This window comes from Centropristis striata, chromosome 8 (genome assembly GCF_030273125.1).
Source record: "Centropristis striata isolate RG_2023a ecotype Rhode Island chromosome 8, C.striata_1.0, whole genome shotgun sequence".
Lineage (NCBI taxonomy): Eukaryota > Metazoa > Chordata > Actinopteri > Perciformes > Serranidae > Centropristis > Centropristis striata.
The window spans coordinates 19068230-19140318 of NC_081524.1; the positions used below are offsets into that span (position 1 = coordinate 19068230).

Sequence of the window (72089 nt, forward strand, 5' to 3'; positions counted from 1 at the left end):
TAAAATTATTTTAGCATTTGGTAGCCATATTTGACATTTTTTTATTCAACCATTTTCCAATTGTAGGCCGATGCATGAAATTCTTTTTTTTCCCCCATTTATATTATGGAGCTTTGTGACTACCAGGGGATGTGATGTGGTGTGTGTGTGTGTGTGTGTGTGTGTGTGTGTGTGTGTGTGTGTGTGTGTCCAGCAGGTGCTGCACTATGTGACCTGGTGCTCTCTTTGAATTGCAGTGCAGAGACCTGAAAGAGAGGTCTCTCCCACCAGGTCACATGGTGCAGGACCTGCTGCACACACACACACACACACACACCTATTCCACGCCGAAGGTGATCAGTAGCTGCACCTAATTGCAGACTAATGCAAATCAAAGAGATACAGGAGGTCTTTTATACCAACTGCTATAAGGGTCTTTCTATCTATCTCTATAGCAGTTGGTATGAAAGACCTCCTGTATCTCTATGATTTGCGCATTGGTAGTGATGTGCCAGTGAAGCCTCATTTACCATTTTCATTATTTTCTGAGCCCACTAGATGGAGCTATTGGTTTTAAGAAAAAGGCTTAAGCAATGGTAGCTGAGTGTGTTTTCAGCTCTTTATTGAACAGAGAGCGCCATCTAGTGGGCTCAAAAAATAATGACAATGGTTCATGAGGCTTCACTGGCGCATCACTACACATTGGTGCAATTAGTCTCTGACTGGTGCAAGTAATCTTTTAGCTCTTATCCTGCCCTGTTGTCTTTTAGTCTTATAGTTTTTATCCTGCCCTGTTGTCTTTTAGTTTTTATCCTGCCCTGTTGTCTTTTAGTCTTTTAGTTTTTATCCTGCCCTGTTGCCTTTTAGTCTTTTAGTTTTCATCCTGCCCTGTTGTCTTTTAGTTTTTATCCTGCCCTGTCGTCTTTTAGTCTTTTAGTTTTTAGGGTTAGGGTTAGGGTTAGCATGGACGTGGCCCCTGAACAGGAGAGCTTAGAGAGGCTGGGACTCTCTCAGGATTTGGTGCACACCATACAGGGCCACCTCTACCAGATCGTCATGCATGGCTAAATCAGTTTCTGTAGTGTAGTGGTTATCACGTTCGCCTCACACGCGAAAGGTCCCCGGTTCAACCCCGGGCGGAAACTCATTACTTTGGGCAGTGCGTGACCTAGAGGTAAGGAATCTGGTTTGTAACCAGAGGGTTGCCGTTTCGAATCCCAGGATTCAGTCAAGGAATGAAGTGACCTATACTGAGAACTAACCCCCCCAGGCAGCTCCCCGGTGCACCGAAATGCAGCTACCCACTGCTCCTTGTATGGTGTGTTCACTTGTTTGTAAAAAATGATTAAAGGCAGAGTTTGAATTTCCCAATTGATGGATTTTAATAAAGTAATTAATTAACCTAACCTAAATGGATGGCTTTTCAGTGTTGATGCGTGCCACATTGGCTGTGTGAGGCTGTCTCAATGATAACAACAAAAGTAGCTCATTAGAGTTTAATCTAAGAGCTGATATCTAGACATTTTCCATGGTTTTCTAGATAATGATTTCAGTTATTATCAAGAACACCATGGAAAATGGCTAGATATCAGCTTTGATACTTGAGTCAAGGTATGATATTATTTATATATTATTATATTTTAAGCATTTTTCAATATGGTGAGTATTGCGATACAATATATTGCGATTTAACTGTTTAACTGCATTTTGTGTCCACAAATTTAAATTAAATCAAGAATATTTTTGTCAAATAAGATAAAATTCTCAGTCTCTTCATCTCACTTAAGTCTTTTTATTTCTTCACAATGAGAGTCAAACCCACAGACTGACCAACAAACTATTCAGTCAAACTGAACTGAACTGATATCAAACATGTATAGACGACAACAACTGTAGCATTTTATCAAACTTTCAAACGCAACGAGCTTCACTGCTCTCCATGTTATTAAAAAAAAAAATAAAAAAAATCTCAACTTTGCAGCGTTATTTCGACAAGATATCCTGATGCACATGGTGCCTATAGATTCCTTAGATCTTCTAGTTTCATATGATACAAGTATTTCCAGTATATTCCAAAAAGTGAGCCCGCAAGCTCTCACAGCGAAAATACTGCCGGCCATCAGAACGCTAAATATCGCAACTTGGAGGCCATGAATCAATATTTGGCCACACTAAATATTGCGATACTATGTTGTATCAATTTTTTCCCCCACCTCTAGTTATTACAATGGGTACAGAATTATTGTGTCTCTCTCTGACTGCAGGTTTTTCACTCCACAGAGCCACCTTCCAGTGTAGAACAACATGTTTAATTTCCAGCTGGTCCAGCAGAGTGCATTATAGATATGATCAGAATTTAAACGATTTAAGTAAATACCCATCCATTAAAAATGTTTGGGATCTGAGGACTTGCCACGACACCTCTAATTTTTGTTCCTATAATACTGCACACAGGATTCATTAGCATTTATTTTTTGAGTAAATACTGAGGATAAACTTCTTCTCTGTTTTATCATTGTAAACTGAAATTTTTAAACTGTTGGTTGAACAAAAGAAGACATTTGGCTCTGGAAAACTGTGATGGTGAATTTTATTCATTTTCCTGACATTTTATAAACAAATTGTCCATTTTTTTGGAGAATGAAAAGGAATAATTTCTTTCAGTCTCTAAATCACAGCACTTAACAAAGAACTGAAAGCACAATCAATCACCATAGCTTCAGCCTTTTTTAAAAATCTAAACCAATAGCACCATCTAGTTGGCTCAGAAAATAATGAAATTGGTTCATGAGACTCCATTGGCACCTGTTTCACTAACTTTGTGGGAAGAAGTGAAGTAAATTAATTTTAAAAAATCATTACTAGTTTTGTTTGTGAATGTCTAAAGAAGACATCATCCAATAACACATTTATGTAAATTAACATTAAAATGGGCATTTCTATACATTCAAAAGTGATCCTTAAGACCAGTGATGTGCCAATGAAGCCTCATGAACCATTTTCATTATTTTCTGAGACCACTAGATGGTGCTATTGGTTTAAAGAAGAAGGCTCAAGCAATGGTAATTGAGTGTGCTTTCAGCTCTTTGTTGAACAGAGAGCGTCATCTAGTGGGCTCAGAAATCAATGAAAATGCTTAATGAAGCTTCACTGGCACATCACTACTTAAGACCCAGCAGGTAAAGATACCGGAGCAGGAAAAAAAGAGGTCCTCATAATAAACTATAAGCTAAATAAATTGTTTTGATTATGTTCTAACTAGAACATTTCATTGTATTAAATTTGTCGTTGCTTTGCAACAAGTACTCATGCCCCTGGATTTCTTGTTGAGACACAGTTACCTCTCAGGGTTTAATTCTCCTAAACTACCAGGATACAGTGACTTTGTGAGGTATTTTTATTACACTAAACTATTAGATCTACTTGCTTTGTGGGGCTTTTATTTTGAAAAGAAGCCTTGTCCTGGGTTTCCTGTTAGGCTGCAGTGACCTCTCATGACTTTATTCTACTAAACTGTGTCTAATATAAACCCATCTTTGAATAGAGTTGTTAAACACTTTTAAATACACTTTTAACAAAAATCAATTTGAAAATGTTTATTCACTGAAAACAAAATATAAAAGCTGAAAGAAGACAACAACATTGTTGTTACTCCACTCTGTTTTTGCATTACTATTAGATCCTTTTACAGCAAAACCAGAGAGCAGTAACTACATTTTTGGGGTCAGAGGTCAAATAATGTAGAAATAAGTGTCATATCACTGACCTACCTATAACCCATTTGGCTGGCCAGTTAAAAAAACGTTAAAAAATGTATATGAAAGTATTATTGGTGCAAAAGACTTGAGCACCTCTAACAGTGGAATCTGTAGTTGTGTACAGTGATTGTGTATGCGTATCAGTAAATTTGAAGTCACATACTCTATGAATTGTGTACTTGTAGATTTTTTTTCTCCACAAATACAACACAACACTTACACATTCACAAATTCTTGATTACAGGTGCACAAATCCTATTTTACAAGTCACAGATTAAAAAACTGACACGCTTACATTTTTGCTATTGTTGTAGTATGTTTGGTGCAAAACATATTTGTGTACCTGTATCAAACAATGTGAAGTTGTGGAAATCGTGCAAAAAATGTGCAAATCTGAATCTGAACTTGTGCAATAAATGTTCAATGTATGTGAAATATTTCTCACAAAAATAGTTGTGTTCTTTTAAAACACAAACACAAATCGATAAATACAACTGCTCGAATCTTCCCCACGAGTCACGGATTCTGTTTTCTTCAACCACAAATCACAAATTGCGCTCCTCCACTGAGGTCTGTGGTGCAAAACTATCTGTGCATTCAGTCTATGGAGCACAATAGTATAATAACGTTGTAATAAGGCTGTTGCAGTTCCACCTTTTGGTCGTTTGGTGTCGCTGTTGGACTGTAGATGGCTCACACACACACACACACACACACACTAGGTATCACTATTACACTGTATTACCTGGCTGCAAAACACGTTACCGTTGCTTTTTACTAACATTTATGAAAACGAGGCTAGAATGAATACAGTTTTACTTGAATCAAATTGTGTTTCAGCCCTCGTTGGTCTTCGTCCGCCATCGTGGCAGACCTGGAAGGGACTTTCCGTCGTAAGAGAGTATAAATAGTAAGTTTCGGTTTCAGTTTGACAGTCTGAGCTCGGTCGCTCGGTCGACGGTTGGACAAGCAGCCGGCTGTAAATCGTTAAATTGACAATTTTTTAGTTTGTTTTGAGGAAATATCAGTGTCGGTTAACGTTATCAGACTTATATCAAACCACCGCGTCAAACTTGGGTTGACCACAGGAAATGTAAGTTGCTAATATAATGCTGCTAGCTACTGTACTTGCTGCTGTACTGTACATTTTGACCTGATACTAACAGTTATATTGTGTAGTAATAGTTATATTGTGTAGTAATAGTTATATTGTGTAATAATAGTTATATTGTGTTTTTGAGTGTTGTGCTAATTCGTCTATCTGTGGATGGGTTTGTCTCTGAGTTTCTGCCAGGCTGTTTCAAAGAAATCAGCCTTGTAGGTGAAAATGAAAGTAATGCTGCACAGTGAAAGCCAACCCTCATGAACCATGAAGGACATGCAAGTGCAAATTAATATTGCCCTAATATATAAAGTTACAACAGGATAATATGCTTAATATTGAGCTGCGTATTCCTATTGTTTATGTGCAAAGTGTGTGTTTCATGTTTTAGACAGTGGTGCAATGTAACTATGTACATTCACTTAAGTACTTGTACTTTATTTGCGTATTTCCATTTTATATAACTACTGCGTCACAACATTTCAGAGGCAAATACTTCACTACATTTATTTGGTAGCTTTACTTCCTTTGCAGATTTAGATTATTGATAGAAAATATAAATACATTATACAATTTTGTGTAATATCATGGATTAAACTTCTCTGCACTATATTAAGTAATTAAAAGTAACTTCACATTTACCAGCTGCAACACTAATGCAACATTAATGCATCACTAGCATAGACTGTATAAAATAGATCACTAGTAATATACTATATATGAGTCGTTGTTGATGTTAATACTTCTGTGTGATTTTGATTGCATAACCTTTACTTGTTGTGAGTATGTATACACTGCAGTAAAATTAAGTAAAATATGTGAATACTTCTCATCTGCATTTTTCTGACAGTTTTAGTTACCTTTCAAGTTATTATTATTATTAGTATTATTTCTATCCTTCATATCCAGTGAATTCTGATATTGATAATATGATAATCTGATTATTGGTTGACAAAATTGGCAAAAACCCTCGCTAAAAACCCTCCCAGATTGGCTGTAAAATGAATTATCATGAAGCTGAAAAAATAGCAGTACTTTTACTAGGGTTGTCAAAAGTATCGATACTCAAAAAAGTATCGATACTAAAACGTTGTATCCTGATACGATACTCATTTTCAAAAGTAGCCATACCTAGCCAAGGAATGAACACTTAAGTTAGGTTATTGTTATTTTTTATCAATCTTGCCTTATATTTTGCACAGCATACAACCTCAAAATATTGTTCTAATTGTTATTGTTTATTGTATTTATTTATTTATTGCACTACCTCAGACCTGAAGCTTGTTATCGTAGTTGCAGTTTCTTTTTGAACAACTGTTTTTTATTATAAATATTTAACCTGTGGTTCTGTTAATTTTTACATTTATACATACATCACTTTTTGCATTTTTCTTGTTAATAAAAATATTTCTGTTAAATTTAATAATTAATAATGTTTTTATCCTTGTGGTATCGAAAATGGTATTGAGTATTGAATATTTTCCTGAGTATCGGTATCGAGTTGAAAATTTTAGTTTTGTGACAACCCTAACTTTTACTTTTGATAAGTACATTTTGCTGATAATACTGACATACTTTTGGTTAAGTAAGGTTCTGGATGCTGGACTTTTATCCCCCCCCCCCCCCTTTTTTTTGTTTTGTTTTAAACTACTTCTTGTCTCACTGGTTTTTGCGGTTTCTTTTAGACATAAATATGGAGACACTGACCCTACTTGTCACTTCTATTTGCAGAACCTGTGCATTATGCAGAAAATGAGCTACTTCTCCCCGGCGTTCTTTGTATGCCTGGATGTGTGTGTGGTGCACGCCATCCGCCTGGCCCAGCTCTCACCTCTCATCCCCTCCCATCCGTTCATCGCCCTGTGGGGAGGTGGGCTGATCAGGGCTTGCCTCCTCGCCCTTCTCATCTTCACCTATCCTGGAAGCCTACCATGGATGAGCAGCTTCGAGGGGCTACAGAGCTTAGGGGTCCTTTGCTTTCACTTCCCGGTGTACACCACTCTTCTCTGGACACTGGGGTGGTCCGCCACGGAGGAGCTGTGGGGGTGGCACTCCTGGGAAAGGGTGGGTGGCTGTGTTTTGCACATTCTTATGCTGATGTGTTTGAAACAACGTTAAGTTTCAGGATGGATCACATTGATGTACTAGCAGACGCTTCTCCAAACACCTCTTTAGGTATGTGAGTGTGTTACTGGGGGTGACAGATCTAGAGCAGGGCCTGTGATGCATTGTGGCTCCCTGATCATGTTGTGTAAGAAAGAAGAAATGCTAGACTTCCAGTTCAGCATCTGAGAATTTTTGTCAGCACAAAAGCAAACTAAAAACATGCTTAAGAAAGACAGGGTTCATACGGATGCTTGAAATCCTAAATTTTAATGTTGTATTTTGAAGGTTTGAAAAGTGCTTGGATTTTGGATAAAGTCCTTGAGAATGCTTGAAATTCTTACTGTATTTCTCTTGCAATCTGACTATAGATAATCACATGTTCAATGAAAAAAATAATACATTGAAAATGGAGATTAGCAAACTGTACTTTTGGTTGTTAAAAGTGTAAAACCATCGCTGTCGGTATGGTTGAGTGAAATTACCCCTTTTAGTATGTAAGTACCCATCTAAAACATGCAACTTACAACCATTGTAAGGTACTGGAAAAGCTTGAAAATGGACCTTGAAAGTCCTCGAAAAGTGCTATGATGATGTGGAACTGGTGAAAGAGCCCTAATGGGTTTATGTTGTACATAAAATAAGCCTAGCTCCACATCACCAACAACATCATTCAAATCAATAACTATTCAAATGATAAACAACACTGACAGGGGAATTCTGCTGCACAACACATACTTTCACTTTCAATACTTGAAGTACACCTCTACCTCTTTTCTTTTACTTACATATGATTTTTAATGTAGAACTTTTACTTATAATAGAATATTTTTCATTGTGCTATTTCTTCTGTTACCTAAAGAATCATTTCTTCCACTGATCAACCTTTTGAATACCTGTTGACTGCCTTTACCTTTAAGGCCTGGTTTAAAATAGTGGCAAATGACCAAAAAGTGTCTTACTTTGTCTCTGCCAGCAACCAAAAGAAGCATTCATTTAGTAATAGCATGAAATAGAAAATCTCTAATTTTGGATTTGTGAAATTTCAGATACATTTACTTAAAGACCTCGTCAATCTGCTTTCTTTATAAGCATAATTAACACATCTCCAGTGTAATTCACTTTTTTTAATGTGTTCTTGAGGGAAAAAATGGGAAAATGTCCATTATTAAGACAAAGTGACTATTTCAAAGTCATTTCATTTGTTTCAGAAAGAAGTTGAATAAACTCACTTTTTTGAAAAATGTATTACAATTTCTGTAAGTGAAAATTTTATGATCCAAGCTCTCAGCAATACTGATGCAATGAAGCTGTTGGAACTAAAGAGCTAAAGAGAAACAAGACTGAAACCAAAACCAAACAGTCTGAATAGAACAAGAAATGTTTCAATTGTTTGCTTTTAACCTAACATGTGTTATAATCATTATTAAAAGATTTATTTCATGTGATATACTTCTGGATTTGTGTTTTGCAGGTGTTACAGGGTTACGTTGTGACAGTTGTGGCGTGGATCTACTGGAGTCGCTATGTGTTGTCTCTTCTGCTCTCCTGGGGTCGATACGTCTCATCTCTGCTGACGGGGGCGCCCTCTGAGAAGCCTGAAAAGGAGACCTGTACCCCTCTGCAGAGGCTGATCGGATTCATGCTGCCATACCGTGGTCGCTTTGTTGCTGTGCTGTTCCTCGTGGTTCTCTCTTCTTATGGTGAGGCAACGTCTTAATTTAAATGAGGTGCTAATTTCTACTTTCATTTCATTTTAGTAAGGATCCCCATTAGCTGATGCCATAGCAATCAGCTAGTCTTCCTGGGGTCCATAACACATACAACATACAATACAACCACAAGTAAGAACTATACAAAAACGAAAATATCAAATAAAAACAAAACAAGTACGTACAATATAAAATAGACAAACCCACACAATAGTTGACAATATAATAAAATTACTAAACCTACCCAAAAACTAAATTCAGCTGAGTTATTCAAGACAGATCATTCCCACAACACACCCAACAGATGAGTTACTGTCTTAGATAGACTTTAAGTTTCCTTTTAAAAACTGATTTACTGTAGATACAGCAGAGATACTGAGCCAGATAATTCCAGAGAGACATTGATCTGTAGATAAAAGAACGCGGTAAAGCGTTTGATTTTGAACAAGGCAATACAAGCCGACCATTGCTGGACCCTCTAGTGTAATGATCATGAACAGTATAAGTAAAGACAACTTGATTATACAAAAACACAGGAGTTTTACTACTAGTGACCGACTTTAACATTACTAGCGTGTACTGTTCTTACACAATTGTAATGTTTTGGAGTTAAATCCAACAGTTCTTGCAGTCTTGTGCATTAACTTTGGACTAAGCCATTTTACAAGCAGAGCTATGAACAGGGTTCGTACGGGTGCTTGAAATCCTTGAAAATGCTTAAATTTAAATGTTGTATTTTCAAGGTTTAAAAAGTGCTTGGATTTTCGATAAAGTGCTTGAAATTTTTACTGTATTTCTCTTGCAATCTGACTATATCCATCTATAGACTATAGATAATCACATGTTCAATGTAAAAAATATTGAGTAGCCTATCTGAAATGACCGTTCCTCCTAAAAGTGTAATACCATCTCTGTTGGTATGGTTCAGTGAAATCTCCCCCTTTTAGTATGTAAGTACTCATCTTAAACATGCAATTAATAACCGGTGTAAGATACTGGAAAAGCTTGAAAATTTACCTTGAAAGTCCTTGAAAAATGCTTGAATTTGACCAGAAATGAGTAACTTGAAAAATTACCTGGTTCAGAATATAAAAATGAAAACCTTTGGTTCTCAACACAGGGAGTAACTTCTTTGACATCACATGATGGAATAACGTCTCGCCTCGTGTGTGGTTTACCTGTTGCACCTTAAAGTGTCTGAGTGCAACGCAAACTGAACTTTAGTTCCTACTTAACCCATAAGAACCCAGACCCAGTAATCCTTAAAGGAAAATAATGGGAGATATACCACAGACCAAGTGAACCCCATATAACACATTTCTACCCCCGAATGTCAAAGATGTGTGATGTGACATAAATGTTACATTTACAACATTTATCAAAATTGTGACATTAATAGTGCTGTTAAACAATAAATTATTTTTCAGATTTGTTTAGTAATAAAATAAGAATAAATCAATAATAAATAAAAATAAATAACAATTTGCCTTTTTGTTTGCATCTCCATAACATATATAAAAATTGTGACTTTCATCTGTTCAGGAAATATGGTCAGAATAAGTTAAATGCAATACAGGACACCCTATTAACGGATTAGAATTGTTAAATGGGTTTAAACTTAGCCTCCTAACAAAAAATAAGCTTTTTGAAATTAGCTACTTTTTCACATTTCTGTTTCCAGTCACAGCCATATTTTGGAGAAGTCACTTCCTGTCACAGTCACATGACTGTCACATGACCACCACACCAGGGTGTTGAGTATACCTCTCTTAGGGATTTAATGAGTTAATGTGAAGCATAAAGCTGAAAATGGGAGATTCTAGAAGATCTAAAGTGTTTGTTACACAGGTGTCACCATGGGTTCTTATGGGTTAACATTCACAACTCAATATTCATACAAATGGATGAAATAAATATATATAAACAAAACATATCAAATAATGACACAAATAATATTTATGGCATTTAAAATGTAAACTTGTAACCTCAGGTGAGATGGCCATCCCTCAGTACACTGGCCGTGTGGCTGACTGGATCATGAATGAAGAAGCACCTGATGCATTCACAGAAGCCATCACATTCATGACACTCATGACTATTGCCAGGTAATTTTATCTTTGTATTCAAGTATTTAAAACATAACTGGTTCTAAGTTTGTACAACATCAACGAATCTCATCTTTATATCTTTATCATCTCTCTCTCTTTTTTAGTTTTTAGTTTTTTAGTTTTTGTCAGATTGAATATATCATCAAACCCAAACTTAGTGGTACAGTTTGCTTTAATATGCTTTTCTTTGTATTCTTCACAAATAATTACATATTATGCAGATGATAACACATAAAAGTCACCCCACTCTGGTTATACAGGATTAATTTAGATAATGATTCCTTTTGAATATTTCTACACAAATGAAACTATTTAATGTAGTAATAATACTTTGTATTTATAACATTTAATATAGGTAAACTCCTTTTATCGCAATGTAAAAAAAGTGAATTTTGGATGTTTTGCCCTATAATGTGTCCTGTGATGTATGTTTCAGCGCTGTGCTCGAGTTTGCATGTGACCTCATGTACAACGTCACCATGAGCCTCGTGCACACCTCAGTGCAGGGAGCCGTCTTCCAGGCTGCTGTGAAACAGGAGATTGCTTACTTTGAGGGCAATCCGACAGGTAAATCATGTATATATACTGCATGTACAACTGACTCAAACTTAAAGGAGAGAGTACCATATACACTAATGCTACCTCTACATCAGAAGACTTTAAAAAGATTTGGAAAAGACTCCCGGAAAACTATCAGCTCACACCTGGTCACATCTAAAGACAAGTGTTTAGAGTTTTTAGTCTCACACTGAGATTGTGAATCTTGCAGGGAAACTATTTCAAGACTACAACTAGATTCTCTTAGCAGTTTTTTCCTACCATGCAATTTTTTCCCCATCATGCTCTTAGTAAAAACTTACAACATGGAGGAGAAACAGCTGCTCTAGTGTGTGCAGTTGTTTGTGTTAAAAACAACAACAACAACAAAAAAGTAGAGAAGACGCCACAAAATGCCCCCTCACAAACTGAAAAAGGGTTTCTGTTTTTATCACATGAAAAGTTGACTATTTTACAGTAAAAATAGATATAAGGAAGAATAAAGGAAAGGAACATTTAGAAATGAATTCATGATATACATTTATGTCCTATTTAATTAAAATGTGTCTAATTGAATAATTATATTTGTCAGCTCTATCAACTTTCATTAATTACTACTATTATTATTATTTATTACTTATTTATGTATACATTTATTTATACATTTTAACTGTGTCTTACTGTTCTCTTTACTAAGAAACAGTGCCCCCAAAAATCTAAATATATGACATCACTATATTTGTATTTAGGACTGAGCTTACTAGCATTATTGTAATGTTCCTTTTTCCTGTGGAAGTGGTTTTACTGGCCGGTCTGGAACCAGTCTGAACCGGGGACCTTTCCCCTGCTCATCTATTGGTTGGTGATTGTGTTACGTCACTGAGACTTGAGATAATATCAAAGACGTTTGATATGATCCAAACCCAAGACTAGGAAAAGACTGATATGAAACAGAGCAGATTACTACCTTAAACTTAACCATGGAGATGATGGGAGCGTGACACCAGTAAAACTCCTAGATTTACTAAAGACTTTCAGTTTTTAGGGGAAATATTTTGGTGTAAGCCAAGGCATGATAAATAAATCCTAAATATGTTTTTCTTTTTACTTATAGCTAAATCAAGGCTCAGTTTCCTTATTATTATGACTTTCCTTATTGATGTACTTAACAGTATTTGTGTGGACTGGTTCAAATCCACAAGGCTAATGCACACCTCTTTTCTCAGGTGAACTGGTGTCCCGCATTACCACGGATACCAATGATATGAGCGAGGCGCTGAGTGAGAAACTAAGTCTTGTGATGTGGTACACATCGCGTTTTGCCTTCCTCTTGTATTTCATGGTGACCCAGTCGTGGAAAATGACCCTGCTCACATGCATGGGACTCCCGATCATCTGGGTTATACCTAAACTCACTGGACATCTCTACCAGGTAAACAACACTTCTCTAAATGTCTAAATGTCCCATCATATTTAATGCTTCTTAAACTGATATTTTTTAGATGTTTTCATTTCATTTAGTTGGTTTGTTTGGGTGGGCCAAGGCTCAGTCTGAATCATGGGGCTGATACACAATTATTTTTAACTTATGTTATCATTGCGGAGCTCTGTGCTCTCAGAGCGCCCTTGTGGTTATTTTAGCGTGTGTATTTTATCACCAAATTTTGCAGTTTCCCTCAGCTATAAGGAGCATTTAAGCATATTGTTTTGTTTTTTTACAGCCCACAACTTTACTTTTAGATTCATACTCACTGCTTCACCATTAAGCGTCTTTCCACTGAGTACTTTTTGTAAAGCGGCTGAGTGTTTTGGCTACGCCCATGAGTTAGTTCCCCTCAGCCTCTGTTCCATACAGGTACTTTTGTAGCAGCTGACCAACGTGGTCCAAACAGACCAACTTAGCGACTTTGTTGCTACATTTAGCGACTCTTTTTCAAAAAAAGCGACTAGCAACAAATCTAGTGACTTTTTCTGGTGTTATTGGAGACTTGTTCCTACTCTTCTTAACAAGTAGCTCTGTCCCAAAGCACTCACAATCGGCCCAGTCCTCCCGCAGCAGTCTCTCCCAGCTGCAGTCAGCAGAGCAGGAGCTGTTAACCCCTCAGTGTCCAGTTTGCACCAGTCTGCAATGAATCAGGCAATCTTAAAATCTCCGCTCAGTAGCGGCTCAGAAAATTACCTACCCGAGGCAGGTACTTTCTGAGCCGCTACCTGTGAGGTTGGGCGGATCTTGGGCGGATCCTCTCTCCCAAGCCACACCCAAAGCTCATCACTTGAGGGAAAAGTACCTAATGGAAATGCACTTATTGTTTGCAGTTGCAGCATGCATTATGGGATTAAATAATGGATACAACTATGGATTAAAATGGGTCTTGAAAGGATTTTCTGCATGGATTAATCATTTTGTTAAAGGGGGGAAAACCCCTTAATATCATGTTTAAAAAGCTGTGATGAATGGTGGGTAAACTCCCTGCACAGCAGACAGACAATGTTAGCAATTAACGAGTGGACATAGTGGGGTTTATCATGGCCAAAGACAGATATTTCTCCCAGCAGTTACAAAGAGATAAAGGGTGAATGAATATTTGACTTGCCATGGACACGTTGCTGTGATAAGGTAATAATATAAGGTGAATAGGTGATAATAACAATATGTTAGCATTGTGCTCATAGCTTTTTGCTGCCCTCAAGTGGCCAAAAAAAACAGTAAATGCAGGTTAAAGGAAAAATCCAACTGATCCAGCTATTGTCGTCCATCCATCATGTAAAATGTTAAATATTTTTAAATTTTCACCAATGTTTCAGACTATTGCTGTGAAGGTTCAGGAGTCACTGGCTAAGGCCAACCAGGTGGCCACAGAGACCTTCTCCAACATGAAGACAGTGAGAAGTTTCGCCAATGAGGACGGTGAGACGGAGAGGTACAGGCGACAGATGGAGCAAACTTTCGCCCTTAATAAAAAAGAAGCAGCAGCCTATGCAGCCTCAACTTGGGCTAACAGCGTGAGTTGAACACTGATCTGACAGTGATTTCTTAGCATATGTTTGTCTGTGAGTATGAGACTGTGTCAGTTGTTTACTGCCAGAAAGTGAATTAAAAACAGAACACACTGAGCACATTAGGAAAACTGAATAAATATTTGAATATTTAATTTCACACAGTTGTCTTTAATGTTTGGACCATTGTTTATGTTGCCCCAGATGACCACTTTGGCCCTGAAGGTGTGTATTCTGTACTATGGAGGGACTCTGGTCACCAGAGGGGACGTGAGCAGTGGAGACTTGGTGTCATTCGTCCTCTATGAGCTACAGTTTGCCTCTGCTGTTGAGGTGAGCCACCAGTCAAGATAAAAGGATTGAAATATTGTCATGTCTCTGCACTTGCTTCCTCTAATGCGGTGACTTGTTGCTTTCCCTCATTCTACCACCTCTCTTCCAGGCTGTCATGCGTTATTACCCCGAGGTTAGGAAGGCAATTGGTGCCTCGGAGAAGATGTTTGAAATTTTGGATCGCGAACCTAAAATACCCAAAGAGGGCTCTTTGGAGCCCAAACATCTTGAGGGACACATTCAATTCAAAAAAGTTACATTTTCATATTCTGGCAGCACAGAGGAAAGCAATCTCGTGCTCAAGGTATGTATTTGTGTCTATCTCCTGTGTGTTAATTATATTTTATCACACAAAACTATTTACCAATTCAAACCATTTCTGTCTTATATCAGGACGTGTCTCTGGAGATGAAGCCAGGCCAAGTCACTGCCCTTGTAGGCCTTAACAGATCAGGGAAGTCCACCTGTGTCAAGCTGCTGGAGAGATTTTACCAGCCCAAGGCAGGAGCCATCCTTCTGGATGGGAGACCACTGCTCAGCTACAAAGACCAGTACCTACATGATAAGGTGGGTTGTCACCATGGACTATATAAAAAATGGACGTAGTCACCGTGAAATCACCCATTGGTTTGTGGCCCGTTAGAAGCATCGATTTCAGCGTTACACTCGTCTCCATCTTGTTTCCGATACGGGGAGCAGACCATATCTGGACTGTGGAGGAGGAGAGGGATCTGATCACTGACTACAGCCTCTCTACACCTCAACCTGACTCAGAGAAGTCACTGCTAATTCATGTTAGCATTAACTGGAGCATTAACTGGGATGTTAGTTTTGGCTAGCAAAAAACAAAAACAAAATGTATGTTACTGACCTCAGAAAACTGAGCAGCGACTCCTAGTAGTGTCTGTTAGTCCAACCAAACGCTGAACAAGACATTTTTACTGAACAAAACATTCAAATAAACTGTCATTAAGTGAAAATACAGTGAAAGGGTCAAAGTTATGAGACCAAACCGCTAAACGTCCTTTTTTATATCTATATAACGTTAAAGATAACTTTATTGACACGTTGTCGTGGATACAAATTGCTCTGCTTCTCTCCTGATGATGGCTCGCCTTGTTAGTGACCTGTCAATCAAAGGTAGCCACGCCCCAAATCATATGATTCTTTATCTTCTATTTTCTTCTAAATGGGGCCATTATTTGAACTATTAACATCAGATTGTCTTGAAGAAGATTTTTTACTAACGATTGAGACCATAGTGTTGTCCTGAAAAAAAATTCTGAGGTAATAAATCAAGTAACAAGTTTTCTCATTTTGCACTGAAATGAATGGACAGATTTTTTTGCAGCCAAACTTAGCGCCCCCTGCTGGAATTTTCGGAAGAATGCAGCTTAAGGCACTTCCTGGTTTGCCTCCATGCTCAGACACGGAGGTTGCCGCCTGGTTGTCACAAATATGTTTTCCGTTTTTAATTATAATTTTTTGTCATCTAATCTGACCTGCAGTGAGCACATAGGAATAGGAAGCTTAAATGTAACCTGATGAGATCTCATTTTCACCATGTAAATCAGTATTTTAACTTCAAATTCCCATATCTCTTTTTTGTAGCCCTATTTTTAAACAGGGAATCCAAAAACATACTGTACTCTTTATTTTGACTTACAGATGAAAAAAAGGCATAATGAACCAAAGACTGTGTTGAAGTACTGAAACCCTTAAGGATTTAATAAGGCATTGTACCACAGAAATTGACTAAAACTCAAGATGACAAATAACCAACCATAAAACGGAAGAAAATGAAATTGAAATAGCCCCGAGCTGTACAATGATGATGATATAAGGAAGGCGAATCAAAGTTCATTGGAAGTTTCAACTCAGATTCCTCCTAATGGCTTTTTAACTTCCCTTCTTTGTCGCAGGAATATTGTTAGGACACTTACTAACACTTTTTTCCCTGATTGTAAACCATTCTTAGAGTCAGCTGTGACAGTTAACAGTTTCCTCTGCATCTTATTTGCTTATAGATTGCTGTGGTGAGCCAAGACTGTGTGCTGTTTGCTCGCTCTGTGCGGGAGAACATCAAGTTCGGTTGTGAGGATGCCTCTGATGAGGATATGTACAAGGCAGCCAGGCTGGCTAGTGCCCACGACTTCATCGTGGAGCTGTCAAGCGGATACGACACAGGTTTGACCCACAAACTCAGTATTTATTAGAGCGAATCCTAAAGTGGGGTCCTTTACATGGGTTTTATCACTCCCTAAATTTAAATTCCTAGATGTTTGCACATTAATAGAATGGATACTTAGTAGTGGAAAAACTGTATTTGTAATGTAACTCATTGGTTCTTGAAAAATATGAATCTAGACCTGGAACGTTTTAAAAGTCCTTAAACTAAATGGACATCAATATTATTATTACCACTTACACTAGCTAATAAAGCTCAGTGTCCTATCATAGGAAAGTGTAAGCAAAAACTTCAATAAAACTCAAATGCATTAATAATTTCTATTTTCTATTATTATTACACACTGACAAAAAGTATTGAATGAATTTGGTTTAAACCTAAATAACTTTAGGCTATATTGTCCATGCTGGTTTTCCATCACATAGTATGATTTTGAAACGGATATTAAAAATTTGCATTCAATGTGGCATTAAATGCTCTTTAATAATGTTAAATTGACCTTATCAAGCCCTACAGAAACCCTGCTGACAGCTGTGAAAGGGCCGATTAATTTAATGAAGTCCTCTTGTTACCAAGCAGACCATCTTGTCGTCTTTGCTAATGCAAAAACAACTCACTGTTCAACAAAAATGAAAATAAACACAATGACGTTATGCTCTTCTGTTGCACAGATGCAGGGGAGAAGGGAGGCCAGGTGTCTGGAGGCCAGAAGCAGCGCATTGCCATTGCCAGAGCTTTAATCAGACAACCCAAAATCTTGATACTGGACAACGCCACCAGTGACCTGGATGCAGAGAATGAATATCAGGTTCGAAATTCTTCTCAAGTTTCTTAAATTTTGCTCATTATTTACTTTTGTTTATCCACGTGTAACATCAAGTCATAATTGTACTCGACAGGTTCACCAAGCTTTGTTAAAGCAGGCAAACAACTGTTCAGTGCTGTTGATCTCCACCAAGATGAGCGTCGTAGAGAAGGCCGATCATATCATCGTCCTTGACGAAGGGATGGTAAAAGAGGAGGGCACTCATGAGGAGCTGCTGGAGAAAGGCGATCTTTATGCTGAACTAGTGAGAAAGCAGAATATGGGCTTTCACCGTCAAGAACAGGAGGAGGATACGTACTGATCTGTGCAGGCGGGGGTTGACTTCACGCTTGAGAAGCACTTCAGTTACAGGAAAGTTTCTGGTAAAAAAACAGTCCAAACTAAAAGGGTCAAAACTTCTGCAGTACTTGTACTATAAATAACAACTAAATAGTGAGACCACACTACTAATTACAAGTATTTCTAGAGTTTTTGCCTATTAAAAATATTTCGCTTCTTCATGCACCTTAAAAGTAGGTGATTTTTTTACTTGAAATGTCCTAGACTGGTTCCAGTACATTGAGATATTGATGGAAATTATAACATAGAGAATTTTCTGGAAAATAATCAAAATCGACAAATGAAATAATTGGTACAAAAAAAGTCTGGCTCATTGATTTGCAACATTGCCCACAATGTTTTAATAAAACCAGGAATACAGTATTAAAGGGATAGCCTTCCTTGGTATAAATGATACGGCAATGATGTGAAAAAAATGTAATCGTACCATGGTACTTATAATCATGTCATCTATCCTAATGGGATGTTTCCATATGTAAATGGGAATAAATGGAAATCATCTTGAAGAGAGTTTATGATGATGAGACACTTTTGTTTTATACACTTAGCAAACATAAAGTAGATGTAGAAGAAATTGGATATATAAATTGTAGTTATTTCATGTTACTGTTATTTCATATTTAAGATCATATTGCACTATTTAAGATGAGTGGAGTGTTTCTATATCATCTGGTTGTACATCATTTTCTTATTTGTCTTTGTTTTATTTTGTGCACCTTTCCCTGTATTGACTCTTCACTTAGGCATGTTTTTTGTAATCTTGTAAATACTTTTTCACTCCGCCGAGCTTCAGCAATAAATCTTTTGGGGGTTCATCTTTTCTGGTCTAGCATTTTCTTGAACCTTTGGCTTCGAAATAGCCAAGCAGTGCTTTTAGTCAGGGCTACTGAGTATAAATGGCTCGATTTATGTTAAAAAACAAATGATTGTGGGTAGGTCTGATTACGTTTGAACAATTCCCTTTGTTAAAACATTTATATTGAGGTGGTGCAGTAATAAGTAACTTGAATACTTCTTAAAATATTTTGTCCTGCATCAGTTCAGGTGACTAGTTTTACTTTGTCAAAGGTGTTAAAGCTTTCAGAAAATGAATGACTGAAACTCATATGATAGAACCTCACAATTTCAGAGCCGGAAATCAGATCAATTTCAATAGTTTCTGCAATTTGTAAATCCTGCACCTCTGTGGAATCAGCATAGGCATGGCTGGACGTGGAGACAACTCAAAAATGGCTTGTGGGCAGAATTACACAGTTATGTCAAACTCAAGTATATATATATACAGTACATATATATATATATATATATATATATATATATATATATATATATATATATATATATATATTGAAGTACAATTTAATTTATATATACAACACTTTTCCAAGTGCCCACAAGTGTCATGAATATTGGACACTAACAATAAATTGGGTCTCCACGTGCTATACATATTGAACTGTTTGCATTTCCACAACCTCTCCTGTCCTCTCCTCTCTGCTCTGTGTAAACAGCCAGCAGTTATGTCGGATTTTCGGTGAATATTTGTCACATGAGGGTTTGTCTCAGCAACATAGATAATGGCTTCACAGTTGCACAGAGAGGGGTGAAACTTAATGATTTTAACATGATTTAGTTATTCCAAAGTGATTTTTATAGATAGGCTATATCACAATTTTAAGTTTAGCTTAGGTTACTTTTTCAACGGAATCTCGTCGTCATGATCATTTCAAGGACTTTCAACTTCAGACAATAATGCATGATTTTACAGTTTCTTTCTCTAACAACATGCAACAAACAATGTATTTTAGCTATGCCTTAAAGGAAGCATACTTTTCAAGGCAGAAAGGATCTGCATCCGCAATCCAGATACTGCAGATAACAAATAAATCATGACACAACTCCGCAAAAGACACGAGGGTGTTCATCCGTTAAATTACGCCGCAATTGTGGAGCGAAGCTCTAAAAAATGAAAGAGATGTGAACGCAGTGCTGCGCCCGCTGCCATTGTGTTCAAACCAACATGTCAGAGTACAAGATGTACCGAGCAGGGGAGGTGCTGGGCGGCTGCCCTGTTTGACAGACGTCTGGCTACAGCCAATGAGAGCGCAGCGTCACCCTAAACGTCACAGGAAATACGCAGCGCTGCCACGTCGTGGGTTTATATAGGGTCAAGCGGAAGCGATTAGGCGCCATTTCATTGCGGAGTTGTTTAGCGGTGTTTCGGTGGAAGTGCAGCGTCAACAGCGGTGGAAAAAATTGGATTGTAATAACACTCCCCCTTCAGCCCGATGGAAGCGGCCATCAACCCGCATCACGACAGGTAAAGACCGCAGTAATTCAGATCTAACGGCTCAATGAAGTGTGGAGATTTTACCGTGCTTTATATTAGATGGACTAACGGTTAAATGTGATCATTTAACGGTAGCTAGCTGCGTTAGTGAGCGTTAGCTCCTCGATAGCAACGGTTGTTGGGACACACACTGATTTAGCTAACGGTAGATTTTACAGCAGACTATCTCAGCACGACTGGGCTCATGTTTACTAAACTGCTGCTAAAATGTGTAGACTTACTACGCGAATCCCCTTCTTTTAGCTGTGATCTGGCACAAGGGGAGGTTTATGACAGCTGCAGCCCCACCAGCTGGTTCCCCGCCGGCTCCCTTTCTGTCAGTCGGCTCATTCATCGCTCGGCGCCCTGCTAGCGCTAATCTCACAGCTCATACAAGATATCCAGTAATTAATGCCCCGTCCTGTGTGCTGATTAGACTCAGTAGTAGCCCTAGATGAACCGATTTGTCAGGCGTTGCTGCAGCTAGCTGTTAGCTTAGCTCCGCAGCACCTGTGCCGGTGATCTGTATGCTGTGGTGAAATGACTGGGATCGACTGACAGGTGAACAGTCTGACCGTCTCTACAGCAGCACCGCTAAATGAAGAGTCTGTGGTTTTGTTTTTTTGTGACATAAATCTCTGTCCGTCAGACGTTTCCGTCATTGTGAGGCAGTGTTTACAAACAGTGAGGGCGGGGCGTCGAACCACGCGATCACCAGCTGGAGGATTGTAAAGCCAAGTGTCTGACTTTTCTTTTTTAGTTTTGATTAAATGGGTCCTAATGCATTTAAGAGGAAGCAGAAAATGAATCAATGCTGTTTGAAACCATTAAGCACATTAGTCACATGCAACTGTACCAGGGTTTATTACATAATAATAAAACCGTTCATTATATAATATATTTTGTAGGATTCATATATCACAATTATGCTCATCTGACATAATCTAATAAACTTCATTTTAACATTTTTGACTAAATGTATTGACCTGATGTGTAACTGAACATAATCTAGATATGTATAACCCCATAGGGTTAGTTTTTCTGTGAAATTAATGTATTAGTGCAAATGTTTACAAGGAAAATGATGCAATGTGTGTGTTTTGAGCGCTGTCAAATTTTTGCCAGAGGAAGAGCTTTATTTATTTATTTTTCTATCATGAAGATAGCAATTCATAAGCCACATTACTGAGCTCTTTTAGAGGTTGAAGTACGGCTGGGCGATATGGACCAAAAGTCATATTCCGATATATTTAGGCTGAATATCGATACACAGTATCTCTCGATATTTTTATCACAAAGTGAGAGCAAATGTTCAGTCAAAGTCAAATATGACATGTCACAAGTAGTTTTATTGAAACCGTTTATTTATTTTTTTAAATTTTTTTATTAAATAAAAAATATCTTAAATAACAGCCGCAGCTTGCCTGAAGCAAAGTGCAAATTTGAACTACAGTCATGTAAAAAAATGTTTTAGACCATTGTTTTCTCAAATACAATGATAACAACAAAAATAGCTCATAAGAGTTTAATTTAAGAGCTGATATCTAGACATTTTCCATGGTTTTCCTTGATAATAACCAAAATCATAAACAAGAAAACCATGGAAAATGTGGTCTAATAATTTTTACCATGACTGTATTTGGTCTAATTCCATATCACATTTTAAAATATATCAATATATCTTTTATATTGATGTATTGCCCAGCCCTAGGTTGAAGTGTTTTGTTTGTTTGTTTGTTTGTCTTTAAACAGACATTTTGAAGAGTTATTAGTCTTTCTTTGGGATGAATGTGTTCCACTAAAAACGTTGTATTTAACAGGTCCTTTACTTTAGTGTACAAGAATAACCGGTAAGGCTCAAAATAAAAAATAAAATGAAAAATAGACAAAGTATAAAAATAGGGCATGATTACAGTGATCAAGGCATTTCCAGTAAAACACAACACATCAGTACAACATTGGCTCTGGTTTTTCTCAATCCTAATGCAGGTTATCCGTTCTTTGTGTTGCTGGGACTGTGACTTACAAAGCTCACAGGCTTTGCCACAGTTTGTGTGTCAGTGGGGCAAGTGTGTGTCCTGAACTCTGGGTTGAGATTTAACTTCTCCTAAATCTGGTTCATGTGCTCTGCTTAGAGGGAGGTGAGAGGGATGAGGGGGTTTATGGTTGCATCGGGGGCCTCAACTGACTGTGTGTACTAGAGCTGCAACAATTATTCCATTAATCGAACAATAATCAATTATTAAATTAATCGTCAACTATTTTGATAATCGAATAACTGGTTTGAGCAGTTTTTTCAAGAAAATAAGTCCAAATTCTCTGATTTCAGCTTCTTCAGTGTGAATATTTCTGGTTTCTTTGTTCTTTTATGACAATAAACTGAATAACTCTTTCGTTTGTGGACAAAACAAGAGATTTGAGGACGTCATCTTTGGTTTGGGAAACACTGATTGATATTTTTCAACATTTTATTGACCAAACAACTAATGAGATTAATCGATAATGAAAATAATCGTTAGTTGCAGCCCTATTGTGGACTAAGACCTTTCAAGTCTATATAGAAAATTGTCCATGTAGTTGTGTTGGAGATGCCTTTGAGCCTGAGCATCGTGAGATCTGGAAAGTTGTTCCCTTCTTTTACTTTACTCTATTAATTCCCTTTGTGGAATTTGCCCTTTTTTATTTCAACCAGCTCCCAAGTACTGGACAGCTGTACTGCCCAGGGACCTACTCCAGTTTTGAGGCCGTAGTGCCTCAGTCAAGGGCAGTGGCAGGGAAATCCCTGACATTCATTCCTTCATAAACAGGATAAAATGAGAGCTCAAACTTTTCACACAGAGCAGAGTTGTGTCTGTGCTTATTGTGCCCTATTCACAAAAGCAATTCATCACAATTATGCTCATCTGACATAATGTAATAAACTTCATTTTAATATTTTTGACAAAATGTATTGACCTGATGTGTAACTGAACATAATCTAGATATTTATAACCCCATAGGGGTGATTCTCATGAACATGGTACAGCTCATAGTAAAAGTCCAAGAGCATTGAATACATATTTTCTTTGACCCTTTTATAACATGTACAATCTAAAGTCACTGTTTAATATGAATTTATAATCTATTTGAAACATTTTAATGTATTTTCTGACATTTTTAGAGACACTGTTAGCAACGAAATTCATTACCATAACACATTTTTAAATTAAAAAAAATCAACGAAAGTTTTTTTTCTTTTTTTTTTTCTTTGGTAAGCACTTAAATATGCTCAAGGTTAGCTGGTATCACCAAAATGTATTTTATTAAAATATATACCTATTTTAATTCAAACAATTCTATCATTCCCGTAACATTTAACAATTTTTTCTCAATTTTCATTCTGATTTTGTTCTTTATACATTGTTAAAAACCATTATGTTTGATTATATTCTGTTAAATTATACATTTTTAAGCAAATGTATATTTATTTGACTCAAAAGCATCTCCAATCAATGTTTAAGTATTTGTGTATAACTTATTCATTATTTAGGTCTTTAGTAGTGTCATAGTTTTCTTAATTTATGTTTTTAAATGATGGTGGTTTAGTTTTATTTTCCATAAATGTTCAGACATGTATTGGCCCTTTGCTGTGCAATGGACTGAATTTGTTGGTGTAGTGCAGCAGCCTTGTGCATCTTTGCAGTTTTAAAAAAAGTTTAAAAAAAAACAAATTACATCTGTGAATTGTGGTTGTAAGGTGAACCATTTACAGAGTTCAATAATAGTGTTTTTTTTTTCTCTTCTCTAGTCAATTTTTACCTGCCCCCTCTACAGTTTGTTTTATTTATTAGCGGTTTTCAAATTCCAACAATTAAAGACAGTTGTCATAGTCTTTACTTAAATGTGTTGTAAATGAATAAATGGAAGCTCACTAGTAAATGCGATATTTTAAATATAACGGTATATAACAGTGTGAGACTTTCAATTTCAGGCGTGGAATTCATGCTAAATCTTGTCATTTTCTATCTACATCTTGTCATGATGTATTTATGGGCAAAAGTTAAAAAAAACAAAAACATTTTCTGTATTCATGCGGAGTTAAATGTCATAATATATCATATAGATAAGGGGGTCTTATCACCCAGCCTTACTATAAGTGAATGTTTGTCTTTTAGCTGGTGAGGAGCCTTACGATGGCAGTTCCCATGACTGTGCTAAAAGTAGCAGCCTATTGATAGAATCCTAGTTTCCTAGATTTCTCTGACTGGAAGGACAGATCTATAGTTTCACTCATCACGGTTTATGTGAATGAAGTATGTATAGGCTGCACTTTTTCTTCAACATCTCTTTATTGTTTTGTTTTTTTTCTTTCGTTGACATACAAAAATAAAGAAGATGCATGTTAATTTATGCTTGAAATCAACACGAAAGAACAGAATGATAGTAGAGAAATAAAATTAATTAAAAAAACCTCAAAACAAACGAACAAAAACCTAAGTGGAGTCAAATCAAATATCAAAACAACAATAATCAGGTTTCTTAATAAAAGAAAGAGATTTAAATAGTAATAATACAACTTGGAGGATGTCAAGTATTCTAAAATGTATAGTTGTTCATTTTCATGGGATTATATTTAGTATAATAGTCCATAAATGGCTGCCATATTATGTAAAAGGTATTTTATCTTACCTCTCAGGGTGAATTTTATTTTTTCTAACTGCAAATGTTTCATCATATCATTCATTAAAGCTTGATAGACTGGAGGGTTTTTTTGTTTCCAGTTCAGGATAATTATTCTTCTCACTAACAGTGTCACAAAACAAATCCCATTCTTTGGTTGTTTGATAAAGAGAGCTCCATGGTAGCTGATCCAACACCAAACACTGCAAGAACTGGGTCTGGTTTAATATCTTTCTGGAAAATATAGGCTGCACTTTTTGACATGAGTTGATTTTCTGTGGGTGGCAAATTATTAGCGATATAGCCTAATCAATAGGGATGACAAAGGTCGCTTAAAGTGCCATTTAATTTGCTAGTGATATGTTTGTACTTTCATTCTCACAGCTTTTATTGTTCGGAAGCATTTCAGTCGCTGCAGCTCTACTTTATCATCCCATGTGGGGTTGTCACGATACTAAAATATTCAACTCGATACCGATACTCAGGAAATTATTCAATACCATTTTCGATACCACAAGGATAAAAACAAAGACCCCAAAATTTAACAGAAATATTTTTATTAACAAGAAAAATGCAACATGTAAAAATGAACAGAACCACAGGTTAAATATTTCTAATAAAAAACAGTTGTGCAAAAAGAAACTGCAACTATGATAACAAGCTTCAGGTCTGAGGTAGTGCAAAAAATAAATAAATACAATAAACAATATCAATTAGAACAATATTTTGAGGTTGTATGCTGTGCACAATATTAGGAAAGCTTAATGAAAAAGAGGTAGAGTCGGCTGTGTGTGTTGCTGTTTGGTTGCAGGTTGACTTTTCTCTGCTTCATTCTGGGACTTCAAGAGAGAAAATAACACTTTTCAGTCACCAACATTTATGTAAACGTATTAATTCTATGCTTATGTATACTGACACTGTGTCAATTAACGTAATATGGACATACTGCGTGCCTGATTCATTTATTTACGTTGTTTATAATAATTAACGTGACGTCAGCCTTTAATTGCTAGCTGCGGCTAATGGCTAATAATAACACAGCCAAGTATCGATACTTTGGAAAATGAGTATCGCATCCGGATACAACGTTTTAGTATCGATACTTTTTTGGGTATCGATACTTTTTACAACCCTAATCCCATGTCATCTTTTTCCATCCTTTCTGTCTCCTCCCCTCCAGCTCTCTGGTGGGGTTGTCTAGTGGCGGGATGGAGCAACACAGCAGCTCGGGCAAACGCATTCGCAAGCCCTCCTTGTTGTACGAGGACTTTGAGAGCCCGTCTCTGCCGCACACGATGCCCCAGGGTCCTCCTGTCCCGCCACAGCCCCCGGTGAAGGATCCCAGCCGCTCAGGCCGCATGACCAACCAGCTGCAGTTTCTCCAGAGGACCCTGATGAAGTCTCTGTGGAGGCATCAGTTTGCCTGGCCTTTCCATGAGCCTGTGGACGCCTACAGGCTCAACCTCCCGGTGAGTTCCAGACACGCGTGTCAACAGAGAGGCTTTCACTTTCTACTTTCACTTCACTGTTGAGTTTTACTTATGTTTTTGCAACTCATTGTGGTACCTCTCAGATGTTCAAGAGAAATCCATCTGGATCCTTTTTCTGTTTGATTTTTTATTTCAAATGCTCATGCTCCTACAACGGCGTATTACCGCCAAGTATGAAAAATAAATAAATCCGGACCTGGGGGAGAGGGGTAATTTTTCAAGAAAAAAGTCGGACATTTATGAGATCAATTTGGCAAATCTACGAGAAAAAAGTAGCAGATTTATGAGAAAAAAAGTCAGAAAAATAGTGTGTTATTTTTGCCAAGGAACCTCAACACCACAGACGCAGATGCTAAACAGGGAATGCCACATATCTCAGAAATCTGCTACTTTTTTTCTTGTAGATTTGTAGATTCTCAAAATATTACCCCCCTCCTGGGTCCTTATTTATTTATTTATTTATTTATTTATTTTTTCATACTTGGACCTAATACGCTGTCGTATGCCACAAGTTTCCATTTTTCTTTCATAAAACCCCCATGTGTTTTACTTCTGTCTTTTATTCTACCTTTTTCAGGATTACCATAAAATTATCAAACAGCCCATGGACATGGGGACCATAAAAAAGCGTCTGGAGAACAATTTCTACCGCAGCGCAAGTGAGTGCATACAGGACTTCAACACAATGTTCACCAACTGCTACATCTACAACAAGGTATGTTAAAAGGTAAAATAAATCAGATCCTTATCCATCGTGTTTTTGTTCTTTCTAATTTCTCCCTTCCTCTCTTATTAAGATGGCACCACTGTAATGATTATATTTCATATCAGGTGGACCTTTCTCACAGCGGGGTTATATAAAGCTCAGGGTAACTGGGGCCAATGCCTGAACCTCTGACATACCCAATTTTTAAAAAGTTTTTATTGATGCTCCGGCCCAGGTGCAGACCAGGGGATTTTCCTACCATTTTAAGAGGGTCATTTTACACCTTTTCTTGATTTCCCATGAGAAGAAGAGTCATCTAACACTTTGCAAACACAAACTCGTTGGGAATACAATCCGGGATGCTTTTCTGTTTAATAACGGAGCGTGTGCTGACCTGCAGATACTGTACATGTGCTGCAACATGACTTGTGAAGTAAGAGAGAAAATGAAGATGCCAAGTTGAAGAGGAGACATGACTCCTGCATCCAACAGTTGAGAGCTGCCTCTGAAGACTTGCACTGCAAAAAAGTGTTGTCTAAAAACCAGATAAAAACACTAAATCTGAGGGAAATGATCCTGCTGCATGGACAGATAATTTCACTTGACAAGATTTCTTGAAGTAAGGTTGTTAAATCTAGAAATAGGCATGTTGTACGCTTAAAATAAGAAATTAACTCTTAAAACAAGATAAATTATCTAACACTTCAAGTTTTTTTTTATCTTGGTAAGAAACAAATAATTTGCAGTGTAGTGGAGATTAGGGTTGTCACGATACTAAAATTTTCAACTCGATACCGATACGCAGGAAAATATTCGATACTCAATACCATTTTCGATACCACAAGGATAAAAACAAAGACCCCAAATTTTTATTAACAAGAAAAATGCAACATTTAAAAATTAACAGAACCACAGGTTAAATATTTATAATAAAAAAACAGTTGTGCAAAAAGAAACTGCAACTATGATAACAAGCAACAGGTCTGAGGTAGTGCAAAAAATAAATAAATACAATAAACAATAACAATTAGAACAATATTTTGAGGTTGTATGGTTTAGCTGCTTAATAAGTTGTTGGATCGATACTTTGGAAAATGAGTATTGTATCTGGATACAACGTTTTAGTAATGATACTTTTTTGAGTATCGATACTTTTGACAACCCTAGTGGGGATCCATTACTAAATGATTTATTATTTATAAACACCAGAGAGCATGCAACAAATGACAGTGATTGTTTATTCTCACATTAGCGGTTCCACAGTTCTAAACGTACGTCTAAGTGATAGTTGTTGTAAAGAATCACAAAAATGTAGATTCTGCCTAAGCATCAAGGGGTGACACCGAACATCATTTTCATAATTTCATCCATATATCACTGTTTCTTTTAATTTTTGTTCTTCTTTTTTTTTTCATTTCACAAACAATGACAGACCCAGCACACGTTGTTGTTTGGTTTTATGTATTGATGATTTGGACATTTAATCAGCTGATCATTGAAACACTAATATTAAAGTTTCTCCAAACAATAGCGTTTCTTTTACTGTTGTGGCTTCTTTGGTAGAGCGGCTGTGTGTGGCTCAGTTGGTAGAGCGGGTTGCCCACTGATCGGAGGGTTGGTGGTTCAATCCCTGACCATGGCAGCCTACATGTCGAAGTATCCTTGAGCAAGATACTGAACCCCAAATTGCTCCTGATGCTGCGTTCATCGGTGTGAGAATGAATTCCCAATGGTGGCAGGTGGCACCGTTTAGGGTAGCCTCTGCTACCAGTATGAATGTGTGTATGAGTGCAGTCTGTAGTGTAAAGAGCTTTGAATGGTCGCAAAGCGACTAGAAAAGCGCTATATAAGTCCATTTACCAGGTCCATTTGCAGTGTGCTAAAGTGCTCATAAATTCTTTTCTTGTCCAGCCGACAGACGACATTGTGCTGATGGCTCAGTCCTTAGAGAAGATCTTCCTCCAGAAGGTGGCTCAGATGCCGCAGGACGAGCTCGAGCTGCCTCCTCCGGCTCCTCGGAGCAAGAACAGCAGGGGGAGAGGTCGCAAATCTAACTGTGAGTTACCCACTCAGTGTTACACAATTTGAATGAATTTGTTTCTACAGACTTTTTAGACATTTCTCCTGTCACTCCTCCTGTGTTTGGTTAGCTCAGGGATTCCCAAAGTGTGGTGCGTGCACCCCTGGGGGTGTGCGAGCTGCCGCTAGGCAGAGATGAAAAATGTAATGGCGGTCCTTTTTAAATCATGCTCGTTTCTGATTGGTCCTTCTAATTTTGGCTCCTAACTGTTTGCACAGTGCCTAGCATGATGTAAGTAAGACAAAAATGGAGGCCAAAGATTATTGCTCATGTTATAAATAATTGTATTGCCTTTACAGTCAATTTACACTGGGTTTTTATGTGTTATTGTCTAACTTTAACACATTGCTGAAGTTATTTGTCTCTTCTAACGGAGATATATGTTAACACAATTACATTTTTTCCCCCACACAATAAAGATGTGTAAATAAACATTTCCTTTGTTGCATTATATTAAAACTGTGTTACAGTGTTTCAGATTAATTCAAATGTGAGAGCGCATTGTTGTGATCGTGATTGTGATTAATTATATGTGTGTTCTGGTCATTTGAGCATGATCAAACATGCCACCTTTAACCCATTTAGGCCTAAAACGCCTGGAAAAAATGCCTGGAAACCTCTGGGCGATTTTGAAAGAACCCCCTAAAACCTGAAGTTTTTCTGGAAATTCAACAGAAAATTTTTCAGCCTCTGTAGCAGATAGAAATGAAATTCAAAAAGTATTTGAGAGCTTATACCCGTGGCTTTCATGAGTTTATTTGTCCAAACCTTCAATAACGTTTTTTTAGAAAATCAACAAACTCAGCAAATGTTACATTTGACTGAATAACAATCCTATGCATAATACTAATACATGCCCATCAGCAAGATGCAAACATGATATGACCATTGGAAGAAATAGACATAGTTCTCATTAGCCTACTGTAATAAATAATAATAATAATAATAATCATAATAATAAATAATAATACATTTTATCTATATTGCACTTTTCAGGGTACTCAACGACGCACAAAGTAATATAAGACATAAACAGTCATGATTTCTTATATCATCATCACAATCAATTAGTCTTATTATTATTATCTCCAGATGGCCACAAATCTGTCTGTTCATTGGTGAAAATATGTCGTCTAAAACATATTCCTCATCCATAAATCCCGGTCGATTGGTTCCGAGGGTTCAAAGTCCGGATCAGCAATAAAATCGCCAGTGCTGTTTTCATCAAGATCGCTTCCGTCACTTACTGCTGAGCTCCCTCCGCTATAGTCGTCTTCCACCGTGATTTCAAAGTTCTGGAAAAGTCCCATGTTGCATTGCGACACTCCCACATGTATTCTGATGTATTTCATTGGCCAAGAGACCGAAAATAGGTGGAAAAAACTACAAATACTACAAAATGACATATCCGTTTCCCCGGCTTTAATGGTAGAATTACGCAACAGCGCTCCCGGTTTTAATGGTAGAAATGCAGTAATACTTTCCCGCCTTAAATGGGTTAATATGGTTATAAAAAAAGCTTATTGCATTTTTTAATTTTTTTGAAGGTGTGGGGGATTGGGGGTGCGTCAACCCGGTTGGGACATAGATGGGGGTGCGTGGCTAAAAATGGAACCGCTGGGTTAGCTGAATCCTATCACTAAAGTTGAATATGCTTCTGTCACCAGCGAGGGCTCAGCAGGTGCCGGCAGTGTCCCAGTCAGCCTACTCCCCTTCCTCCTCAGACACCGGGGACTCCATGCTCGCCAACTCTCCTCAGACTGTGCTGACCAAAAGCCTGCCTCCCGCCAACATCATGGGCCTGCCGCCTACACAGCCCACAACCAAGGTATATACAAAAAATACTGATTAATAATAATTAGCATCATTTGTAAAGAAATATCTGAACCGGTTGTCCATTTGAATTTAATGAAAAAACAAGACCATGAAATGAGGGTTTATCTCTCTACAAAAGATAAATGTCTGGGGTTCCTGAAACCAAGGTTATAATAGTTTGGGATTTTTCATTAGTTTTAGTTTTAATTTCGTTGTCAATTTTTGTTTTCAAATTCAGTTAGTTTTAATTATTTTTTAGAGTGAGTTTGTTAGTTTTAATTGGTTTTTATTTTTTTGAAAATGCTTAGCTTTAGTTTAGTTTTTATTAGTTTTAGTGTTAGTTTTAGTTTTTTGTAATGGGGTATTTGTTTGGTGCCAGATTCAATAAGGTCACAATAAATGTTTCCTTTATTTCCTTTGTCTGATCCATCTCAGCCCCAATACGTTTATTAAGTCATAAAACCAGATAGATTAAATAGATTTCATATCAACCAAAAGAGGAAAATGAAGGACATTTTCACTATCATTTAAGTTAGTTTTAGTTAGTTTTGTAACCACAAAATACAGTTTATAGTTTTTTTTTTTTTTTAAACTGTTTTTATTTTTTATTTCGGTTAACTAAAATGTTTTTTCAATTCTAGTTTTTGTTATTTTTTTAGCTTTCGTTAACTATAATAACCTTGCCTGAAACATGTAGTTATCTTCAAAGGCAGAGGCGATACAGATTTGAGTGCCTTATGCAAGACAAATATTTTATACATTTATGTTTTTGTTGACGTTAAATAACAAACATTCTAATGTTTGGAATAAAGCCCCACCACTGAGATAATCATGACTTCCAACCTTTGTATTTCTAGAAAAAGGGTGTGAAACGTAAGGCAGACACCACCACCCCCTCCACCATGGGCTTGACTGTGGGCATGTCAGGTGCAACACACATGGTGGGCTTGGGGAAAGGAGGCCACGGGGGCCAGGTCCACGACACCTCCATGCACACCATCTCCATGGGGGGCATGGGCTTGGACAGCCAACCTGGAATGGGCCTGGTCAGGAGCCCTGGAGGTCCCGTCCTGCTGCAGCCCATGATGGCAGGCGGCGGACGCAGAGTGGGCAGCGGACGCCCAATTAAACCCCCCAAGAAGGACTTGCCTGATTCTGTGCAGGCTCAGCCCTCCAGGAAGGGTAAACTGAGTCCTCAGCTGAGGTACTGCAGCGGGCTGCTGAAGGACATGTTGTCTAAGAAACATGCTGCGTACGCCTGGCCTTTCTACACGCCTGTGGATGCAGCTGCACTGGGACTTCACGACTATCATGACATTATCAAGTGTCCCATGGACCTCAGCACCATCAAGGTGACTTCTCATATGCTTTTAACTTCTTTTTTTTTTGATCAAGGTCTTTTTATTTGATATTTTCACTATATCAGGGATCATACGGGTGCTTGAAATCCTTGAAAATGCTTGAATTTAAATGTTGTATTTTCAAGGTATAAAAAGTGCTTGGATTTTGGATAAAGTGCTTGTAAATGCTTGAAATTCTTCCTGTATTTCTCTTGCAACCTGACTATATCTATCTATAGACGATAGATAATCACATGTTGAATGTAAAAAATAATGAGTAGCCTATCTGAAATGAAGACCGTTCGTCCTAAAAATGTAATACCATCGCTGTTGGTATGGTGAGTGAAGTCTCCCCCTTTTAGTATGTAAGTACTCATCTAAAACATGCAATTTACAACAGGTGTAAGATACTGGAAACTCTTGAAAGCCTTGAAAGTCCTTGAACAATGCTTGAATTTGACCACTGCTTAAGTGTACGAACCGTGTATATGCAAAATACAAACATAATACAGACAGTAAATTATCCCTGGTCACCACCAAACCAATTAATCGATTATCGAAATAATAGAGTTGTACCTTCAACCGCAGTAGCAGTAAAAATATATCTCATGAGTGGGTCCTCATCCAGAGAGTCTGCCATGTTTCTACAGTAGCCCAGAAGGGACAAACCCAACACGGGTTCTAGGGAGGGTTCTCCACATACTTGGAAAAAGATGGGTATGGGTGTTTGGGTTGCATTATGGCAACTCACCGCTAGATGCCATTGAATCCTGCACACTGCTCTTTAATATTAGAAAGTCCTTTTTTGAATGTAAAACACATTGACGAACATGGAAGCAAAAATTGCAGCTGAATATCTAACGTCATTTTTGAGAAATGTAAAAAAAAGGGGGGAAATTTCCCAAAAAGTCTTGTTTTCACTCTAAAGCCGTCTTCAATCCATGTTTCCATCAGAGGAAGATGAACTGTCGTGAATACAGGGTGCCGAGTCGAGCATCAATAACGTGAACAATCAATTAATCGATAAATCGCTTTGTTTTTATACATACTCCAGTATGTATAAAAACATGCATACATGGGCAAAATAAAATGTATATATATACAGTACTATGCAAAAGCCTGTTTTGATAACGGACGCTTCTATTTTGAAAAGACGAAAAGGACTTCCTGTCGATCATAAAACTAATGTTAACTCACATGAGGGGATACTGTACAGATAACGTCAAGAAGTTCAATGTTTTTTTCAATGCCCCTAAAGAGGCATGAGGTTAGTTTTCACTCTAAAGCCGTCTTCTCTCCATGTTCCCATCAGAGGAAGATGGACTGTCGTGAATACAGGGATGCTCAACAGTTTGCTAGCGATGTCAGGCTCATGTTCTCCAACTGTTACAAGTACAACCCCCCTGACCATGATGTTGTGGGCATGGCACGGAAGCTGCAGGTGAGCCTTGCTGTCCACTTGTTCTTTTTCAATATTGAAATCAAACTGTGAGGAAACTCTTTTCTGCGACCCTGTGTCTTACTCTTTGTTTTGGGCTTTTTTTATGCCCCAGGACGTGTTTGAGTTCCGTTTTGCCAAGATGCCAGACGAAGCACCCATGGATCACACAGCCATGTCAATGAGTGGCCATCCAACATCCTCGTCCTCTTCTTCTTCCTCCTCCTCGTCCTCCTCTTCCTCCACCTCCGAGAGTGAGCCCAGCAGTGAGAGCGAAGAGAGCGAGAGCAGCCCCAACTCAGACAGCGAGGAGGAGCGAGCACACCGCCTGGCTGAGTTACAGGACCAGGTGTGCACTCAAGTAAGTCTTCTGGTACTCTTTAATTATCCCGGTCTCTCTATTATGACACATTTGATTGTGGAAACGTTTTTTGCAATTTTTATACTTTTTTTTTTAAACAGCTCAGAGCCATGCACGAGCAGCTGGCTGCCCTCTCCCAAGGCCCCATCATTAAGCCCAAGAAGAAGAAAGAGAAGAAGGACAAAAAGGAGAAGAAGAAAAAGAAGAAGCTGGAGAAGCGAAGTCGGGTTGTCAGAAGCAGAGCTGGCTCTGAGGAATGGAAAATGCCCGGCAAGATCCTGAAAACCAAGACTGCCAGAGCAGGTGGCTCCCAGCCCAAGAAGAGTCAGGGGAAGAAGAGTAACAAGAACAGCAAGTTAGTACTCACCTCACTAAATAACCAAGAAACTGTCTGTCAACCTCACATCACTGTGGAGTTTTTAACCCATTATTTTATCCTCACAATGGTTTACTAATCATGAAGGTAGATTTCTTTCAGGAAGTGCCGCCTTCTTGATCTGCTGATTCGTCAGTTTGAATCAATATAGAGACACGTCATGTCACCGGGCAGAGAAGATAGTTACCTCCTCTCCCCAGCACACTGTGTTCTTGACCTGGCCTGTTCCCAAAACATTCCACAAAACCTCCTGCCTTGTTATGTCTTACAGAGATATAATTTGGAGACACAGATGTTGCAATGTGCACACAAACTATAAAACATAAAATATGAAACATACAATATATTTTTGTCTAAGTTTAAGTTTAAGCAGTTGGGATACATGTATTTAAAGTAGGGCTGGGACTCGATTAAAAAAATTAATTAGAGGCTTTGTAATTAATTAATCGAAATTAATCGCATTTTAATTGCATATGAATATTTGACCTAAGAACTGTGAGAAGTAATTTTTTCACATGGATTTTTAGTATAACATTGAATAACTAGAAAATTTCCTCTGGGGAAATTTTGAAAGGGCCACGGGGGCTACTGCCGGTGTGTGTACACTATGATGAGACTCTTCAGAGATTTCAAACTATGCCCTTTAACCTCAATGTGTGTGTGTGTGTGTGTGTGTGTGTGTGTGTGTGTGTGTGTGTGTGTGTGTGTGTGTGTGTGTGTGTGTGTGTGTGTGTGTGTGTGTGTGTGTGTGTGTGTGTGTGTGTGTGTGTGTGTGTGTGTGTGTGTGTGTGTGTGTGTGTGTGTGTGTGTGTGTGTGTGTGTGTGTGTGTGTGTGTGTGTGTGTGTGTGTGTGTGTGTGTGTTATTAAAGTCACATAAAGTTACGTGTGTGTGTGTGTGTGTGTAGTGAAAATCGCATAAAGTTACCTGTGTGTGTGTTTGTCTGTGTAATTAAAATCACATAAAGTTACGTGTGTGTGTGTGTGCGCGCACGCATCTGTAACTGTAATCACATCAAAGATCAAAGGCAATCAGATCAAAGCAATCAACAGAAATAACTGACACCTGTGACTAGGGATGGGTACCGAATTCGGTACTTTTATAGGTACCGACCGAATTCCGTCGGTACTACCGAGTACCGATTCAAGTAAAATCAAACGGTACCATGTTTCGGTACCTAAACGGCGTTACCTTTAAACTGATCATTGATTTCAACCTGTTTTCATTTGACGTCTTGATTAACAAGCGTGCTGACGATCGCACTATTTTGCATCATGTCTGCTCACCGCGGCCACTAGCCACTAGCTGCTGCCCTCTTCCAACCCGGCGCAGAGACGAACAGCCGGCTCTCGGCCTGCTCGCTGCCAGCTGCTATCTCTCCAATGTCTCTACCCGGGCTTGGCCTTAGTCTGCCTCCAGATTGGACCTTCCTTACTCCGTTTGCTTTCTCCATTCTTCTGTAGATCAGTCATTAACAGCTAGCAGCTAGCTGCTGCATCTCTGGTCCTCCGCTAAAACTCCGATCTTCAACTCAGGAATATTACCTGCCACTTTATTCCAAACTGCCTCGCTGAAATTAAATCCCTCAGACTCCTGCGTCATCCTCGATATGTTCACAGAGCAGCCCGACTCAACTTTGTTCATTCCAACCATGCTATGCCCACAATACTGTCTGACCGGCGCTGCGCCGCACAGCTACGACGTCATCACAACAAATCACACGTGCACTTGCAACCTTTTTTTTTTTTTTTTTTTCTCCGTGCACTTGCCACCTGAGAGCGCTCCTCTGCATTCTTTGATAACACTCCAACCTTCATGTTGCAAAATGCACGTTCACTCAACAATAAAGCACTGCTCATCCTGGATTTTATATTGTTTTGATATATTTTTTAAAGTTTATATTTTCAAACGCAAAAGTACCGAAAATTGGTACCGTTGAGTAGTACCGTTCCCAGGCACCGGGTATCGGTACCGTATCGGTTCAAATGTGAACGGTACCCATCCCTACCTGTGACAGCAGCCGGTGGACAGAGGTCCAGAGTTGGACTGGAATTTCTGGCCTTGAACAGAAAGCATTTTTGGCAAAACCATAATACCTATCATTGATCCGACTTCACTTTGAGCGTCCTGAGTTCTTCCTGAACGTCTACATATGTTTTTTGTGAAGAAAAATAAAAAAATAGCTTTGTTAGAGCGATCTAAAAAAACTGTTAAATATCAGACAGCTCAGAAATCTTCCTGCGTTTTTAATATGGGAGCCAATGAGGCTGTTGGTGCGTGTTGGTGGATCATCTCTGCGTCTTACGGCCAAACTATAACTCTGACAGCTTTACCAGAGGATTGTGAGTGAGAAGACAAATTTTCGTACGTTTCTATGTAAAAATTATTTCTGTAGAGTGGAATTTGCGGCCTGGAGCGCAGTTTTAAAATGTATTTTTTGACAGTTTTACCTCTCCCTCTACACTCTGAGCGATGACATCACACACTCTGACACGAACATTCCGTGCAATACACACCCATTATAATCTCAGAATTTCTCCAAAAATGATCATGGTCATTGAACAGGGATTGATAAAAAACTATATGACCTATCGAAACGCAAATTAATACACCAATACACAAGACTTGTGTCTACTGTTTAAAGTTTAAATGGAGTCTCTAGGTGAAATAATGCTGGAGAAGTAGACGTCTGAAAATCTTCAATTAATGTTCTTTTTTGCTCATTTTCTTTCGGCCGTCCCATTCATTTCAATGCAAAATTTTGGGCAGTTTTTCGCGACTTATGTCGCGAAAAATTCATATTCCGTAGAGAAGAGTAATAGCACACCGATCCCGATCAAACCGCACGTTTTGATATGTAATTTGTAGTAGTAGCGGTAGTAGCGGGACGAAAATTGCGTCCGCAAGAGGAATAAGAAGAAATCCACAGTATAACAGTAGTGCTTGGGGCTTTGCCCCCACTGGTCCCTACAGCTATTGTTGTATGGCACCAGTGCTCGGTGTGATTGCCCCGAGGCCCTAATGACTGAATACATAAGCTTAAGCAACAAAAATATTGTTTATTTTTGTTCAAGTCCAACAGACCAGTGCAATTTTTGCCATTAAGTGTACCAATAGCATATTTAGAAATATAGTACATTTCATAAATCCAGGTAGCCTATAGGTAGGTAGACCTTCTGTAAACTTGAATACTTTGGTTTTTTAAGTAAAACACAATCCACGCTAGCTACCACACTAGCCGCTAGCTGCTATATGTTTTGCATTGAGGTGATACTTGAGGCTGGATGTGCTGCGGTGATATGTGAATTCCTTGTTGCATAGCAACACAACCATGCTCTTATCGACGCTTCCATCCGTTGGTTTTTTGTAACAATGTCCCATCATCCACGGGGCCAACCAAAGCGTCTCATCAGCTTCTTCTTCATGTTCACTGTGGTTTGTTGTTGTCTGAACTCACGAACGCTAGTTGGTGCTCCAGTATAATCGGTCCGCCTGAAACTCATCCAGTGAGAAACATTCCACGGTGCAAAAATAAGTGCGATTAAAATGCATACATTTTTTTAACGAGTTCATTTTTGTGTAATTAATTAATCTTAATTAACGCGTTAAAGTCCTGGCCCTAATTTAAAATAATCATAGTTTTAAAACAATATTAGCACATGATCATTGTATCAAAAGCATCTTACATGATTATTATATAAATGCATAGAGAGAGGGCACACACACAGTGAATTACGATAGTGATATTGATAGTGACCTTTGATAGTGACCTGTGTCACGCACAGAGACAGACAACAGAGACAGACAACAGAGACAGACAACAGAGACAGACAACAGAGACAGAATAACAGATTATTTTAACAACAGCAATGCAAACATGAACTTTTAAACGCTTTTCATCACTCATTAAGAATATCATGTAAGTGTCCTGTTGTCCTGAAAGTATTCCTTCCTCTTAATTCTGCAGAACCACCAAGAAGCCATTCTACCCCCCGCCCCCCGTTTCCATGCTGCCACACTACGACTCTGAGGAAGAGGAGGAGATCGTGCCCATGTCCTACGACGAGAAACGCCAGCTGAGCCTCGACATCAACAAGCTGCCGGGGGAGAAGCTGGGTCGCGTCGTCCACATCATTCAGTCCAGGGAGCCTTCGCTGAGGGACACAAACCCAGAGGAGATCGAGATCGACTTTGAAACCCTCAAACCCTCGACGCTGAAAGAGCTGGAGCGCTACGTCATGACCTGTCTGAGGAAGAAGCCCCGTAAGCCTTACGGTGAACAAGGTAAATCAAACATCTGCTATTCAATATTTTGGTTTAATATGTCCTGTGTACAGCTCTGTACTTACTGATTATTGTGTATTATTGAACATGCCCTGTAAAAATATGCTGTTCGGAACTGGACAATTTCTTGGCCTCTGGATTTGCTGCTTGCAACTTTCTCTAGAAGCTCGGGATGAGCGTTTGGAGGAAACCTGCTGAGTCGAGGATCTCTAATGTTAACAATCAATTAATCGATTTGTTTTTATACATATTCCAGTATATATAAAAACATGCATACATGGGCAAAATAAAATAAATATATATACAGTACTATGCAGAAGCCTGTTTTGATAACAGAGGCTTTTATTTTGAAAAGACAAAAAGGACTTCCTGTCGATCGTAAAAATAACCTTCACTCAAGGTGATACTGTAAAGATAAAGTCAAGAAGTTCAATGTTTTTTTTCAATGCCCCTGAAGAGGCATGAGGTTAGTTTTCACAGTAATCTTCATATCTAAATGTGTTTTGTGTTTCAATAAGTTTTGGATAAAATTAAACCTAGTAATTCATGCTAGCAAGGTTTGATACAGTAAGCTAGTTTTGCTCAAATTAATACTCTTATATATTTTTTGTAATTTTCAGGTTGCAAACTGTAGCTTTATCCAGCTTAATTCTCAGCTCATTGGCTTATTAACGTACGGCTGCAGAACTGAACGCTCGGCCATGTTTCAATTCAGTGATACTGATACACAGTCAGAGATAAAAATTAAAAAATACACAGATCGAGTTAAAATTCCACATGATCGACCAAATTCTAAATGACCATTAATCGATCATGGATTAATTGTTCCCATCCCTACTAGAAGCTTTCATTCAAACAACTCGCCCATAGTCGACTCACTCGACACTGTGCTTCCTTGGGTTCTAGACGATACACCAGCTACGACAAATTTGCATCCTTTAACAATGCTAGAGCATACATGTCATTTCCTAACAGCTAGCTGTTTGGTACCAGGCTATTTCCAGGAACAAAAGCATTCATTGATAGAGTTACATGGCTCTTTCTTTTTTCTTCATCTGTTTTTGAATTTAAAATAGTCTGCGACTAGAAAGTGAGGTGTACCCAGCATGCTGTTTGAAGTTATAAAAGTTATTGGGCTCCACTCTGAATATACTGCTTATAATGTTTACACACACACTACTGAGAAATGCATAAGTCCCGTAGATCTCACGCTCACGCTACACGCTGCACTTGTCCTTAGCAACACACCGCCAAGTGTGAAGTGGATCGGACGAGCATGAATCAAAGGACAGACAGAGACTCCTTCCATTTGAGTTAGATTACTGATATTTTACTGGGACAGTTAATCTATATCCTGCATGTGCTGCAGCTGTCTTTTAGGCCCGTTTTGTTGGAAAGAATGAGTTTAGGTGCAGACTTTAAATCTATACAAATCTATTTTACTGTGATTGCTTGGCTGTGAAATTCAGTTTCCCACAATGCAACTCAAAGCTGCTTTGTCAGGAATAGCAATAAGACTGTCTATAATGATTGACACATGACTTTAACACAGAACCCAGATCAGCAAATCTTTTGGCAATATTTATTTTTCAAACATTTATATATATACTGTTTTACATTTCAACATTACTGTTCATATGTCAGTGTTGGCTGAAAGTCTCCCTTTTATTCATTTCATTTTCAGATGTTTAATTAGCCATTGAAACTAACCAATAAAATCAAATCAAATGTGTGAACTTGAAATGGGAGAAGAACAAGAAGCAGCAGAACCGAGGATGAAAAGCTAAAAGCAGTAAAGCAAGCAACATGCTTAGGAAATGACCAATATGAGCAATATTACAAAAATAAAACATTGCTAGACCATAGTAATATGATGAGGACAATGGGACACAATCTGTTTAGCTTCCTGACAAACAGACAGGAAGCCAACAAGGCAAACATCCAGTGATTTGACTTATTGGCAGCTCTGGTTGTTTTTAACAAGATATTTTCAGCAGAACAGTTCTCTACTTTGTTATCTGCAGATTTCCCCTCACTGGGTTTACTAAAGTAACAAAAATGTGACCGCAGTAGTACACTCAATTGACAGGCATGCAGCGTTGTTTTCTCAGACACTTGGTGCACTTTGGTACTATACTCACATCTTTTATTCATCTCTGCCCTCTGTCTGTCTCTGTGACTGAGAGGCTCGTTTTCCCCCTGAGTAAACGCTGCTGGATAAGCTCCTTAATGCCAACACAGTGATGGGGAAAGTTGATTATAAAGTTAGTATGTACAGTGTGGCAGCATAGTGTTGATGCATGAAGCATTAAATGAATGACGTCTTGGTCATGCAAGATTTATTAAATCCAAATGGCTGTGATTTAGATGGTAAATTTGATAATCCACATTTTTGCAACAGCTTCAGGAAGAGCTCAGTTTTCTACACAGGAAGCCAAGCTGCAACATAAAGGTATAGCTCTCCTTTGGTCCCAGCTGAATAGACCTGTCGTTAAGGGTTAGTAGAGTGTCATTGAGGTAACACACAGTTATATCCCATTACTTATGTTTGATTGAATTTGACCCACACCACCTCCAAAATTCCCAGGAGAACTCCCAGGTCTTCCAAGAACACTCCACTCACCAAAACACACAAGGTACCACATTTAAAAAGTGTGATTTCCTTGTCTGTTGTTGATTATAAAGCAGGTATAGGTGTTGAAATCCACACATTTATATAACACCTATACCTGCTTTATTATCAACAAATGACATATAAATCATACTTTTTACAATAAGGGACCTTGAGTGTTTATTAGGTCCAGTATTCAGAAACTGTCCCTTTTTAAACGAGCCATTGGGACATCTGTAAGTTTATCATGTCCCACTTATACTATATAAAGGTACAAATGCAGCTACAATGCCATTACAGTTATTCCCTGGCTGCAAAGATCTGTGAGACACCGAGAGGTGTCTCACCGATCAGGCTCTAAAACGGTGCGTTTCAGACAGGGGTGAATACAGGTTTATTCAGACAGACGTTATAAGAAAAACATATATATACAGTACTATGCAAAAGCCTGTTTTGATAACGGATGCTTCAATTTGGAAAAGACAAAAATGACTTCCTGACGATCGTAAAACTAACGTTAACTCATGTGAGGTGATACTGTAAAGATAACGTCAAGAAGTTCAATGTTTTTTGTCAATGCCTCTGAAGAGGCATGAGGTTAGTTTGTCACAGTCCTCTTGCATATTTAAGTGTGTTTTGTGTTTAAATAAGTTTTGGATAAAATTAAACCTAGCAATTCATGCTAGCAAGCTTTGATACAGTAAGCTAGTGTTACTCAAATTAATACTCTTTTCTGTGTGTTTTATAATTGTTATTGCCTGCTTTAAAAGACAAATCAGTGCAGACTGGGCTTTTTCGGGAGGGCGGGGCTTAAAGAGACAGGCTCTAAAACGGTGCGTTTCAGACGGGTGAATACAGGTTTATTTAGACAGACATGAGAAAAACATGTTTTTCAAAGTGCTAGTATAAACCCAAAATACATATATGTACATATATATATATATATATTACATTACATGTCATTTAGCAGACGCTTTTGTCCAAAGCGACTTACAATAAGTATGTATAAAGCTGAAAATGAGTGTACTATGTCCCCTTTAACACAGCTTATTTACACCAATTTACTGCATTTGTGTGTGCACCCCAGGTCCGTAACAACATTGTGATATTTTCAGCAGGTCCAGCAGGAAAGAAAGGCGGTGTTGCCAAGTCCAAAGAGGAGATCACTCTGGAGAAGAGGAGGGAGCTGGAGAGGAGGCTGCAGGATGTCAGTGGGCAGCTCAATTCTGTCAAGAAACCAACGAAACCTAAAGGTGAGCCCACTCAGCTTTATTCTGTATGTGCAAGTCTGGTCATGCGCCGTTTAGTGGAGTGGTTCTCCACCTTTTCTCAGTGATGTACCCCCTGTGAAATATTTTTTCAGCCAAGTACCCCCTAACCAGGGCAAAGCATTTTTGGTTGAAAAAAAAAAGACTTAAAAACAGAGCGCTGTGCCATCAGTGTCTGATTTATTAAACTTTGGAACTGATAAATCAAATCAAACTTTATTTGTAAAGCACTTTTCATACAGTAGATGCAACACAAACTGCTGTACAGAATATAAAAACAGAGATGCAACACTTGACCCCCACACCGCACACCCACACTCACTCATGCGCACACACGTACACGTACACACACACACACACACACACACACACACACACACATACACACATACTACACACTACACACTACACTAACTATCACTGAATTAACATGGCAGGGCACTGAGGAACCATGAGAGGAAAACCACCTATGGGGGGCTCATCCACACTGAGAGGGATCGCAGCCCACGGCCAAAAAAACACATACAAAATTCAAACATTTGAAAAAAACCCTATTTCAAACATTTTAAATGTTAATAATCCATGACTACATTTATTGCAAATATTTCTCATCACTAAAATGTGGTGATTCAAACTAATGTAGTAAAAACAGTGAGCATAAAACCATTTAAAACTATAACTGCTACGCTTCAACCACAACTCCATCTTTGAGTTTTCAAGTGATTGACAGGTGATGCCAGGTGTCATATGACAGGTTGGGTCCAACCATCCTGGTATGGGGGAGACTCTGGGTTTTTAGGAGAATGAAATTGAATAGCCTACTGAATATAAAATTAATTTTATGAACTTATACTTATATTTTCCTTAAATATTTATTAAATAATTATTTTTAAAGGATTTTTGCATGGATGCTACTTTTTAAATGTACGTACGCATACCCCCATTTGAGAACCACTGGTTTAGATTATGTAGTCTAGGGATGGGCAACTGGAGGCCCGGGGCCCACATACGGCCCGCACCCTCACTTGAAGTGGCCCTCAGTACAACTACATGCATTTGAGCATGAAATCTTAAAAGTAAAGTGTAAAAATGCACAAAATTACTTCCTGCAATTAATGTTGGTCTGCTGTTCTTGCACTGAAAAAAAAATAAATCACAGTAAGTGGTTATTTTTTTATTTGCTTCAAACCTTTTGTATTCCTATTTATACTGTTATAGATGTATTTGAACATGAAATATGTTAAGTTACTGCACTCTAAACATATTTAAAATTGCAGTTTCATCATATCTGGTTAAGTGCACGGTCCTATATGTGGCCCTGTGGTAGTGTCCATGAAAAATTGTGGCCCCCTCCAGCATTTAAGTTGCCCATCCTTGATGTAGATCTAAACAATTTTGTTATTGTTGGGCTTTCATAAAATATTTCACACTGTGCATTAATAGTTCTTTCTTTTGTCCCGTCCCTGTTCTGTGTTCAGTGGAGAAGCCCAGCGCTGCAGAGACTCACACTCAGCCCTCGCGCCTCAGCGGCAGCAGCTCCAGCTCCGACTCATCTTCCTCCTCCTCTTCCTCCTCGTCCTCAGACACCAGTGATTCAGACTCTGGTTGAGATCCTTCGTACTGGCTGAGAGAGAAAACACTAATAACTCAGGGACTTGGGCTGGCCCAGGACACAACACACCCTGAAAGAGCAGTGGGCTGAGATATTAGACACCATGGCGAAAAAACACTCCAAGTGGACTCCTAAAATGCTTTGAATGTGGGACTGAGGGACGTGAAACAACGTCTCTGTGGATAATCGTAGAACCCAAACACTAAATGCCTTGGTTTCCCCCTCTTCCCCTTTGTAAATACTTGTACAAATTTATGTTTCTTTTATAAAGAAGAATTTTATGGTGATCCCCCAAAGAGGGAAGCGGAGTAATTAAAAAAAATGTTTAAAAAAAGGATGTGGAAAGATGGGCCTTACTCCAAATCTGCTTTGGCTGGCCTTATGCTGCGTCCTCTGTGGCGAGGGAATGGAAGAGTGTTTATTTATTTGTTTTCTTCACCCACATTTCCTCAGACGTTACTGGAATTTGAACCAGCAACCTTTTTGGTCTCAAGCCTTGCTTTTCTAACATCTGGCCTTCTGCCACACTTAATTTTTAGATCGACCCCTTAGACTCAGCCTTAATCCTCCAGATTGTTAATAACAGTGAAGTTATTTGGGAAAATAATACACTGCAACAGAGCTCTTAAGATTTCTTTTCATACTCACAGGAACTTTTGAGCAAACCTCCGGTATCTGCCATTTTTCAGGTGAAAATTTCCAAGTTCTGAATCATTCCTCTTATGTTTACACACAATGTTCTTGCAGTTAAATCTCAGTTGACAGTGAGCTTCATGCTGCAATCTGTTGGACAGCATGTAGTTATTGTTTTTGATAACAAAGTGGGTTTATAGTACAGTATAGAACTGGCTTAACATACTGTAAGTACAACGTTTGCATCTAGATAATCCTCATTCAGTTTGTATTGATTTTGATGACTGCAAGTCCTCCAGCTTTTTAAGACTGTCCAGTCTTATAAATATGACACTAATTGAAGTACTGTCTTCAGTATTTTTAACTTTACTGTTCAGCTTCGATATTGTTCTCGACATTTCTTCTTATTACATCAAACTGTAACTGAAATGTGCATCTGAACACAGGCTGCTGAATGTTATCTGATTATAGTGCTGCAGGTTTCTAATTCCCACATTACTCTCCTTTAACGTGAAGTATTGCATTGCTGTTTCTCGAAGACATCTGTAGCACTTAGTAACTCAGTGGAGGTTTCTTAAAGAAATCTCTTGGCACTTACTGGAACAAATTGTGTGGACTGAATATCGCTACAAGTTCCCCGTAAAGAGAGAATAAAGTCCTCCTAGCCCCCCATGCATAGTTGAAGCTGTTGTTGAATGTTCAGTGAAAGAATATATGCTTGTATATACTTAAACTGTATTTGCTGTAGCACAGACTATTGTATTTCTGCTGTTCAGTCTTTATTTTCCTTTCAGTTATCTTGTTTCCTTTTTTTACATGCTGTTATTTCCCATTCCAGTTAACTGTCTTAGTTGTTTCTTGAAGAGAGTTCACGTGAGCATCGCTGCCTCTGGTCAAGCAGGTCGTTGCCTCTCAGCAGCATACCTTTCATTTGACAAGTGTGTTTATTAAAATATTCTCTTCTGTAAAAAAAAAAACAGTTTGAGTTTTGTTTGGCTGTCTTGGATTAGTGGGAGTGTGATAAATCAAGTTTATATTTTCTCAAATGGGAAGATTATATGTTCATCAGTAACTGGAATAACTTGAATTATTTTTAACTGTTGAACTGCTGAACAAATAAGCAGTTAATTATTACCTCTAGCTCTGGGAAATGTTGATGGCCTCAAAAGACGAGAATAATTAAAAAAGAAAAAAATCAGATGATTAATCAACTGTTGCCTTAAAGCTGACGCGGCAATATTGGATTTTTGGGGCCAATATTGATGCCAGGAAGTAAAGAATTGTGATATTGACATATATGTTGACATGCACTAGCTCTCAAAAGTTTGGGTTCACCCAGAATGTTTTCCATGAAAACAAACTGTTTTATTCATAAAATGAGTTACAAAATGAATCAAAAATATAGTAAAGACATTGACAAGGGCAGAAATAATCATTTCAACCTGTACAAATCTCCAACTTTACCTCTCGATCAGGGATGGGCAACTTAAATGCTGGAGGGGCCACAATTTTTCATCGACACGACCACAGGGCCACATATAGGACCGTGCACTTAACCGGATATGATGAAACTGCAATTTTAAATATGTTAACAGTGTAGTAACTTAACATATTTCATGCTCAAATGCATGTATAACAGTATAAGTAGGCATACGAAAGGTTTGAAGCAAATAAAAAATAACCACTTACTGTGATTTCTTTTTTTTTTCAGGGCAAGAACAGCAGACCAACATTAATGCAAGAAGTCATTTTGTGCACTGCGCTTTTAAGATTTCATGCTCAAATGCATGTAGTTGTACTGAGGGCCACTTCAAGTGAGGGTGAGGGCCGTATGTGGCCCCCGGACCTCCAGTTCCCCATCCCTGATCTAGATACTCAAACAGCCTGAGGAAGGATAATTTTATTGCTTCTCAAATCAGCACAGAACAGTTTCTAGCTGTGCTAACATAATGCTCAGGTGTTTTAATGATCAATGAGCCTTTCAACACTATAAACGTGGATTAACACAATGTGCTACTGGAACACAGGAGACAATATATAATAGATATTTCATAAGAAAATCAGCAGTTTCCAGCTTTAATAGTCATTTACCACATTAACAATGTCTACACAGTATGTCTGTTATTTTAATTTGAAAAAATTGTGCTTTTCTTTAAAAAATTACGACATTTCTAAGTGACCCCAAACTTTTGAGTGGTAGTGTATATGAGCTAAGTAGTTTGTTAAGTTTGTTGTTATATGTTTACCTTTATTCAAGAACATTAATATTACAAATCCAGAGTGGGACAATGCAAATTACACATACTGTATAACAACATCAGATAGAAATGCAGACTCAAAATACAAAATCAACCACACAACAGACAAAGAAAAAAAAAAAAAGCAAAGAAACAAAATAATAATACAGGGGACTTTTAATGAAACAAAATAAGAAGAAACATACATTAAATAGTAAACGATTTTTTTACGAGGTACATCAAGTTAATTGAAAGAGATGCACCAATGCCAATCAAATGTTACTTTTATTAACACCACATTGTTGATTTTAGGCTTAAACAGAAAACACACTAAAACAAGTTTTCATATCAGCACATTTACACCGAAAGCCATGTATGTGTGATATCAGCTGATGCTACAGGTGAGAGATACTATATCAGACAGACAGCCCCTACAGGAGCATTAATGTAAGTCTGGAGCACAATTACTCTTCATTTTCTTTGTTTAACAACTGCTACATGAATAAACATTCAATTGCAATATAAAAAAATAGGATATGACATAATCGAGCATTCCATAGCTTTAATAATACAACATTATTGCTTTCAACCCTGTATTTAAAGGCACTAGTGCAGTGCCCGTAGGAAGTATGTATTCGTACATTACATGCCACGCTACAACGTCTGCAACTCCATAAAACACTTTTCATAAGTTCGATCCAGCACATCCACATTGAACATTGATATTTGCTGGAAACTATTTGAATATTATTGGAAAATCGAACCTTGTAGCGCACTTTTTATCACCCAGTTTGTCGCACCGGGTAGGTAGGTTAAATAGACTTCCAGATGAGATCAATCAGGGTGTAAATCCAGAGTGAATTGTGTTACTGACCAGGTGTAGGCCTATCACACAATGGGGCGGAGCTCCCCTAAAAGAGGGCGGAGCTCCCCTAAAAGGTGTCCGATCGGAAACAGTGCAATGCCGCAACACGTCCCATGTAAATAATGATATTTTGAAAAATGAATTCAAAAGTCTTCAAAATCAAGGATGCAAATCTTCTTACCATGCGTAAGCCACATACGAAATCTGAGGTCAGTCTGACTAACGGTCAGCGAGATATGCCCTAGACACACACATACACACACACACACACACACACACACACACAAACTTCTTGCTTTTTATAGATAGATAGACACTCTGCAGGGATTACCACTTACTGTTCGTAAACGCAACATCCAAACTCGGCCCCTCCTCTCTGGAGCAACAGAAGTGAAAGCCACTCTCCTTTTGGAACTAGCTTGGCCCACTTGCTGTTTTTCGCCTGGCTATATTTGTGCTTTTTCAGTGCTGTGATCACTATTTTTGTAGCTTTTTGCCCAAAGACTGGCACCCAGAAACACAACAAAATGAAACCAAAGGAGAACATACAGGCTGAGGGGGGGCTTCTTCAGATACAGACATCAACACACACTTCTAGAGGGTCATGCTGGGAGGGATTACTTTTTTACATTTTTTTAATATACATTTTTTATTGATTCACAGTTGCAGTTAACAATACAATCACAGAGACATATTTTCATTTTTCTATATAACCCAGCCCCCACTCCACTCACCCCAGAGAGCCTTACATCGTTGTATCAATAGGTTAATATACCAGATCGGTTTAAGACAACAATGCGTACTTATAAGGAAAAAAATAGAAGAAAAAATAAAATAAGTGGAATCAGGGGGACGTTTCAGTAGCAGGGAGTTTATCAACATAGTCAAGTAGTGGTTTCCAGTGTAAGTAAAACTCCTTGGAGGCTCAATTTGATTTTCTCCAGTTTTAGTAGAAATAATAAATCATGTAGCCAGGATTTAAAGGAAGGTGGCTGGGAGATTTCCATAAGAGAAGAATTTTCCTGCGCGCAATCAAAGACATAAAAGCTATAACATTTCCCTACCAAGATGTGGTTACAAGTTCATCAGGAGGCACTCCAAAAATAGCTATCTGAGGCGAAGGACTAACAGATATTTAGAACAGAACTATTTAGAACTATATAAAAGTCAATTCGGAACACATCCAGAACATTTGTGTCAGATTGCAGGGCGTCTGACAGCATCTGTCACAAGCTTTGGTAGTTTTGTCTGGATAAAGTTTGAAGAGTTTGTCTCTACTATAATGCAGTCTAAAGAGTACTTTAAATTGGATAACAGAAAGTCTGGCACAGCTAGAGGAGGATTAACAGCTTCCAATGCTTTTTTCCCATAGAGCATCAGAAATGTCTAGAGGGATTACCTTTTGTATTAGTTTATATTTTGTTATTTTAAGGAAAATCCCACACAGTGATCCAACTACCAAGATGACAGACAAGACTACATTTGTTTATCTCAACAGGTGTACATTGTGATTATGATTCTGCTCCACTAGGTGGCAGCAGTTACTCATGCTAAACCCTGACTTACATGTTGCTTCAGTGTTTTCACAGAGGAAACATTGTTGCCACCGCACTGACTGGTTTGTGTTGTCAGGAAGTCTTCTCAGGTCATTAATATAAACAAACTGCAGCCAGTGAAACCTGCTCAGTTTGGTGTTTGAAGAAACAACATGAAGGTATTTCTAGTGCTGCTGGTTCTTTGGCTTCCAAAGTGCAGTCCAGGTGAGTTTGTTCTGGTTGTAAAGAGGCATTAAGTGATTTTGTTTTCAACTATGAATGTGAAGGAAAGTGGCTTTACATTGGGAATGCAGTGTGTATTATTAATACATTGGTCATTTTAGATTTGCCATTAAAATTTGATCAGCTTTGTACTTTAACCAGTTTAAAACATTCTCTGGCAATGTTGAATACCACTAATACGATTCCCACTTTCATAAATGAGTGGCCAAATAAAAAAAGCCTTTATCAGTGCATGAAGCAGAATGGGAGTCATGTAATTTATATACAGGAGGTGGCAAGTGATTGGCTCAAAGGGTTACATGGTAATTAGCTTCATATGATCACATATATCACCTTTGACAATGGGTCTCATGCAAGAATCACCCAAAGAACAGATTTGTTCTTAAGTGGCTTTGTGCGAGTGATTTAGAAAAACTTTAACCAACTTTCTCTTGGGCACAAACACAACTTATGATCCGCACAGACCTACTGTCTGAGTCGTGCAGTTTTTCCACTAATGGAGTGTATATCTCATTACTTTGAAGCGATTCTGAGTTTGTAAACCCTATATACATTATAAATTAGGAGAAAAATGTTCTTGCACAAGGCCTTATGACTGAAAACAGGTAAAATGCCAAATGTACAGTTTTAAAGTTTTGACTGAGGTTACTGTTTCTGTGATAAACATACTATTATATATAGGTATAAATGAGTACTCAATTAGCTATAACTGTATCTGTTCAAATACTGAAAATGGGCACAAGTTGCATTTATTATTATTAATAAGAAAACTGTTTACAGAAGAGACTTCAGATCAATGTCTTTCATTAAAAGAGTGATAACTACTTGGCTCAACCCTACATTCTATGTTTACATTTAAAAACTTTTTTTTAAAGCATTCTGATTGCTATGTGTGCTTCCTTTTAACCTTTAGCTATTCAATGTTCGAACTTTATAAACCAGAGTTTAGCACAAAATCCTCCCTCTCTGCATGATACAATGTCACTGTTTTCTTTAATTGAACTGCTTTATTTTACAGGCCAGCTACATTTTAACAATAGAAATCATGGGGGTTGGTTACCTGCCAGTGAGGCAGATGGAACCAGGAACAGCCAACATTTTAATAGCAGCTTGGATGATGTCTGGTGTTAATCCTTCCTAGCAGAGACACTGGCTTTGCTCACAAAAACAACTTGACAAACACTGTTTTATCTTGTAATATGTTTCTAATCTTTCCAAACAAACTGCAGACAAACACTTGCTTCGCTTCTTGACCTTCTGTCAGAGCAAAGAGACTGGTGACGGCCAGTATGATATCGAATTTGACGGCGATCAGCTCCTCTACGCCGACCCCAGCAGCTATCAGATATTTCAGAGTCTGCCAGAGTTTGCAGAGCAGTGGACCCCTGATCCGGACCTCCGTCCAGATGCATATGTGTCTCTGGGTACCTGCAGGTACAACGTCGGACTATTCATGAAGAGAGGAAATTATCCTCCAGAGTCCATAGGTGAGTTTTTCTCAATAATATGAAGCCTTTATGAGTAAAATATCATGCATTCAAATTCTTTCTTAAGTAAAAGTGCAGAAATATTATCAGCAAATTGATATTTATAGTTAGCAGCACCCTCTAGTGTTCATAGTAATTATGAATGGCGCCAAGGCAGAATTAAAGGCAAATATTTTAAAGCCAAGGCGAAAGCTGGAGTATAAAGAACGATAAGGACATTGTTGTTATTAGAAGTTACATAACTTTAGTTCTGTCACACTTTACATGATCTATGTAACTTCCTTACTTGCCACAGCCGACACTGGAAAGTGGAAATGGCTTAAGTCCAACGAGAATCTATATTATTAATTATATCCAAGAGAACTGATTGGTCAGTAGGTGTGATTTTGTTAGTGTTGATCTAGTAAACCACCATTGTAGGACAGAAAATCCAGAGTTGAACCTAAAGTAACATCGCTAACTAAACCCTGGCCCTGGTTCCTAAAACATACCAACACGCGTCAATCAAAGCGGCCATTCCTTTAATAATGCATACATTTAAATCTATTTATGTAAAAGTTCATCCCCTGTTCATGACAAATGTATGAGTGGGTCATTATTTATACATCTTTCCTGTGAAAAGAGATATAGAGACCACAAAACCTGTCTTTGTACCAGTCTGTAAACATTGAGGTTGCAGCTTGGTAAAAACACTGGTTGTATATTTGCATGTCCTTTAATTCCAGTTAAGGAAAATCTTAATGTTTTTTTGTAAGTAAATAATGTTATTTCATGCAATACTATGCACAAAGCAAGGAGTGTAAATAAATGTTTTAGTGTGGAGGCTGTTATACCATGTGATGATGTGATGTTGAAAAATCATATATTGGTGTATTATTGTGATATCTACATTAGAGGTCGACCGATATATGGGCTGCCCGATATATCGGGCCGATATTTACGTTTTTTACTTGCAACGGCATCAGCCGATACGTGCGTGCGTTCGCTGATCAATGAGCCCATTTCACTGAGCTAACACCAGACAAGGCTCGGTGCAACATCTGCCATTCTCTGGTGAGCTGCTGCTGATACCGGAAAAAAGAAAAACACATCAAATATGTGGATCATCTGAGGCGCCACCACCTCTAGGCCTAGAACAACATACACATTGTTTGCTATCCAACTGTTAATATGTTTTGTTTGTTTTGTTAATTAATGTTTCTTTTTTTATTTAAATTGAGACTTAAATTGAGATTTGTTATCATTGTGCCATTTTTATCATGTAAATGGAGGGAGAAAAGGCAATATCGGCTTCAAAAATCTGAAAAAAAAAATTGGCAGCACATATCAGGGATCGGTTAAGACTGATGTGAAAATAATCGGTATCGGCATCGGCCTTAGAGAACCTGTATCGGTCGACCACTAATCTACATACATGTGGCCTTGTCTCCTAACTTTATCTTTCTCTGTTAAACATCATCTATCTGCAGTAAGTCCCACCTCCGTGATCTACCCCAAACAGGAGATGGAACTTGAAGTCCCCAACACGCTCATCTGCTTTGTGAACAACCTCCATCCACCTGAAGTCGTCTTCACGTGGACCAAGAACGGGCAGCTGGTGAACCAGAGTATGGTCAGCCAGACTCAGTACTACTCCAACAGCGACTTCAGCTTCCGCATCTCGTCCTTCCTGGACTTCATTCCGCAGGAGACTGACATCTACTCCTGCAGCGTGGACCACATCAGCCTGCAGGAGCCTCTCACCAAGTTCTGGGGTAGGTCGGCCATAACGTGACAAGTTGGTGGGAGTAAAAAAGACACAGAGGACGTTTTTTTGGTGAAACAGGAGAGCAGAGAAGTGACAATGTTGCACTTGTAGAACGTATCCAAGGTAGGTATGTAGAAAGGGCATTGCGGCCAATGCTGATAGAATGTGTTGCTGATATGGCACACACATTACAATATGTATGCATATCGATGAGGACAAATTATTTCGACTTAAATGTAAAAAAAGTTATAGTTCAATTGTTTTTTCTTACATCTTTAGCCACAATAGTGCCCTGGCTATAGGGATGGTAATTTCAGTGTGCTTGTTTGTTGTATCTTAACAACTACTGGATGCATTCAATTATCTGCAAACATTCATGTTTGTGTTCCCAGGGAAGTGCTATACGTGCAATTGACTAGGTATGCTATTTTTATGATCTATTTCCCGCTCCCGATACATTTAAAATCTGTAATAAATGTTTTTCTTCTGGTGATGGATGGAAATGTACAGCGTTTGTTAGATATTAAATATCAAATAATTAATTCTACTCATGGTAATCCTATAGCACCATCATAAAGTTGATATTTTTGTTTTTTAAGCAAAATGTTTTGATCTACTATTGGACTGATTTTCCATTCAATTTGAGACAATATACAAATTATTGTCTGCTTCAGGATGAGCTTTATACCATCATCATGCCATCATGAGTTAAAATTCCACTCCGTTTAATATTTTTGGGTTATGACCAAATACATCCATCCATCCATCCATCCATCCATCCATCCATCCATTACCATCCATTACCATCCATCCATCCATACATCCATCCATCCATCCATCCATCCATTATTCATCCATTACCATCCATCCATCCATCCATCATTCATCCATTACATCCATCTATCCATCTATCCATCCATTACCATCTATCCATCTATCTATCCATCTATCTATCATCCATCCATCCATCCATCCATCCATCCATCCAACCAACCAACCAACAGTAATGGTCATTAAGTGCTGCACTGTCATTTGTTAACAATTGAGGAATCCATATGTCAGATGAACACAATTTATTGGGTATGTTAAACATATTTTCAGCAAATATTTTCCACTCCTGACAAGAACTTAAAGAACTGGTAAATTGAGCACCCTAACTAGAAAGTAGGGCTTTGTTAAATATTAAATATCAGCAAGTAATATTTGGCAGGATGTTATTGGCACAAAATGTTGGCTACAAGTAGCTTTAGTAAAGCCTGGAATCAGCTCTCAGAACTCCTATCAGTAAAACTCTTGTGCTATCTGTATGTGTGTGTGTGTGTGTGTGTGTGTGTGTGTGTGTGTGTGTGTGTGTGTGTGTGTGTGTGTGTGTGTGTGTGTGTGTGTGTTTTCCACAGAGGTTGAGGTACACATAGACAGGCAGGATGTGGAGACAGCGGTGTGTGTTGGTGGTGTGATCCTGGGGCTGATTGGAGTTGTCACAGGACTCTGGTTCGTCATGAAAGCCAACAAGTCCTGCCAGGCGTAGCACAGGTCGACACAACTGACACCTGAATTTCGATGTCAGATGTGTGATCACCTTGTTTTTTTCTCAGAGTGAGAATAATTTTTTTCCCCATTATAGTTTTATTTTTTATTTTTTTTACACCTGCACTGTTTATTGTTGTCTCTATCTGTATCTTACAACACTGAAAGTTAACCTGAGCTAGAAACAAATCAGTTAAAGCTGTAGTTTGTCCACTCTTATGTCTGTACTGTAACAATTTGTTTAAACAAATAAAATAATAAGGGAACATTTGTTTGTATATTGCTTCGTGCATGAGGCCCATTGTCTTTCATTCATTTCTCTCATAACATTTATTAAATTCAGAAGCTCTAACCACATTTTGCCATGCTGCAGCACAATATCAGGTTTGATGCTTATTGTGTTTGTCATGTTCAAATACGACACATGAAGGGAAGTTGAAAATGTCTGTTCCCGTTTATTGTACTACACGTCAAAGTACATGCAAAACACATTAAAATGAAAGAGAACAGTTCCCTTACAGGCTTGCTTGTGTGCTTATTAACCCTTCATCACAGCAGCCTGTGTGAGCGCTGGCACGTTCACAAAGTCACCATCAATTATCACAGCACCGAGTGAGCTTTTGGGCATATTGCTGCTCCTGCAGCGCCTGCCTGACACGAATAATCAGTAAATAATGTTTGTCATGTCTGCTTGCTTGGGTGTTAATATTGGCACGGAATGGCGATGCTCCAAACTGCCTCTTTTCTCTGCTGGATTTATTTGGCTCGGGCCTGAATCTAATTATTTTCACTGGGATAGATAAGATAGCTGCCACATTTTTTAAGGTGGGAGTGTGTGGAGCTTCTGAGGGATGGATTTGAGATATCAAAAATGGAAAATACTGCAGGTTTGAGTTTGCAATATAAGTATATATTTAGTGGTAAAGAGACAGTTATTTTCTTGGATTGTGTAGGTAAGATTGAGCCTGCAACTGGAGTCAAATGACTGATGAATTGCAAACATGGCATTACAATGGAAGATTAAAACTACACTGACCACATTTCTGAGCTGAGAATGATCTCCTATTAAATAATTATAAGCATTACAACAACACCCTGACTAGGACAAACCCTGAGAGACCTGTTCCTCTCGTAATCGTTGTTGCATCAGCATTTGTGTCATTTACTTCACGGGGAAGCAGGTTGTAGTTTCTGTTCTTCAGCTTGAGAGATTTTAGGAGCAGAATTGAGTCTGTTTAGGCTTCTGTGTGCAGCTAAGTGATGAACTTTATGTTGTAGCATACAGTGTTTTGGAGATAATGGGACTTTATTTTCTGCACAAACTCACAATCTGTGTGGTTTTACTTTGCACTTCAGCAGCAGGTAGGTTTCTTCATTTATACTAACTTTTATTCACATATACTATTTTGTTTTTCATGATAGTTTAATGAAAGGGAAAAGGGTTTATAGAATAACAGACACAACTTATAATGAAATAGAAAGATTCTGCTGTTAAACTACCCTCATAGGTAATAGTTTTTTGTGGAAACTGACTTTAAAAACATATCCTGTCAAGTCTTTTTTTCTTATTATGAATTTTTGTTCTTGTATGACCGGTAACTTATTTTACTATTTCCCACTATCCTGTTACTGACAGAAATGATAGTCTATATCAGTTTGTGACATGACAGAGTTATATTGGGATCAATAAAGTTGTGCAAAGTTTAATTTGTTTGCAAAGTACTTCCTCTTAAAAGAACAACAGAGGTTTTGTTCAGTAGAACACACTGATTACTGTAGGTCAGTTATTTTAAAGGGGATTAATACTTATGCAATCATTTATTTTACCTTATATATTTTTAATTATTGATACTATTTTGTAAAAATCTGTTTTCACTTTGATATTAAAGTTCAATTTTTTTTCCTCCAAATTATATTGACCATGATTTCATGTGTAAAAGCAACAAAAGGGTGAAACATTCAAGGGGGATGAATACTTTTGCAAGCCGCTGATTAGATCGACCACAGCTGCCTGTACAGAACACTGTTTTTTCTCTGTTTTACAGGTGGCATTGTAGTTCAAGGGATAAGTGACTGTGAGTATGGGGAAAACATCACAGACATGGTCTTCTTGGTGAAAAACGTATTCAACCAGAAGCTGAACACGCTGTACGACTCTCGAGTTGGGAAGTATGTCGGCTTTGGAGAGTTGGGCATGAAGAACGCGGCCCATTATAACAGTCAGGAATGGAAAATGATCAAGAGAAAAGCCCAAGTGGAGACTCTTTGCAGATACAGCGCAAGATTTTTCAGAATAAGCACACTGGATAGAAAATGTATGTGAATCACTAAGTACATTTACTCAAGTACTGTACTTAAGTATAATTTTGAGGTACTTGTACTTGAGTATTTCTATTTTATGTAGCTTTATACTTCTACTCCACTACATTTTGAGGCCGAATATTGAACTTTTCACTCTAATCCAATAATATATTTAGAATATATTAAACAATCTGAGGGGTTCAATTCTGCATAAAGAGTACTTTTTGATGCTGATACTTTTGTACTTCTACTTCAGTAAGTGTTAAATGCAGGACTTTTAATTGAAGTGGAGTCATTTCACAGTGTGGTATTAGTACTTTTACTTCAGTAAGGGATCTGAATACTTCTTCCACCACTGATTTAAATTGTACTCTTACTTTCGAGTGGAGGAGATTTTTAAACAGGATATTAAACTTCTAATAGTGCCACTTCATTTGGTTTAATTTACTTCATTGGAAAAAGGAAACAATTGTTCTCTCTATGTTCTTTAATTAAATGGCTAAGAAAAGTGTTTAGCCCCTGACTCGCTCTTGTGCACTCTGCCTTGAAGCAGGCTCTACATCCAGTGGGTCATTCAGCTAATTTCTTGCTCTAATCATTTCTACACTCCAGTGCCTCCGGTTGTCAAGGTCCATCAGACCGAGCTGGCTGACTACGGGAAGCGGACCATGCTCAAGTGCAGCGTTATGGGTTTTTTTCCTCAGGAAGTGAGGGTGAGCTGGTTGAGAGACGGAGCAGAGGTCACCACCGACGTGTCGTCCACAGACGTCCTGGCCAACGGGGACTGGAGCTTCCAGCTGCACTCGTTCCTGGAGCTCACACTCATGAGAGGGGAGAGGGTGACCTGCAGAGTGGACCACAGCAGCCTGACAGAGAGCCTGGAGGTGGACTGGGGTAAGGACTAGTCTAGATGATAGAAATAATATCAAAAATTTATGAAATTTAGATACCAACTGCAAAACAGTAAGCACAGATGAACTGGAAACTGTCAACAATGTTTATAGAATTGAATTAAAGTGACAGTTCAACCCCCAAATTAAAGTTATTTTACATATAATATGTCTAGAGAAGGCAGACATCTCTACAGCCAATATCTCCAATGCTAAAACAGTCTAGATTGATAAATGGCACAATAGGTATTTTTGATTTTAGGGTGAACTGTCCCTTTAAATTTTGGCAATTAGACTCTTTTATTTTTATACAATGCAGCAGTGGTGGAAGAAGTGTTCAGATCCCTTACTTCAGTAAAAAATACTAATACCACACTGTGAAATTACTCCACTACAAGTCCTGCATTCAAAACTGAAGTAAAAGTACAAAAGTATCAAAATGTACTTAAAGTATCAAAAATAAAAGTACTCGTTATACAGAATGGACCCACTTAGACTGTTTTATATATTCTGAATATTAGATTATTTGTATTGATGCATTTATGTGAGCAGTGTTTTAAGTAAGTAAAGATATGGCTAATTTTAACTACTTAGTATTCTTCTATGTAAGTTTAATTTCTAAAATCATTTTACATTTTTCATGTTTATCATGTAAAATCTCGACCTGAAAAGTAACTAAAGCTGTCAGCTAAATGTATTGGAGTAAAAAGTACAATATTTGCCTTTAAAATGTAGTTTAGTAGAAGCTTGATGAAACGGAAATACATAAGTAAAGTACAGTGTAGTTGAGGTAGGACAGCATTCCCTCTTTAGCCAGCAGGTGAAAGACCGAATCACTTTCATTAAATCTCCAGGAACAATCTAAAAATAACATAAGCTGTGTAATGAGATGGATGGCAGGAATATGAAAGTGCCCCATGATAACAAATGATACAATCATAATATATACATAAAATTAAGGTTTTATTATAATAAAATCTATACTTTTTTTGGTAGACATCTGCATGGCTTCAAGGGCATTTATGTTTTATTAAGCTCCAAATGTGATCCATAAAAAGCTTTCAAAACTATGTTACAAAACAAGTTGGTAACTCATAATTATGATTGAACATGACACAATGGGTTTATGAGGGAGGTTTTTTTTTTTATATAATGATGTTGCTATGTCCTTCCTATCAGGCTCATCATGCAATTTTAAAGAACTTTAAAGAAATGAGCTTCTGGGTTTAAAAAAATAAGACTATTATGTGTTTAAATGCTTTAAACCAAAAAGTCGATTGTATAGAAGTATTTTTAGAAAATGAGCCTACTTCTCACAGAATGTATGACTTCAGTAAACTCTCAGACACTAGTTTCAAGTCTTCTTCAATAAAGCATGAAGTCCATTCTGTAAATTATAGACCTGTTTAGAGTTAAATAGACAAAGATGCAGGGTGTGTTTTTAGGTGTGGCTACTTTTTTTATTGATATGTGGCCACAGCATCAGGATAGAGGCATGACAAAATGCATCCATAGCACTATGTTCATGTGAATAGCCTAAAATTTGTTCTTGGTTAACCCTCTGGAGTCCATTAAAGCACCAGCGCATTACTTCTTCATGACATGAAGACATAAAAATGAAGCAACGTCGAGCCTTGCCATCAGCTGCCCTCTAAAGTTCTGGCTTGAAACTCCATACCAGATTTTTTCTTAAAATGATATTCGGCCAAGTAAAACCGGAGATAATGTCAAATATATTAAGTATAAAAATATATAACTAGAAATTATCCTCATTTTACCTGTTATGTTATATTTGCAACCTGTGTTCATATTTGCAACATGTGCATTTCAGTGTGTAAAACATAATTTTCAAGATCAGATTTTATGTTTTTATTTGTTTCTTTTGGGTTCAAAATTTTGATCAAATATGTCAAAGTCAAAAATGAATTACCAGGACATATAGGTGAGGTTGCGCTGAAAAAAATGATACCAACATGGCATGGTGAAGATTTTTTAACAGATTTATAAACGGACATAATAGCCCAAGATTTCAGAGGGTTAACCTTGAATTATAGAAGCTAATTCTGTTAGTTGACTTTGCTAGCCAGGAGCCAGGTGCTGTCAGGTTGCTGGTATAGGTGGGCATGTAATAGTGTCCTCGGGTTATCAGTCAGATCCACCCTCTCGTCAATACAGGGCTACTTCTGGCTCCAAAGAAAACAAAATGTGACGGCTAAATTGCCAAACTTGAAGCATCAAAATTGTCCTCTTCTCTAGTACAGTCTACAAATGTTCCAAACCTGCTACTGTCTTCCTGTCCAATAGTAGTCCCTGCTGTTTTGTCCCCATGTTTCCACATCACCTGACCTCCACATACACTTGCTCAACTGCTCTACATTCCCTCATTAGTCCTTACGCCAGCATACAGCACCTCCTCCCTGCCAGGTTGCTGTGCCCCCTGTAGCCATAGCGTTCCATCTGCTGTTCCCGTTTGGCTGCCTGCCTGTTTTTTTGCCCACCTGCTCCCTCTTTGGATTTGTTTTCCCATGCTGTTCCACTGCCTGTTGCCGACCTGTGCTTTGAACCAAGATTCAAGCTCAATTTGGCTCATCTGCTCTGTCTGCGGGCCTTGCTTTTGAGTCCAAACATCTACTACCAGAACCATTACATACTCACTGTGAGTGGCAGATAGTTTAAAAGCAGCACTGAGCAGCAGGTTGCTCTGCCAGCTGCGTTGACACATGAGATTTGTGAATGGAAAGAGCAGCGTGACAGTATGGGGAAGCGGAGGCTGCAGAATTATAAAATCAGAGCGGCATGAGTCCAAATTCACCAGTAGAATAAAGATGAGTGTCCTTATTGAATATTTGCAAATGCGTCATCAGATGCAAAAATGCAACTGTGGAGGAATTTCCTTCCACATTTAGAAGAACACCTTATCTTCTTCCTGCTCCTGGTTGTTTGATTTTCGCCTTTAATTTTCCAGAATGGAAAGATAACTTTACTATCACAGTTAGTGTCCTTGCAAACAAGTAAAAAGCTTATGCAGCTTGTGCTGAAACCCCCCCCCCCCCCCCCCACCCAGATTTAATCTGTTTTATACTTGAAGATTATTAGTTCAATTCAACTATGCAGCTTTATGCCCATTAATTATTTTTTATTTGTTTGCATAGAGAAATAAGGGATTATTAAAGTACTATCATCTCATTCCAAAAGTGTTTTTGTCCCTAGACGCTTGCTTTCTTCATGTCACCTTTCAACATGTGATTTCTGTCCTAGAAAGCTAGTGATTATATAACTAAGAATGCTGTTTTTCTAATATTAACTGTCATTATCTCTCTCTCTAAGACACCTCTTCGTTGGATGCTAAACATATGAAGATGGCAGTGGGGATCATCGTCTTCTTTATCGGCTTTACTGTGGCGGCTGGTGGAGCAGCTTTCTACTGGTGGAAACAGAGGTCTGTTTACATCAGTGTCTATTATGAAACTGCTCATTTTTCTTCTGTACCTTCCTCTGTGTTTTATAGGATTTTCTTTTTTCATCTTTCAGGTTTGACTTCAGCCAATTAGGCAGACAAGAACAAACATCTACTTGTGATCCCGCAGAGTTATTGATGCTTTAAAAGCTCACATTGTGTTGGAGGCTGGACTCTGTGCTTTCCTATGAAAGTTGCTTAGTGGTGCATGAAGCTAGCCTGGCTAACACCAGACTATATCACAAATGAGATATAGTCTGGAGACCACCTATTCATCAGAGGAGGTGTGGTTTACGATCGTCCAGAGCCCTTTATTGGGCACTACGAATGTCTATCATAAGCATCTGTATGCAGCTCTTAGCCAATCATATCAACGACCAGGGTCTCGCTAAACCCCATTAGCTTAGCCACTAACGGACCTAGCTGGTAGATTAGGCTTTTGCCAAATCCTGTTTCTCAGCAAGGCTAAAACATCCTTTTCGGCTGTGATAAAGGAGTGTAAAGCCAAACCTTGTTCTTCTTTTAAAATAAACTTTGGCTCTAAACTATCTAGAACACTGTCTACAGATAGATCCAAAGAGAGCTTGGCGTCTGCTGCAGCCATGTTGGATCCGTAAGAAAACTACAAGCTTCCGTCTGTCCAATAGTACGAGTCATCGTCTCGCCGTCCCTCCCCGTTCTGTGATTGGATACCAAAAGCATGGCTAAGAATGGGCCATGGACACCATGCTGCCTTGCAGTTCGAAACGAAATTGAGTGCACAAGGCAGCATGGGTATACCCAGGCTAGCATGAAGCCAACTTCCATGTATTTCTTTCTTAATGTAACTCAATGGGGTAAAGTCACTTTGAGCCCAAAGGCATCACATGACTGACCGGGAAGTTGTAATTCCTCCATCTGGCCACAACATAAAGTGGTTTCACAGTGTTCTTTTCCATGTTTTTTTGAAAGAAAACGCCCCCTCTGCTAGCACTTGCTGTATCACCATTAGTTGTGCTTAGTTTGCAAATCACTGCACGAAAGGTACTGCTGTGGATGCAATGTTACTGAAGATCTGAAAGTTATACCAAAAAACTAACTGAACAAGTTGGTTACTTTACATCAGCAACTCTTGTAATGAGAAAGGTAAAAAATGTTGTTTTTGTCAATGGAGTCTGGTGGCTTTGAAGGAAGCAGATAACAGCTTAAATTCATGTTGTAAGAGGTTCTCTGACAGAAAGAGACAGATTTTTTCTTTTTCAGTGGCTCAAATATGTTTGGCCCTGTCTACAGCAGTACATGTAGTTCAAACACACCAGACTCCTTAGACAGAAACAGTAGTTTAACCTTGCAGCTGTTGGTCCAAATAAGTCTTGACTTTCGGTCTCGGATCTGAACCAACATGACGCCCACAGCAGTACCTTGTTTCTAGCTTACATGCAGGTACATAAATACTGGGTGTATAAGAATATATATATGTAGGAAATACATGGAGGATACATACATACTTTGCTGCTTGGAAACTAAACAACAATAAAAGAAACTCCTCAAAAAACACCCCGAAAATAACTTTATTATGTCTTTTAACAGACATAATAAAGCCCTGCTGAGGAACTTCATTGGGTTATAATATAAAGGATTAATGCCGGTGACCTCTTCAGTCCACAATAAAGAAAACAGTCCGTCACAACATGCCCGACCTTCAGCAGAATAAGAAGAATGACATTGTGCAAAGATGACATGCTGTTGTTTTATTATGGACCCCTGACACAGCAGAGCTCCTCCTTTATCATTTGTGTCAACCAAGGACTCAACTGACATGTTAACCTTCAAAAAATGTGCCATAAATTGTTCCAACGTTGTGTTTGTAGGATTAAGGTGTCAGACCTGTCACAATAAAACTGTCTCACCTTGGAATAAGACTTAGTATCTTTATATATTGAGAATAACAATACAATATATATATATATGTAAGCAGTATTTTTATTTTCTTAAGAAAGCGCTCATTTTAACTTCAGTTATAGGTTAAATTAAATAAAATGTCATTAATCACAAATGTATCATGTTATTAATGTTAAATCTCAATCTGAAAGTAACTAAAGCTGTCGGCTAAATGTAGTGGAGTAAAAAAATGCCTCAAATTGTACTGAAGTAGTATAAAGTTACATCAAATGGAAATACTCGTGAAGTAGAAGTACCTCAAAATTATGTTGAAATGGGAGTGTCAGAGTGAGAAGATGTTTGGATGTGACTGTGTCAGCACTATTATCATTCTACAACAGGGGGAAAAGACAGTCCAGCTTGTTTGTATTTTTCAAACCAATCAAAATCGTCTTGGGTGGGTGCTTCTGCAAAATAGATGTCTGGAGGAGAAGAAAATATAAATAACGTGACCAATGGCCGTCATGCTGCGATAGTCTGGTTAGCCAGTGACACCATCACCCAAGTGGCTTTGGATTATTTCCAAGACAAAATAAACCTTTTCTTATGTCTTATTTTCTGGCTGTGCACTAGTGAATCTATATACTATTATTCTTAGTCAAAAGCAATTCTTGCAACAATGGTTATAAGACTTCATAAGTGTATAAAAGGTTCTGCTGCTGCTGCTGAAACTTATCCTGTGGATCACATTTGTTTGGCTTGCACAAACCTGTGGATTTTTATGATGTAGAAATGAGTTCTTAGAAGCCTAGAAGAGAAGAAAAAGCCTTTCTTTCTCCAGCACCAGCTGTTCAATCCCACGCCACTCTGTAAATGATTCAACCCGATATGAGTGGTCTATTTTGGAATTGACTGGGAAGCTATAAGAGCTTGGAGCCTGAACCCCCAGTACTTGTTAGCTGGCATTTCAGAGTGAAACACTGACTCTTTGCTGTCAACATGGCAAGTCTTTTCACCGTTGTGGCCATGCTGGCTGTGCTGTCCGGTGGGTTGTGTGAGGAGAAAAAATTTCTGCAGCGAGCAGGTGCAGCCTTCAGCAACAGGCAGTACAGATCTCTGCTCACTGTGAGCAACGGAGAGCAGTTTGGAAACTGGACCTGGCCCGAAATGTGTCCTGACAAGTTCTTTGCTGTTGGCTTCAGCCTCAGGGTAAACACAATGACTCTCTCATGAATTGACAATATTCTTATTAATACAAACCTGCTGTAGCAAGGCCATTAAAACTATTGGAGCACAACACACAAAAGTCGCACATTTATAACTCTGATGCATTTATTAACACTCACCTGACCAGCATTTGGAGTCATCAGGACAGACTATATGCAAGATATTAATGCAAATGAGATTTTGATAATTTCAAATGTATTTACATATTAACATATTTCTTGTTCATATATTATGTAGGATGGAGGTTGCTACGAAATAAATACATAAATCATTTTTTGATTTGACAAATATATTGATGTGCCATTAAATGTACAGCAAATCATATAAATTAGTTGAATTTTTATTTCTGTTTTAATTAATTAATTAATTAACCTTTGTTTTAATTCCACTTTAATTCATTTTCTATTTATTTCCCATTTTATTTATTTATTTATTTATTTATTATTATTTAAATTTTTATATTTAAATGTATTGGTTTACTCTTTACTTATTTTTGAATGTATGTATTCAATTTTCCTGTATGTGTTTTTTTTCCCTTTTCCTTTTCTCCGTGTTTATTTCTTGAAAACAATTTAGGATTTTTTTTCTTTATATATTTCTGTATGTATTTCTTCATTATGATAATGAGGGGGTCATTTAAAGTGTGTCAACTTTTTCACCTATTCACCTAACCTTATATTACTACTCCACAACACAGGGAGGGAATTCTTCTCACTTAACTTTTCTTCTATATTATATTTAAGTTCTGATGGACAGAAACTTCACATCCAACAAAAGCAGGAGGAACAATTACAGCACTATAATACAAATGGTTGATGAGAATAGTATCAAAACAGACTTGAAAGAATGAGAACCTTTCCTTTAAGGCGCCATAGAGGAAGCAAATATCTACCTCTATTAAAACAAGCTCCAGTTACAAAAAAACCCCAAAATAATCTTGACAGACATGAAAAAACAACATAAATACACTGTAAAAAGTCTGTTGATTTTACGGTGAAAAACTTCTAAACCATGACAATAAAAGACTGTAAAATTATTAATGGAACTTTTGGAATGTTAATTCAGTTTCAGTAACAATGAAACACCGTAAATGTATATATCAGCCAAAACAGTATTTTTAACATTTTTTTAAAAATACATTACTCCACTGTAAAATATATTGGCACCGTGTTTACAGCAAAAATATACTGTAATATATATACAAGCCATAATTTTTGCATTTATTTTTTGTAAAAATACTTTTTCTCACTGTTAAATGTACTAAACATCATATCTCTTCAATCAATCTTAAACTTGAAATCAACAGTGCTAATATAATTTTACAGTAATATTAGAAAAAGTTGCACCATATTTATTACGATAAAGTCCTGGCAACCACAGCTGCCGGTTTTTTACCGTAAAAACAACAGGGTTTTTTTGTTTTTGTTTTTTACATAGTGTAGCCTATCTGAGATGAACTATGAATAGAAAACAGCCTGTTTTTAAAGCCTGTTCTAAAATAACAACCTACACTTTCACCTGATGACTTTCACACCAGGTTTGGCAGCAGCTTTATTCGGAGTAAGATAACAAACTGGTTTTACAGGAACTGTTGTGGGAACTGTTTTGCGTGTCCTCAGGTGGAGTCTAACCAGTACGGGGGTGACGACACTGCTCTGAACGGGATCCGCCTCATCTGCGCCAAAGACGGGAACCGAAGCTTCCTTTACTCTGTTGAATCCCACACCGGCTAGTGAGTGACTCACAACAGCACCACCTTCTAATGAGCCAACCTTTAATTATTAATGGTTGACAAATCCTTTATTAAAGATTTATTTTTTTGGTAAAAAATACAGTTATAAAGGTTGAATGGGTGTGTCAGTTAGCAGCTGTACATTTTAATTAAGATTAAGAATAAGAATAAGATTTCCTTAATTAGTCCAACAACAGGGACATTTCCACAGTTACAGCAGCAAAATGGATTGGAAAAATAACATTAAATATATAAAAAAAACAGTATAAAATATAAATAAAAAGGTATTACAATTATATATATAGGTATTACAATTATATATATATATATATATATATATATATATATATATATATATATATATATAATTGTTTATAATATTTGTATATATATATATATATATGTATATAGATATAGAGACCTGTTAAGGGGTAGGACTCGATACGTTTTTTTACTTCTTCCTACTCCCTTTCGAGCTTGCAGAAAGTGTCTGTTTTCTCAAATTTTTTTTTTTTGCTTTTTTGTTTTGTTTTTTATTTATTCATCTATTAATATTTAAACTTGTTTTTTTACTTGCTTGCATGTTCGAAATAAAGACAATCAATCAATCAATCAATCAATATCTGCAGGCCTTTGGACAATAATAGTATAAAAAGAAAAAGAAAAGGGGAAAATTTTGAAAGAAAAGGGGAAAATTTTGAAAGAAAAGAAAAAATAGAATTAACAGAATGAAATACCACAAGTAAAATAAAATAATATAAATACAATAAAACTAAAAAACATAGTAAACATGGAAAAAAAATTGATAACTTTGATAACAGTTTAATGAAGTGATTGAAAAGATGTTATTGATTCTGAGAAATGACTCCTTAATTGGTGTAACCAGTCAAACCAAAACATCAATCAATCAATCAATCAATCAATCAATCAATCAATCAATCAATCAATCAATCAATCAATCAATCAATCAATCAATCAATCAATCAATCAACCAATCAATCAATCAATCAATCAATCAATCAATCAATCAATTTCATACAAATATCATATAACACAGACTGCATCACACACAATTAAAAAAATAAATGGATACTCAAAATAAATCAAATATAGATAATAATTATCAAATAGTTATAATAAGTATTAATTATTATTATTATTTTCATTAACATCCTATACTAAAAATTTAAAAAATATATAGGTAACAAAGCTCTTTTAAAAGTCAGGTTAAAACAAAAAGATAAAAAATTAAAAAATAAAATAAAATAAAGGATATATATATATATATGTGTGTGTGTGTGTGTGTGTGTGTGTGTGTGTGTTTGTGTATGTGTATGTGTGTAAAACTTAAAAGCTAGACTAAATATGTAGGTCTTCAGTATGAAATATACATGCAAAAGATATATATATACATATAATATATATATATGTGTGTGTGTGTGTGTGTGTGTGTGTGTGTTTGTGTATGTGTATGTGTATGTGTATGTGTATGTGTGTAAAACTTAAAAGCTAGACTAAATATGTAGGTCTTCAGTATGAAATATACATATAAGACATGTCCCTGATAAAGTAAATGTCTTAGTAACTATTAATAAAGCCCTTACTACAACAAGCTGTGCTCTATCAGGGAGTGTAACACCTACAACAAATCTGACTGTGATGCCTGTAAACATGCAGCATGTAATTTGTTCCTTTACTAGAGTTTTATTTGAAAGTGCAACCGCTGTCAGGCCATCCACACTTTCCATTGATCCGTGTTCATCTTTTGTATCCTCAGAAATCTGGAGTTCGATACAGCTCTGCTGATTGAATGATTTTTCTTGCAGGGAGCCAGTGTTCAGCAGGAAGAACTGTAATGTTAGACAGCAATGGACATATCAATAGAAACATTTTCCTCTGCCCTCCTTTGAGCACGTCTGCCATTTATAATGAAATGTTTTTCTTATTGACGTCTTCAGACATGCAGCTGTTTGTTGCTTTGGCCAGAATTATCTGTGAAAGAGATCTGTGATCTCAGTGGGACTAACCTGGCTGCACTACAAAAGTTAAATAAGAATTAGATAAATAAAGCAGGTACTTTGAAAGCAGCAGGAAGCTGCAGACTGGTACTTTCCCATCATGTTCAGAGGAGGAATGAATCACCGTCTCTGCCAGGATTGCAAATTTGGTGTTCAGATGTTGAAATGATCTGACCCTATTTTTTCCTGTATTTCCTCCTTCCCAGTGGTGTAATGTAACTAAGTACATCTACTCAAGTGCTGTACTTAAGTACAATTTTGAGGCACTTGTACTTTACTCTGGTATATATATATTTATTTTAACAAATGTGACTTTCTACTTCTACTGCACCACATTTTAGAGGCAAATATTGTACTTTTTACTCCACTACATTTAGCTGACAGCGTTAGTTACTTTTCAAATCAAGATTAAACATAAAAAATAGGATTAATTAAATCAATTAAACCACATAAAAGTATATTAAGTAGTTAAAATGAGGCCTTCATTGACAGCAGTACAATGCTGCTTACATAAATGTATCAATTGCCTCAAAATGGCAAATTCCATCCTGAAAGACTCATCACACCCGGTCACAAACTGTTTGAACTGCTGCCATCAGACAGGAGATACAGATCCATAAAAACCAGGACAAACAGACTAAAAAACAGTTTCTACCCAACAGCCATGATCTCACTGAACGGTGCTACCAAAGCATAGCTTTAATGTTTTACATTTTATGAATGTGGATGTGTGTGGGTGGGATATGTGTGGGGTGTGAGGTTTTTATGCACATTTTTATGTCCATAGTGACTTTTTACTTATTTATTGTTACTTTTGCACTGAACAAGGAATGCACTTAATTTCGTTGTACCTGTTACAATGACAAATAAAGATATTATTATATTATATTAATTAAATAAAATATTTGGATCAGTGTGGGTCCATTCTGCACAACGAGTGCTTTTACTTTTAATGCTTAAGAGCTCAGTGGCTTCTTTTAAATCTCTTTTAAAAACTCACCTTTATCGATTGGCCTTCTCTTAATTTCCTTTTATTATTGTTGTATGATTGTATGACCTTGTTGTGATTGGTGATTTGAAGTTTTTTAATGTAATTTCTTCTTGTTGTTTTATTTTGTTGTTGTCAGTAAATTGTATTTGATATGTTTTATTTCTGTTGTACAGCACCTTGTAACCCGTTTTTTTTGAAAGGTGCTATATAAATGAAATTATTATTATTATTATTATGATGCTGATACTTTTGTACTTCTACTTCAGTAAGATTTGAATGCAGGACTTATACATGTAGTGGAGTAATTTACAGTGTGGAATTAGTACTTTTACTGCAGTAAGTGACTAAATGCTTTCTCCACCACTCCTCCTTTCCTCTTCCATCCAGCTTCGGTGACTGGACCCATCCCCAGTACTGCCCCAGTGGCGTGCTCACCTCCTTCCAGATCCGCGTGGAGCCCCACCAGGGTCTGTTCGGTGACGACACGGCCATCAACAACATCAAGTTCCGCTGCAGCAGCAACCCGACGCTGGAAGGCTCCGGCATGTCCTGGGGAGAGTACGGCTTCTGGAGCCAGGAGTGTCACGATGGAGGGATCTGCGGCATCGAGACCAAGATGGAAGAATACCAGTACGGTCTGGACGACTCCACCCTCAACGATGTGCGCTTCCACTGCTGTAACACACCTCAGCAGGTGAGACAGGAGGTCCTATGATGGACACCAGAGCTGTTTCCTCCATGTGGGATGATGTTAGTCATCAGTAGTAGCCAGTTTTCAGTCTCAACCTATGTGTATAAATGAGCTGCTGTGACCTCTCGGATAATCAGCCTCATGCAACTTTACAACCACAAACTAGACTGGCTATTCAGGTTTTCACACTTTATTGACAGTAAGGGGGATTCTCATCATCCAATTGCTGAAAAAACAGAAATCTCCAAAATGACCAAAGTTTTTGAAACCAAATCACAGCATGGATTCTTCTATGTTGTTGCACTGGTCTTGGCATATTGATATAATATTCTAGAGATTTTTACTGACCATTTTTATTCACGATATGAATAATTTGCATAATTCAGCACCAAATGAGTGTAACAAAAAGGGTATCAACCCAAAAATTGCTGCAACAACTCTACACCTTAATCTGTTTAAATAATTAATTAATTATGTCATGCTTATTAGATATTTTTGAGCAGAACATCTTAACACAGAGTGCTGTGCTGTAGCTTAAATTAATCTTCAGGTTCACAGCTCTTCGATGATGTCACCACTTCTATGTAGCATTTATTGTTGACCTGCTATCTCCCCCTAAACATCCACTGCCCACAACCCCCAATTAAAAAAAAAACAAGACCTCAAACACATAAGTGGTTAATGACACAGAAGGTTTTCAGAGACTCTGAGTGGCTTTTTAAAAATGTATTTGTGCCAGTTTTATTCCAAACAGTGTAGCACTGAGCTATACCAACATTGCCTGAAAGTGTCAGCCTAATATCTTCCCCTCACACTTACCTGCTGCAGGATCACGCCTGATCTACACACAGTCACAAAGTCACATATCCAGAGCCTCCCTGCCACTATGGGGCTCAGACAGAAGGAGTAAAGAACATCAACTGCTGACATTATGAAAATGTTCTACAATATATGTTAAACATTATTCAATGGAGATAACACTAAATAATATTTAACGTATATTTTTGAAAATACATTTAAAAAATGTAATCTGATCAAAAACATTATCATAATATATATTTATATATATGGTATTATGTTTTTCTGTATTATTAGTTCAGTGATTATTCTTGGATATTAACAGAGATATAAGATAGCAACTTTTGGCAGGCTTCTGGGAGCAACAAAAGTTCAAAATGAAGAGGAAGAAAGAAAATGACAGATCAGGGCTTTATAGAGTTTTTTTTTCTGGGCTATCAAAGCCTGAAAGTTGGCAGTTAAACGTTCTTTTTTTTGTTTTCCAAATGTCAAAATATATGTGCAGGTAGCCCATCTGTCTAGCTTTAAGTATCCATTTAATCCAGCTCTCACAATCCACCTGATCTGGTGATGAGCCCAAGCTATATACTGTTTAAAGGAATTGGATACAGAACATATTTTATACACATTCCGTACTTTGATTCCCATGGCGACAGAGCTAGAGAGTTATGTTGTGATTTGCATAGTTCTTGCATAAAGCAGGTTCTAATTATTGTTATTCAAGAATGAAAAACATTTTTGAGACACGTTTGAAGTGTATATAGTCTCACACATGCACATAGACCTCACAGTTCTTCTGTTTGAAGCTTTTTCCCATTTGGGTATGCCAAATAAGCAAAAATATCTTCTTCTCTTCTGGACTTCTTGTCCAGCTACCAAATGGATACTGAGATAAGATTATTTTGTTATTTTTGCCGTTTGGGTCTATTTTGTAACATTGTAATGTATAAGAAGTTTGCAACTTAGAAGTAAAATGTATCTACAGTTATATATTTCAATGCTTGTGTTTGTTGTTTTTCTTGACAGTGATGTGCAGGTGAACATGGAGCAGCCTGATCCTGAGCCATCTGAGCCAGTCCGTCTCCAATGTCCTCAAGCTGACAAAGAATAAAAAGCTCATCTGAATCTCTGCTGTCTCTTTAATGACTCTCCAGAACCAAGTCCTGATGTGTACAGTGTCAGTTTAAAATCTCAAACACAAGTGAGATCAGAGTTCAGAGCAGTCTCTGATAAACTGCCAGATATTTGACAAAACATCCAGATCTCTAAACAAAGTGGAATGTCACCTTCAGCAGGAGAAACAGAAAGATTAATATAAGGAGATCCGCTTCCAATCGACTTCTCGTCTGAAGAGCCTCTTTTTACACCGTGTCATCCCCTCATCACCTCTCATCAGCACGAGAGCAGCATGTTTTCATATCCTGTCTAATGAGCCAATGAGCTCACAGCAAAGTCATAATAAGCGTGAGCACAAAAAATGGAGCCGCTGACACAAGCGTT

At 37.7% G+C, this 72089-nt stretch overlaps 4 protein-coding genes and 1 non-coding gene across 6 annotated transcripts; all 5 read left to right on the forward strand.

The window, feature by feature from the left end:
• Positions 1-1051: 1051 nt before the first annotated feature.
• Positions 1052-1124, forward strand: trnav-cac (transfer RNA valine (anticodon CAC)). The gene has a single exon. It is a non-coding gene; the product is annotated as a tRNA-Val (tRNA).
• A 3337-nt stretch (positions 1125-4461) lies between these two features.
• tap1 (transporter 1, ATP-binding cassette, sub-family B (MDR/TAP)) lies at positions 4462-18797 on the forward strand. 2 transcript variants are annotated; one of them, XM_059340220.1, is made up of 13 exons: positions 4462-4830; positions 6571-6903; positions 8417-8645; positions 10645-10759; positions 11199-11329; positions 12526-12731; positions 14105-14302; positions 14501-14629; positions 14739-14933; positions 15023-15196; positions 16657-16816; positions 17489-17625; positions 17717-18797. In XM_059340220.1, exons 2-13 carry the CDS (start codon positions 6583-6585, stop codon positions 17942-17944), a joined length of 2223 nt encoding a protein of 740 aa, XP_059196203.1. In that variant the 5' UTR covers positions 4462-4830; positions 6571-6582; the 3' UTR covers positions 17945-18797. The 2 variants fall into 2 exon arrangements, with proteins under 2 accessions (XP_059196203.1, XP_059196204.1); XM_059340221.1 differs by having other exon boundaries at positions 4462-4647.
• Positions 18798-20112: 1315 nt separating this feature from the next.
• brd2b (bromodomain containing 2b) lies at positions 20113-45061 on the forward strand. Its single transcript, XM_059339393.1, has 12 exons — positions 20113-20302; positions 26151-26439; positions 27038-27175; positions 29078-29222; positions 30914-31074; positions 31919-32413; positions 33714-33842; positions 33955-34200; positions 34302-34555; positions 38543-38859; positions 42586-42723; positions 44217-45061. The coding sequence occupies exons 1-12, from the start codon at positions 20271-20273 to the stop codon at positions 44345-44347; spliced, it is 2475 nt and encodes an 824-aa protein (XP_059195376.1). The 5' UTR covers positions 20113-20270; the 3' UTR covers positions 44348-45061.
• A 4653-nt stretch (positions 45062-49714) lies between these two features.
• LOC131976588 (H-2 class II histocompatibility antigen, A-U alpha chain-like) lies at positions 49715-54902 on the forward strand. The gene is made up of 4 exons (XM_059339687.1): positions 49715-49845; positions 51093-51350; positions 52820-53104; positions 54495-54902. Exons 1-4 carry the CDS (start codon positions 49794-49796, stop codon positions 54623-54625), a joined length of 726 nt encoding a protein of 241 aa, XP_059195670.1. The 5' UTR covers positions 49715-49793; the 3' UTR covers positions 54626-54902.
• Positions 54903-64104: 9202 nt separating this feature from the next.
• On the forward strand, positions 64105-71705 carry LOC131976685 (vitelline membrane outer layer protein 1-like). The gene is made up of 4 exons (XM_059339830.1): positions 64105-64341; positions 65979-66091; positions 69488-69794; positions 71616-71705. Exons 1-4 carry the CDS (start codon positions 64132-64134, stop codon positions 71616-71618), a joined length of 633 nt encoding a protein of 210 aa, XP_059195813.1. The 5' UTR covers positions 64105-64131; the 3' UTR covers positions 71619-71705.
• Positions 71706-72089: the final 384 nt, after the last annotated feature.

Coding starts and splice junctions, on each gene's coding strand:
- LOC131976685 (XM_059339830.1), top strand. CDS start 64,132: ATGGCAAGTCTTTTCACCGTTGTGGCCATGCTGGCTGTGCTGTCCGGT. Junction 64,342..65,978: donor CTGTTGGCTTCAGCCTCAGG/GTAAACACAATG, acceptor GCGTGTCCTCAG/GTGGAGTCTAACCAGTACGG. Junction 66,092..69,487: donor GTTGAATCCCACACCGGCTA/GTGAGTGACTCA, acceptor TCTTCCATCCAG/CTTCGGTGACTGGACCCATC.
- tap1 (XM_059340220.1), top strand. CDS start 6,583: ATGCAGAAAATGAGCTACTTCTCCCCGGCGTTCTTTGTATGCCTGGAT. Junction 14,303..14,500: donor CCTCAACTTGGGCTAACAGC/GTGAGTTGAACA, acceptor ATGTTGCCCCAG/ATGACCACTTTGGCCCTGAA. Junction 16,817..17,488: donor GTCAAGCGGATACGACACAG/GTTTGACCCACA, acceptor TCTGTTGCACAG/ATGCAGGGGAGAAGGGAGGC.
- brd2b (XM_059339393.1), top strand. CDS start 20,271: ATGGAAGCGGCCATCAACCCGCATCACGACAG. Junction 26,440..27,037: donor CCTACAGGCTCAACCTCCCG/GTGAGTTCCAGA, acceptor TACCTTTTTCAG/GATTACCATAAAATTATCAA. Junction 34,201..34,301: donor AGGACCAGGTGTGCACTCAA/GTAAGTCTTCTG, acceptor TTTTTTAAACAG/CTCAGAGCCATGCACGAGCA.
- LOC131976588 (XM_059339687.1), top strand. CDS start 49,794: ATGAAGGTATTTCTAGTGCTGCTGGTTCTTTGGCTTCCAAAGTGCAGT. Junction 49,846..51,092: donor GCTTCCAAAGTGCAGTCCAG/GTGAGTTTGTTC, acceptor AACAAACTGCAG/ACAAACACTTGCTTCGCTTC. Junction 51,351..52,819: donor TTATCCTCCAGAGTCCATAG/GTGAGTTTTTCT, acceptor ATCTATCTGCAG/TAAGTCCCACCTCCGTGATC.